Source organism: Panthera tigris, chromosome B1 (assembly GCF_018350195.1).
Source record: "Panthera tigris isolate Pti1 chromosome B1, P.tigris_Pti1_mat1.1, whole genome shotgun sequence".
NCBI lineage: Eukaryota > Metazoa > Chordata > Mammalia > Carnivora > Felidae > Panthera > Panthera tigris.
In genome coordinates this window covers 177,385,309-177,457,397 of record NC_056663.1, presented here as the reverse complement: position 1 = coordinate 177,457,397, position 72,089 = coordinate 177,385,309, and the positions used below count along the sequence as shown (strand labels likewise).

The following is a 72,089-nucleotide window of genomic DNA, read 5'->3' as shown; positions in this document are numbered from 1 at the left end:
CCACAAACATAAGAAATTTAAACATAAGAAATTCTCTCCTCAGCTATAACTGCTGAAATAAAAGTATCTACAAACAGCAGAAGAAATTCAATGTAGTGACACTGACACAACTGAATGTAACTGAATGTTTTCAAAACTACGTTTTTTTGTTATATTGGCTATGAGTCAAGGTTATGATTTTATATACTTTCTATTACATGTAATATGCTCAATATTTACAATGGTACTTATAATCTATTTACCCAAATCAAATTCTGAAATATTTATTCCAATTACAGTCTAATCTCATTTCATTTCTAAATTTTTACTGTATTTTAACTTCTAATAACAAAACTACAAATTAACAGTTAAAGATGTTAATTTAAGACAGTATAGACCGGGCGCCTGGGTGGTGCAGTCGGTTAAGCGTCTGACTTCAACCAGGTCACGATCTTGCGGTCCGTGAGTTCGAGGCCCGCGTCAGGCTCTGGGCTGATGGCCTGTTTCCGATTCTGTGTCTCCCTCTCTCTCTGCCCCTCCCCCGTTCATGCCCTGTCTCTCTCTGTTCCAAAAATAAATAAAAAACGTTGAAAAAAAAATTTATAAAATAGTATAGACCTTCATCTTTCCTTAATTGCTGTAAAGAATTTCATGATGTCTCATGAAATTAATGGAATTATAACTGAATTTTTATCACTGATCTGATTTATCACTGATCTGTAAGTATTTTTAAATCAGAATACCAGACATCAACATACTCATGTCTAAAGTAATTACTACTAAAGTAATAACATGCCTTATATCCTAATTATTATTTTATAAATATCTTATAATATTAGTTATGCATTATAAGTTTTTGGCTATTTAGTAGTGACAAACAATATGTATTTATGTTAATAAAACTACTGTTAAACTTGAGTTAATTATGATTTAATTCCTATCAGTAATATTTTCATTGTATTTGTGTCATTTCATGCTATAATATAAACAGCTTTATCTATTTCATAAATGATGTTCCTTCTTGTCTGGCAAAAAGTATATCAGATTTGGCTGATTGGTACAAGATTGATCACTGACTTTGCTAATATAATGTGGTAGACATATTCATTCTGTACACTGGATAAGATAAATATGTACATACAATATTTTGACAAAAATATGTAAAGTTCAAAGAATATAAAAATATTTTGTCCAAAAACATAGTGTTGTCATAGGTATATTAACTTCTAAAAATTATATCCATAACTCTTTCTAACTAAATTGGGCAATGAAGTTGCCATGGGTTGAAACAAAAATCATTACAGAAATTTTTATTACTCTTGTTAGAACCTTTTAAGACATGAAATTAACAAAGTTCATAGTTCTACTGAGTGGGTACAAATGCTTTATAGACACAATAATTTTTAATTTTTATCTTTAACGAAGAATGAGGAAAATCTAAAATCTAAGAGATTTCAGTTTTTATATTATTGTGATATGTCACTATTTTATGTCTCAGTCATAATCTGGGACAAGTTTAAAGAATTCAGAGGCTTTTCTTTAACAATCCGCCTCTTTATAAAAGTGAAAATCAGTAACAAAATTGATTACAAACTCAATCTAATTTTTAAAAATTTTAGTGTCATTAGCATACACTATGTTAGTTTCAGGTGTAAAATATAATGATTCAATAATGCTATATGTTACTCAGTACTCATCATGATAAGGATACTCAATCCCCTTCACCTTTCAGTCATCCCCCGCACACACCGCTCCTCTCCTAGCCATCATTTGTTCCCTATACTTAAGAGTATGGTTTTTTGTTTGTCTCTTTTTTTTTGGGGGGGGGGGTTTGTTGTTCATTTTATTCTTTATTAAGATTCTTTTTTTTTAAATTCCAATATTAACATACAGTGCTATATTAGTTCAGATATACAATATAGTGATTCAACAATTCTATAGATTACACAGTGCTCATCATGGTAAGTGTACTCTTTAATCCCTATTCCCCCGCCCTCCTTGCCTCTGGTAACCGTTTGTTCTCTATAGTTGAGTCTGTTTTTTGGTCTGTCTCTATTTCTGCTTTGTTCATTTGTTTTGTTTCTCAAATTACATATGAGTGAAATCATATGATATTTGTCTTTCTCTAATTGACTTATTTCATTTAGCATTATACTCTGTAGATCCATTCATGTGCAAATGTCAGGATTTCATTCTTTTTTATGGCTAAGTAATATTATGTTATATATATATATTATATATATATATGTGTATATATATATATAATATGTATATATATGCAGAGTCCAAATGTGGGGCTATAATTCACAAACTGAGAGATCTTGACCTTAGCCAACATCCAGAGTCAGAAGCTTAAATGACTGAGCCATCCAGGCACCCCTAATGCATGGATTTTTAAAAAATTATCTCACTGATCTCATTAAGAGATTGAGTTACAATAAATTCTTAGTTACACTAATAATTATTAGTATTTAACACTTTTCATTTTATTAAATTATTTATAAATATTAATAATCCAATACAACTGATTTTTTTTCCCATTTATATATAACTTTAAAGTCACAAGATTGTTGAAAATACCAAAATATTAATTTGCCTATTTCCATTGCCAAACTTTGGTCACCATGAATAAGTCTTCTTACACTAAGATACATGAAACTAGAAAAAAATTCTGAGGCATAAGTGAAATGGAAATACATACTCAAAAGAATAACATAAAATTGCCTACTGTTAAAAAATCTGTTTGCATATATTTTAAATGGATAATGTTGTATGTCACATCACTATGGTGAAAGAATGATTTAACATTTTTATTTTAAAATGTAGATATTGACAACATTCTGAAAAGTATGCCATTTGAAACAAATATTGAAAAGCTGCCCTATGACAACCACTAGACTGTGAAAAAGTCATAACAACACTGAAAACAAAATTCTTACCCTGAAAACTTACATTACATTCTAGCTGGAGATAGGGTAAACATTTATGACTATGGATTAAGTATATTAATAAATTATTTAAAGGTGTTATGACAAACAAGACAAGAGAAGGAATAGTAATGCCACAATGATTATAGCATTACTGCTATAGTGAATTAATTATATTCATACATGATATTTATTTTTTACAGTATGTTATGTAATTTATGAATATGATGAGGTGGCTTTGAACAACTTTAAAATTAACCTGATATTTGCTAACTTGGTAACAAATGCACATCCTAAAGTCTATTGATACTTTTATATATTATTCTAGGTGTAGTTGATAGTTTTACTTAATTGATGTTTATCTAAGGTATATGATACATAAATTACTTAATATAGGTAATATAAATTTATAAAATTTCAAGAAATTAATATGCTCATATATTTATATTTCTTCATGTAGGCTATTCTTCAGTGGTGTGAAATTCTGTGTCGCTTTTTCAAGGAAAGTATCTTGCCCTCCATTCTGTCTTTTCTCCTTCCCTGGGGCTTCGGAGTGTACATGTAGGTGGTAAGACATTTTTAATCATGTAAATAAAGAATATGCCCTAGAGGATAACAGGGCAAGTTAGAAGTAATCTGGATGCAAAATTACATTATATAGTAGAACACACATATCTATCCTAGAATATTCAGGTATCCTACACTGTACACAGAAGAAATACATTTCTATATTTTTTGACCCACTGCATTTCCTCTTTACAGTAACATAACCAGTGACAGATTCCTTTCAATTTATTGATATAAGGAGACAAGTAAGCCTGTTGATGGGCGAAAATATCATAAAACTATGTGAATTTAGAATGAATGAAAAAAGTTCAGATTAGTCAATGTGGGAGAATGTAATAATAAGAAAACCCCATGCATGTTTCATTGTCCCTAAAAAAAAAAAATACATATGGTTTCTATTTTTGAAAGCATATTACTGAGACAGGGTAGGAAAGGTAGATGGCATATTTATAAACTTTTCAGGAATGAGGTTACAGAACATTTCTCCAGGAAAGATTACTTTTGTCATCAGTATTTGACTGAGAAATTCTACATCATCAATGCCCCATCATTTTGGTGATATATGATACTAATAAAGCATCTTGATGACCATGATGATGTATATGTGAGTCAAAATATATCATCACAATGGTATCTCTGAAATGATTTATCAGAATACTATATCACTATGGTGGACGTTGGATTGATGTTGAAGTACCAGCAAGAAAACACCCCTTAGACTTAAAATCTTATTTTCATAATAAATATTTTTTTATGAATTCATTTTTTATGAGAAATGAACAGTTACAGTGTGTCAAGTTGGTGAAAAAACATAAGAAATTCAATATATTAAATCTGTATACTTTACTACCATGAAAAAGATATTATTATATAAAGAAATATTTAAGTACAGCAATCACATGAACAATTCAATTGTTTCTGGAAATGTTTTACTTCCATAATCCAATTAAATATAGCTAAAATTTTGTCCCAGAATTCCAATTTCCTTTTTTCTTTTTGACACATGTTGTAGATTAAACTCATATTAGTTCACAATAATGTTGTGAACAGGGGTTTTATGTTCAAGTTTATTCCTGAGAACCATCAAAATAGTTATATCTGAACATCAAAACCCAGATGTCCTTCCGAAATTATCAGCTCTTGGTGACAGGTGAATGTATGTGTTCTTCTGATTCTCTGAGGACTTGAAAAACAAACAAAAAGCAGATATCCATGGTCTTATTAATTTAGGGCAGAGACCTAATTGGTTTGGAAAAGTATGTGGGTGCAAGCTGAAAATTTACTGTACACACTACAGCCCCAGCTAAGGGGGGTCCTGAATGAGGGTAGTACAGGGAAATCTTCCATTTGGGCACACCTTTGGGTGTAGCTGCTGATTATCTACTCTGTTTGGAAAGAGAAATCACTCAAGGTAGGGATAAACTTGGCCTTACAGGCAGGGGGAAATGTCTTGGCTTACTTTATAGCCGACTGAGAAAAGCAAAATTAAAACATGGAGAAGAGTATGTCAATGGACATACCAGGTGAGGAGCAAAGTACGAGAATCTTTTTTACTGCACAGTAGTATCCACCAGAGAGCAGTCACTAAACACAGTTATGGAAAAAAAAATGTATTTCTAAAAGTCTGTTGGATATTTCCAATTTGAAAACTTGAGGATATCTCAAGTTGTCCCCAAATGAATACATCGTGTTACTTCTTAAAGCTTGCTTCTGTTCATTACTTTATTAATGTTAGTTAATTTGCAACACAATGTTCTAGATTTTGGAGAATTTTATCAGGATAAAGGTCAATCTCCTCATAAAGTTTCTGGAAATGTTGGCTTGAATGTTCCAGTTGTAAATTAAGAGAGAGTGGGCTTCCAGTTATTAAATGAATAAGTCACAGGAAGAAAAGGTACAGCATACAGAATATAGTCAATGGTGTTGTAGTACTGTTACATGGTGAAAGACAGTATCTACACTTGTGGTAAGCATAGAATATTGTATACAGTAGTTGAATCATTATGTTGCACACTGAAGTTAATGTAACATCACCTATAACTATACTCAAAAAAAAAAAAAAAGCAAGAGTGAAAGAGAGAGAGAATTTGGGGGAGAGTTTGAAGTATCTCTGATACACTCAAAATTAATTTTAGTATACCTATTCTCTATTAGGAAGATAAACTTCTCTATGTAGAAAACACATACACGTAGATAATTGAGAATGGGAAACTTTTCCTGATAGCAAGGGTTGAAGTTACAGAATCAAAGAAAATACCTAGTTGAGAATTTTGTCTTCAAAATAGAATCTATGAGAACACAGGGATACTCTTGAACTTTATATGGTTTCTCATGTACTCAAATAAATATTTGAAAAGCTTGCTTTTTAGTTAAGCCACTTTCACTAAAGCGGCTAAAAGCAGAGGAATTGAAAAGGAATATGTTTAAAAGTATTTTTTTGACAGTGTGCAATGTGTATCCAGGCAACCACTGGTCGATTAATGATCCCTCTCGATACTTACTCGTCAGAGAAGCCTGAGTGTAAAAGGCAAAGAACTTCAGCTTAAATATATTTTTTATGAGTAGGTCATAGTAAATAATTACATAATATTCATTCATTCGCAAGTCAACCATTAAATATCTAAATATCTAAGGACTGAGACTGGGATTTGGTCCTCAAGGAGATTTAAACTGCAATATTATGAAGGAAACAGATGGGAACGTTCAGGAGGAGAATTTATTGGGATTGCTTCTGTTAAATTAAGATTATATTTAAAGAATTTAATAAAAATATATATACCAGTAAATTAAATAAATTGAAGTAAAGAGAAAAAAAAATGTGTGACCCCATTAGGAAATAAGGTATATTCATGGTGGAACTATTTTTTTTACCTTTTTTCTAATGTTAAATATCATAAAAACTTATTCAATTGATCTAAAAAAAAGCATAATTGACATTTTTTTCTTACATCACTACATGTTTTATTTTGCTTTTTATTTGGGGAGGTTGGCCATTTTGGGAAGAAAATACCGTCAAAACCAATGATTAAACCCTTAGGTACAGATGTTTTTGAAATTTACCAAATTTTAGGCGGGTCCCTTCGTGTAATGGTTAGCCCTCTGGACTCTGAACTTTATCAAATTTTTATTTTTTTTATTTCTAGAAATTCTTCTTTGAACATATTCATCCTCATGTAAATTTCTTACCTTAGAATAATTTACAAACAAATGACACTTCATTGCTAGGAATTAACTCAAAAACATAACTTGTTAAACCTATTATTTTAGTGGCTTCCATCATTTCATTGTTAGCAACCTTGGAAGCATGGAATTTAATTTTTAAAAGACTAATTTTCTGATATTTTTATTAGTATATTTCAAAGACACTGTTATATTAGAAATATACTCTGGATGTGTGACAGAATTCATAGAAAGAGAAGAGAGGAGAACCTCAAGGTCAAAAATCAGGTGTTAATAAGAACAGAGTTTTTCAAAGCCTTCCTAGCACTTCAGTTGAATCCCCAGATGTTCCAAACTTGTAAAGGCAGGGAAAAGGGTAAAAAGAGGTTATTGCTTTCAGGGTTTATATATTGAGGATCATTTTATTGTTGATGGTATTTTTAGATATTTTACATGTCAGAGATAATGGATGACTTTTTTCACCTTTATTTTCATATTTTATAAATACATGTATAAACTACATAATATATTTATAACCACATATACATAGTTACATGCATACATGGTTATGCTTTTTGTGAGTAGAATTTTGAATTACATGAATTATTCATTTAAAACTAAATAATGGAGAATTAAATCTTATGTACAAGCATATGAAGTCACATCCAAAAATGGCTGATGGGAAAATATAAAAATAGTATTTCAAGCTGAGCATAGCATCGCATTTGAATATCAAACAAATAAATTGACACAGCTATACAAATTACAGCGAATCTAAATTGCTTTACCAAGTATAGATGACACTGTCACCTGGGGAACAAACTTGTAAGTTATACATAAGGAATGCACATTAGATTTTAGAATCTTTCTTTCTCTACATTCTCAGTTGCACACACAAAAAATAATAATCAACTGCATTATTTAAAGAAACCATTGTGGCATATTGTTGACATGTGTGTCTGTGTGTTTCTGTGTGCATGTGTGGCCATTCCTGCGTTTCTGATCCAAGAAAAAAATCACAGCTATTTACACTTGTTTAAAGAAATGCTCAGCATTGCAAGTTTCCTCCTTGGAAAAGACAATCCGTTATTATTTCTCGAGACACTAACTGAAACCTAGCAAACGGTGTTTTTGTGATTCAAGTCATATACTCCTGTGTCCTTTTATGAAGAAGAAAACATGTGGAGTAGGGTAATGATTTAAACTTTTCTTTTTTCAGAGACACCCTTTTCTATTGTGCTTACAACTTTTGTGATAATAACAAATGTTACATTTTCACTTACAGAGACTATAATAGCAATAATGAAGTCCCTAAGCCAATATAACTAAAGCTCAAAGAGTTAAAGTTGTCATTTTAATTTGAGAATCAAGACCACAGAAGGAATACCAATCTCCTGGTAACAAAATGCAGTTGAGAGAGAATCAAAGAATGGAAAACACGGAAAAGGGAAGGGAATTAAAAACTAAAATGAAATGAGGGTTAATGCAGTAGAAATGCACTATACTTGAAATCAATTCTTAATTTTTCTTTAAAGATTTTGTGGTTTGTTTTGTACTGAGGTAAAAAAAAATGATCAATATAATTTCTCTCATAGTTTTTAAATTTTTTTAATATTTATTTATTTTTTTTTGGGGGGGAGAGAGAGAGAGAGAGAGAGAGAGAGAGAGAGAATGTGAGCCAGGGAAGGCCAGAGAGAGGGAGTCACAGAATCCGAAGCAGGCTCCAGGCTCTGAGCTTTTAGCACAGAGCCAGACGCGGGGCTTGAACATGCGAACCGTGAGATCATGACCTGAGCCCAGATGGGGGGCTTAACTGACTGAGCCACCCAGGTGCCCCTCATAGTTTTTACAGCAAGGGAAAGTAATACAAGAACTTCTGTGGAATATACCATATAATAGAAAACAAAACCACCATTATTTCAGTATAAGACTGCACTAAGTAGTTAGCATTTATATTTTCTTTCATACTAAAATCAAGTGTTATTTTAATACTTAAATATTTATTATCTGCACCTGAAATATACAATTGGAGCAAGTTTCCCCCATGGAGTAAAGGTGTGAGGTGTGCTTAGTATGGGATAGTTTTGTTTCTACATTCAGATGTACTAACCCTCAAATGTGTTCTCCTAGAAAAAGTAATACTAGGGGCACCTGGTGGCTCAGTTGGTTGAGCATCTGACTTTGGCCCAGGTCATGATCTCATGGTTTGTGAGTTTGAGCCCCGCTTCAGCATCTGTGCTGACAGTTCAGAGCCTGGAGCCTGCTTCAGATTCTGTGTTTCCCTCTCTCTGACCCTCCCCCATTCATGCTCTGTCTCTCTCTGTCTCAAAAATAAATAAACATAAAAAAAAAAATTAAAAAAAAAAAAGAAGAAAAAGTAATACCACTAGTTTGGGAAATAATATTTTGGAAATTGTAAAAAGTTTATTTTCAAAATTTGCTCACATATTAACAATGAAAATTATTCTGTAATTTTTATTGCATTATAAGATAACAAACGTTAGTGATGTTTTGTGACTTCTAAGTCACAAAATGAGCTTCCTATGCTGACTATAACCATGATGCTTCTTAACATTTTCCACTAAAAAATACTATGCAATAGCAACTATCCCATGCTTGTTATACTGTCAAAAACAAATGTAAGTGAAAAATGCTATTTGACTTTATTGATTTTTTTCAGAAAATATACTGTTTTAGAAGAATGTTCTTGAAAAAAAAAAAACATGCTAGTGTTGAAATTTAATTGCAAATAATGGCCATGTAGCCTTAAATTTCTCCCTAAACTAATTTCTTTTTAAGAGCTAAATACTCCATTGTTAAAACATGTTAATTTTTTTTAAACATGTTTAAATCGCAAATTGATTTCAAATGAGTTATGATCACAGTTTTCAGAAAATATATGTTGCCACTTTTGCAACAATGTTTCTGTTTTAATCCTTGGCCTTTTTGTCCTTGATTTCTGTGTCACAAAGTTGAGAGGATGTAGACAGTGATTAATATAATCCGGAATATAATTCCTCCTGGATAGTACTGCTTCTGTCTCATTGTATTAACTCTTCTCAGAAACATGCAGGTGATTATTTTCTTCCAAAAAAAAAAAAAAATGAAGTCAAGGTCAATGAAAGCCTGGTAAGTGCATGGGTTTCGTTTCTGAAAGAGTATACACTTTCACAGCAGAAGATTTACATTGTATATAGAATAAATACAATACAAATTATCCATAGCCAGTCATGGACTTTTATATAAAAAATAAATAGCCCCCTAATTGTTTCCTTTAGAAAAAATTATAGTAAATTATAGCATTAAGCAAACACAAAGATACCGGGTTTATTTTGTCACCTTCAATGCTTATTCTCTGATACCACATTTCAGAAGAGTTATGAAAGTAGAATATATTACATTTATGATACAAGTGGGCAGCAAGTATATCTATGGTAAAGATTGCTGTTTTTATAATGTAACAGCTTAATTTAGCATGCATATCTTTAAAATCATTATGCAAAATAAATATAATATAGTTATATTTACAAAGTAAGTTTACTCTGAGCTATGTTCAAATCAAATCCAGGTTGCATAGTAAAAGGCTCATTAAGGAAAAGACTTCATTTAAAAGTTGATTATTTTTCAATGCAAGGCCTATAATTAATGGAAAGTTATCAAACATAGTTCATAGAATTATGATTGCTTGTCACCAGAAATAATATCTAGCATGCATTATGTGTCAGGTATAGTTCAGAGTATTTTTTAGAATGTATTAATTAAGTCTTTCAAACAACTTCTTAGGTGAGAACTTATTTTCCCCAACTTGTATACGAGGAAGAAGAAAGGCTGAGTAACTTGTTCAAGTTCACTACTATGTGATAAGGCAGGCTTACGTATTGGAGTATTTGTACTTGACTACCTCTCTGCGTGGCCTATGCTATAACTTTCCATTCTTTCTGCTCGCCTAGTCAATTCTTGGCCAGCAATGGCCATGGTACATAAATAGATAGTGAATTTTATTATCTTTATTGAATTTTATTATCTTTATTCAGCTTGAGACCTACTTAGCGTAGCCTCTCAACGTCCTCTATTTCCATGGCAAAATAAGCGTTTTTTGCTATATGTCCAATGTTAGACAGAGTTCATATTAGTCTGTACCCAAAGGACAGTCCCACAATATTGTTACAGAAGCATCGCTGAATTTTCCAGTACGTAAAGTGCTGCTAGTTGACAAATATTTTTGAATAACTTTCTTAGTGACTCCCATCAGATATAAAATCTCCTTCATCTTCCTCTCTGGAGTCAGTAAGTGAGAAAAATTATAAAAGAAAAATATGTCGTCAAATGATAACCTAACATTTAATTGAGCATATCAATTTTACTGCTTTACAGAAAAGTTTGATTATTTACTATTAGTTGTTATTATGAATATATCTGCTAGATCAATATCAATGACACAAAATATCTTTAAGATATACAAACATTTATTTACTTAATATGATTAACTTCCATAACAAAATTAACTACCAGTATGTGTACAGTATATATAAATGACGGCATAAAACTTGCCAATATACCTATACATAACTTACTTTTAGTCTTTGTTAATGTGCCTGATTCAAATTTGATATTTAATGACTAGTTTTAGCATTTAAAATAACAAAACACTTTGCATACTGGAAGATTTAGAGTACCATTCACTTATTTGATGGCATTTTTTGGCAGACACGCCTTCTTTTTCCCAGCTGTTTGCCTCATGCATTTCTGTCTTCTGTCCACAACCCAGGGACTTCCTGAATTGTTTGAACCTGGGCAAGGTTTCGTATTCAAGTTGAAACTTTTTTTTTAACTGTTGGGTTAAATGTTTCCTAAGGATTTAGAGAGATCATTTGCTATGTATTTGAGTGAAGAGAAATTTAAAGTGCTTTGCTGTAATTTATGGGTTTTTTTGTTTGTTTGTTTCTGTTTTTGTTTTTTTTTTTTAATGATGCTGTCGTAAAAAAAAAAAAAAAATATTTGAAACATCCCACAGTAAGAACTACAACTGGGGCATGTTTGGAAATGTATTTTTTGAAATTGGGACTGGGTCAGAAAATTCAAGATATGCAGTCAACAAACTAAGGATAATGGAGACACAAAAGTGAAACCAATATAAAGCAGAGATGTTCATAACACACGCACACAGTTTATTACATCCTTTTGTCTCAGTGCTATATCTTTCAACAGTTCTATTATAGTAATTTATTTATTTTTTATTTTTGAAATGTTTTTATTTATTTTTGAGACAGAGAGAGACAGAGCATGAGCAGGGGAGGGGCAGAGAGAGAGGGAGACACAGAATCCGAAGCAGGCTCCAGGCTCTGAGCTGTCAGCACAGAGCCTGCCACGGGGTTCGAACTCACGGACTGTGACATCCTGACCTGAGCCGAAGTCGGATGCCCAACCGACTGAGCCACCCAGGTCCCCCAGTAATAATGTGTTTCAGGAGTTGATTAATCTGGGAGCTTATGTGGCTTAGTTCGTCTTCCACTTTTGATTTCGGCTCAGGAAATGATCTCAAGGTTTCATGAGTTCGAGCCCTGCATCAGGCTCTGTGCTGACAGCATGGAGTCTGCTTGGGATTCTCTCTCTCTGACCCTCCCTGCTCATGAACTCTCTGTCTCTCTCTGTCAAAATAAATAAACTTAAAAAAGGAGTTTATTAATCAATATTCGTTTTCTGACTCAGATATTTATATAGCCTCTCAATTCAAACACCATGAGAAACACTTTTGTGAAATATACATTTAGAGTACATTTTATTTGGTCACCATTTCATTAAATATTCATGAACTTCCAAAACCTCTTTTTTGCCTTTAAGTATAAATAAACTCAATATTCACCATGGTTGACAAATATTAGAAGTAGCAAGATGATGATATGCATGTTTCTCAAAGTTCATGGGCACCTGGAAGTCCACAGAAGTCGCCCTGAGTCTAGGAATTTTTGAATATTTATTTTTAAGTTTCTAAAATTTTAATGATAAGCATATGGGCTTCTTACACATATCTATCTCTATCTCTAATCTCTATATCTAGATATCTATATCTATGTCATGTATATCTAATCTATATCTATATCTGTATCTATATCTGTATCTATATCTAAACTTATCTATATATATCTGAATATCTGGCTGACTACCATCAGTTTTTCCTTCCTTTGTGTGTCTCTGTGTGTATTCTTTTTGTTTTTAATAACTAAAGAGTAGCACTTAAATTATCATGAGATAATGTGAAAAAGTTATTAACTTTATACTGCACCAAGGGATTCCTGCTAGGTGAAGGCTGAATATTGTTTTGACACTTTGGAAACATTAAGGTTGTTTTTTTTTTTTTTTCATAGTATAAATAGAGAAGACTGAGCAATAATTGACCCAGCCCCTAACACACAGAAATGTGAGCGTGACCAGGTTACATGAACCTGTGCTACAGAGGTCACTACCATCCCTGTATTTTTAGTAGTGGCCCATTTCAGCAAAACAGCACATCAATAAAAATAGTTTATAAATTTATTGGTTTTGCAGTATTTCTCCCTTTTAATTTGAAAATTGGTTTTGTTCGTGCATAAATGGTATAAGCATTAAAAGTTTATCTCTAAATATGTATACATATTTAAATAATATTACAATAAAGTCTTCCTACTTGATCATCCAGGAAATGCATTTTGCTTTAAAAGTTAGCAAATAATAAGCAGATGTAGAAAAAATATTTTACATATCAAAAAAGGGATGAATTATAATATTTAATGTAATATCAACATTTGCTATGACATGTACTTATATACTTAATGATAGGTAATATATTAGGTTTACATAAAATATAGAAATGACAATGTTTAAAAACGTATTGTAGGCTTAATTTTCTACCTATTAAAATGTAAACTATTCTGTAGCTACCTTTCTAAAAAAAATGTCAATTTAACCACTTTGGTGTATCTGGCATTCCTCTAAAGTTATTGGCAAGTTTACAGAATATGACATGTGAAATATATGGCTTAATATAAAAAAATGGGAACATATCTGAAATAGTCACCTTTGATTTAACTGTATGTTAAATGCATCAAATATAGTGTTGAAATTGAAGTCCTTATAAATCCTGAATAACAGTGTTCATCTTGTAGTTTAATTTCTTTATATATTACATTTAATTTCAGTAGCCTATTAAAAACTCAGAGGTAGAAGAGATGAAAAAGTATTGAGATTCAACTAAAATTTTTCCTGACTTTAGGCAAGTAGAGTTTATTTTAATGAAATTAATTCAATGAAAATAGAGTAGATATTACTGTTTTACAGGAATAGTTACAGAATTAATATGGTTTCTCAAGCCTGCTAAATGACTTACGGATGGAATAGGCCACTAAAAAATCACACTGCTGCTCTGCTCAACATTACTGTAGAGTTAAAAGTGAAAGGAAGCCATATAGTTTAAATCAATGTATATATTCTTGTGCTTTTCTATATTTCAGAATAAGCGCTTTTAACCAAGCATATGGGAGAATTAAGAGTACAGACAATTTAAAACAAATCTAAGGAATTATAGAAAGTAATAAAGAGGTTGAAAAAATATGTCCAATGTAAACAATTTTATTTATTTGTTTTTATATTTCAGATATTTTTTTTATTTCTTCATAGTTACTTACTAGGAGTGACTGAAATCAAAAAAATATAATTGAGTCCCATCATCATGGAAATGGCTTTAAGAGAAAACTGGTCAGATGAATATTATTGCTTTCCATTTTCAACCAGTAAACAGTGTCCATTGATAAATGGACTGCCACCAGTATGTCAAGAATGCTCAAGAAATGTTAGATAATTCAACACGCACGTTCACGGGGTAAAAAAAAAAACAAAAAAAAAACAACAAAAAAAAACAACTGGAAAATATCTTAGGTGAACGTCATGATTTCATCATACAGGACAAGTACGAAACCACGACCCATTCCTCTGAAAGCACTGGACTGTGCACCCTTGGAAAAAGCTTTCACTCCTTCGTCATGAACAATCTTCCTCCAACAGTCAAGCATGCCTTTGTACATGATGCCAGTTCCTTTGTGCCCTGACTGCATCATCAGGTGGCCATGAACAGTGTCGAATGGATAGAAAGTCAACCCAGAAACCACTGTAACAGATTGTACAATCATCCAGCTGATGAAGACAGGAGTACTCTTGGGATCTGGAAGCAGTGTCATAGATACCAAAGTAGGCAGCTGAGTAGATGATAATACCCCTACACAAGCACATTAAAGCCTTGGTACAGTCCCTCAATCTCATCAGATTTGTAGATCCTAACCAGGCAGTCATCAAGACCTCTGAATTCCCTTTCAGCTCCAAGTTTGCTCACATCGGGTATGGGCAAAATCAAGAGGATACACAAAACACCAGGAAGCAGTCCCAGGGGCAGCACCTGATGCCAGATTCCCTGCAAAGTAGCACCAAAACTGGGTTTTCTTGTCCACACCACCCAGGAAGATCTGCTTATGTTTACCTTTGAGGGCAAAATTGAGAGGCTGGGTGGAGAAGTAGCTGATGACATTAGCCAGGTTACCATGCCAGAAGGACACCAGCTGCTCCCTGGGGATGTGAACCACACAGTCTACAATACACTTGTATTGCTTATCTGTGACAATTTGCTTGCTTGCATACTGCACCTGCAGCAGCAGCTTGACTCGCTCGGTGGGCTTTACTGCAGCCCCTCTACCCACCAAGAGCTACTTAGTGAAGGACAGAGTGCAGTGCCATCTGTCAGGTTGAAAGGAAAGAAGAGATGGGTGACGGCTGGGACTCCAGTAGCAACCTGCTGGGGCTCTGAGGCTCTGGGCTCCAATGTAAATAATTTTAACTCGTGTAAAGTTACATTGAGATTTTTTTTCCTCAATATGTAAGAAAGCAAGAATAAGTTAAATCTTTCAATCCGAGGGAGAGCAAAGAACCTCAGATTTAGTTAACAATGGATATGTACCACCCATTGTCCATATATTAAAACAGTCAAATAGAGTTCCTGTTGGATTAAATGATCTCAAACACATAAAGCCCTGGAACACCCATGCACAGCACTTGGTTCTCAGTAAGTTTTAGTCTTTCTTCTTGCCATTTTCTCCTTTTCCAGCCTAATATTATGACCATTTGAGATAAAACAATTTTTTTTTTCCCATTGCACATGACAAATGATTTTGTTTAGTATCATCATAAAAAACAATATGGACACTTTATGCACAACTATATTTTCAACATGCATGGATTCTGAAACTTATGAACACTGGACTACCTGAAAGTCTGTACAAAAATATTAGGTAAGATGGGGAGAAGAAAATCGTATCCAGTAGTTTATCCTAAGAGAGAGAATAAAGTCATCATCATGAAGCTATTATATGGTCACATCTCCCCTGATCATGATTTTCAAAGAACTGGGAGTGGTTTATCAAAATGGAGAATTCCTGTGTGAATGGAAAGTTATACAGATCTGATGGTATCCACGCAAATGGTGGAAAAGCAGTAAAAATATTAATGGCTGTGAAAAAATAGGGTTTCAATAAAAGACATTTTAATATGAAAGTTTACAAACTTTAATATGAAAGGTTAGTAACAAAGAAGTTAGTAAACTAGGAGACACTGGGAGTCTATGAAAGAAGTCCCTGATTTTATGTTAGTACTTTGTGGTGGACGATAAGGATGAAAATGTTAAGTAAGAGACTTTATATCAGAAATTGAGTCTTCGTGATCTGACCTGGTTTCTTTACATTTTCTGACCTCCTTTCCTTACTCCAAAAGCATTCTCTGTCCTAACCTATTTAACTCATAAACCACCTATTATGTAAGTTTCAGATTTCATGGGAAGGACACTATATTTCAGAGTAGGACACATTTTACAGAGTAAACACATAGCAACGAAGACATATATTTAGATGTGAGAACAGAATGTCACCAGTGCTCAGGTTATGGAACTGGCTGGTTTGGAAGAAAAAACATTGTAACTAGTGCTAAGAAACATTTAAACAATGAAACAATGAAAGTAGCACAAGAAGGTCAGCGCTACTTACAGGTAGCCACTTGTTACTTGTTACTAGTTACATATATATATATATATATATATATATATATATATATATATATAGTGTCTCCCTCTCTCTCTGCCCCTCCCCAGCTCATGCTCTGCCTTTCTCTCTCTCTCAAAAATAAATAAACATTTAAACAAAATTAATAAGAAAAGGTGTTCCGGTTTTGTTAGATCTATTTTATAATTAGCCCCAAGTCCTTTCTTTCATGTGGAATATCTTAAATGTGTATGTGTGTGTGTGTGTGTGTGTGTGTGTAAATACAACATAGGCAATGGCATATGAATGTGCACATGGATATGCACGTATGATAGAACATGGACACAGGCAGCTGTTTGCAATGCTTTGTCTGCCATTGGGTCAGTGTTCAATGCAATGTGCTGCTTGTATAGGCACTGTTAATAAAAATATGATTTGCCTTCACATATTCTAAATTACATAATAAGGTCAAATGCCAATTTGGAAATAGGTCATCAATCCAGCCATTCCTTGAATCCAATAGTTTTAGAATGCTGTATATCCTTTGTTCTAAATTGAAATTAGAAAGAAATATAATGAAATGGACATAAAAGGCAAAAGGTCATGTAGCACCCTCTGAGATGCGCACTGGGCTTTCTGTGGGATAGGAGAAACACAGTCTTTAGTGATGCTACAAATGTCTTTTTATGTATTTATTTTTTAATTTTTTTTAATGTTTATTTATTTTTGACAGAGAGAGAGAGACAGGGCATGAGTCGGGGAAGAGCAGAGAGAGAGGGAGACACAGAATCTGAAACAGGCTCCAGGCTCTGAGCTGTCAGCACAGAGCCCGACAGGGGGCTCGGACTCATGAACCGTGAGATCATGACCTGAGCCGAAGTCGGACGCTTAACTGACTGAGCCACCCAGGTGCCCATACAAATGTCTTTTTAAAAGGTGGCTGACACTGTCAGGTGTTGTAGTTGAGAAATTCATGTAATGTCATGTGCTGTTGAATGCAAGGACAAAGTACTGACTTTGCTGCCCAAAGTGGGACTGTTATATGAATAGGATACTTCTATTTCTAGGTCTGTCTCTCAGGAAATTTTTGAAAGAATGCTAGCATATCAAAAAATATACCTCATTTTTTAAGAAGATATTTTTAGTAGTTCTTGATATGCTAAATTAAATTAATTCGAAAGAAATACTTTGCATTATAGTTCCTGTTAGCATTCAGAAAATGTAAGCAGAGTTGGGGAATAAAAAGCTATTGTGGAAGTCTGCTATGTAACTTAAGATGTTAATATGCGAAGTCCTTGTACATTTTATTGAACCTTCTTAGGAAAATGAGTTGTAAGAATTCGCCACTGATTGAGCAGAAAGATGATGTTGCTCAAAATTTTAATAAACAAAATTAAATACATTTCTGAGAAGAAATCACTGGTACTTTTAATTATATGAATGAGGCCTATCACTATATGGTTTTATGAACTACATTCCTAAAAGATACAGACTTTGTAAAATGTGAAATGAATTCGTGTACTTTTTCTCTACCAAATTATAAGGGCACTTCTAGAGCTCCAAAAAAACTGTTTGTATACTTTTCTACAATGTCTCTGGCTGCTACCCCGCAACGCAAATTGTTTTATTTTTCTCATTTCGCAGTGTCTTGTTTATGAAGAGTTATCAATGTCTAAAATATCTGCAAAACTTTAAAAAATGCAACAAATTGAGGGTATCATCTAACAGCAGAGGCAAATGGTCAATGTAGACAAACAAGGAAAAGCAGCAAGGTTAGGGAAAGATTACTGTATATTTCACAGTGTCAAACATTCAGTCAGTTCAACAAATAATACAACAAATGTGAAATCTACAATGTCAACTAGAGACGGAGGCTGGGGATATTACAGACTGACATTCCTGTAATTAAGGAATGAAAAAAATAGCAACATTTCAGGACATAACAAAGTACACCATCTGGGCCTGCCAACTATAAATATTAAATATGGAAAAAGAAAGGACAAACAAAGCTAATATAAGCATCAAGTCATTTTGCAAATTCATAAAGAATCAAAGAAAATCAAAGAATCATTATAGCCTCTAAATGCTTCTAAGGGTAATTTGTTGATAAAAGGAGTTGGCATCACTTCATAATTTACAAAGGAAGATAGAAGACAGATGTCAGGAGCAGATGTACACTTCCCAGAAAGGGGAAGAAGGAACGCTGAAGCAAATCAGGATCATTTGCAAAATAGAAATCAAATAAAATGGAAAAAAAAATAAGGACTGAAAAAGCACTTCTACAGAGTTGGCTTAGTCTTCCTATCAAACTGATGCAAATCTCCAGGTCATAGCTCTCAAATTTGGAAGTACATTGGTTGAATAGACAAGTTATTGCTTTCCTACTCAGTGCATAGCATTACGCCAGGTCAGAAAGTCACTTGGAGGCAAAGAGGACAACTAGCTGCAGAGACCTCAAGGGAGGACCATTTACAAAGTGTACAAGTGTTCACACAAGTCAGAGTGTGTTGATAGATTCTTCACAAGATGGTGGAACAAGTGTGGTTCTTGTATCTATCAATCAGCCATTAACTCAACTATCCATTCTCTATCCATCCATCTACAAATAATTGAGACCCTATTCTAATTATAGCCTGAGACACAATATATTGAGAGTATTTTAGAAGTCAAACAGATATAATAAAAAGATAATTAATTTCAAATAACAGCTCTTTATCAGATTTGAAACATTGGAATCAGTCATTCTTTATTTAAATGCATAAATGCAAACTCTACTTATCTAATTACCTCCTGAGTATTTAAAAGAGTAAAATGAGAGCAACTGTACTTTCTATTTCCTTAGATCATATATTTTATATATATGTGTATAACACACATATACACTTCTGTGTATATGTTAACAGAAGTGTATATGTTAACATGCATATATATGAAGCAAAAATATAAGTCTATATGTGTAATATATATTCTATATGTGTGCATATATGTGTGAGATAGAGGTGAAATATATTTATTCTTAGATTCAGCAATAGAATTGTCCATACACACATCATCATATATAGATGATTTTCAGCTGACAAAGTATTTGAGACTCGGCAAAGCTGATCACAACTTTAATATATAAAGTAATATATATATATATATAATATATATATATATATATATATATATATATATATAGTCATAGAATTATTTTACTTTTACACCTCTTATCTTTCATCACTCAAAGCAAGTAAACAATGTGACTGAGAAAGATTTTAGCAACTGGTAATATTGATCACACATGCCCTCTCTTTTTCTTCGTAATGACCCTAGTGATCTTCATCTTTCAGGACCAGCTGTTCAAGTCCAATCTATTCCACTTAGTCCTTCTTAGAAAGACAGGTTCAAACACATCCTCTTAGCCCTTGAACTTGCAAAACAGTTAATGTCAATTTACCCCTTTGTAAACTAACATTATGAAAAAGAAAGAGGCTTGGAGAAAAATATTGCATAAAAAGAAACACACAGTTGATTCTATTTAGTAAATGTGTTTTTAGTTTACTGCCAGAGGTTTACAGGCAGGGGTTTATTTGAAGCATATATCAAACCATACTTAATAAAAGCCCAAACAACCGTGTAAAATTCATCTATATAATCTATAGATATAAACACTTCCAAATCTCTGGCTTTATTGAGCTATTACTATTTGAGGTATATTGAATGAGGTAGTGGAACTGCCAGGTTTATAACAACATGAGCTCAGCTATGGGAAGTCACGAGTTATACTTTCATGGGCTGTCAGTACAATCACTAAATGGGAAACAGCATATACATACCATTGGTCTGGAAAGAACAAACTGAAAGAAAGGCTTAGCACAAATCCACATTAATATGCACAATCTGTGATGTGTGTGTGCACCTAAACATGTATCGTGTTTTTCCAGGGGCAGTATTGGTTTATACTTACTGTCTTGGTATAACTATTAATAGTGCTTCCTTTCATATACATATAGGCATGCAATGGACAAACTGAATAGCTCGCACATTGTATCTCTTTCTTCTCTGAGACTACTTCTTTTCAAGCATATCAGCATGTTTATATATAAATATATATATTTACACTCGTGTAGGCACACACACAAGCATAGATTTACAGAAATATATGTACTTACACTCACTAGTAGACAGTTCTTTATATCATAATAGTTCATGGGTATAGTTTTTGGCACATAGATTTTTCCTTCTAATTCTATATGTGACATTAGTCACTATGTTAGGATATTTTTTGTCTTCAACTGAAAATTCTGATTTAAAAAGGAAGATAGTGACATGAACGGGATCGAGATGTCTGGAAGTAATAAATCTATTTTTGTTCGGTGAAGCTGTGGGGGTGATTAATAGTAAGAGCTATAAGGTGCAACTCTGCAAATGAAAATGCTTCTGAGACGGGGCACCTGGGTGGCTCAGTTGGTTCAGCTTCCAACTGCAGCTCAGGTCATGGTCTCACAGTTCGTGAGTTCTAGCCGCGCATCAGGCTGTGTTCTGACAGCTCTCAGCTCGGAGCCTGTAGCCCGCTTCAGATTCTGTCTCCGTCTCTCAGCATCCCCCCTTCACTTGCTCTCTCTCTCTCTCTCTCTCTCTCTCTCTCAAATATAAATAAAACATTAAAAAAAAAGAAAAGAAAATGCTTCTGAAGCCACTAGATGAAGCTGGAAGTCTACCTACCTAAAGGAAGTAAAGGTAAGTTGTTTACAAATGTATTCCGTGTACCTGACAGGATTTAACTTTTGCAAGACCTTTCAAGAGATGCATTTAGCAAATGGTGTTGGAGAATCCACTCTATCACTTCTAAGTTAAAGTCTTTTTTTTTAGACACTTAAAATGTGTTAAGTGTCGCTGGATGCCACGTCAGTAAACTAGAAGAATAAAAGGCAATAACAATTTGTGAAACATGTTAGGGACCATTTCCTTCCCATTTTGAATAAAAGGAGGTAATCTGAAAAAAAACGTAAAGGTCTAGGAAACAAGCTACCGTAGATACAGTAGCAACAATAAGTTTCTTACTAATTGTCCAAAAATATTTGGCCTGGATAAATATCTCACATACTTTCTTTTTTAGTTCCCCTATGACTATTAAACAAAATAAAACAAAACAAAACAAAACAAGACCTACCTCCACTACCCCACCCACATAAATCAATTCAATGCTCCTATTGTTTCCCGGTGCTTCTACCAATCTTATCAATATTCCTCCAAATACCCTCATCTGCATATCTACTACCAGTTCTGTCTCAAGAAAAAAAAAAAAAGTCTAGAAAATATAAAGTAACTACTCCTGTTCCCCGACAAACAAGGTTGTGAGGAAAAGCAACAAATCACCCAATTCATTGCCCATAATGTTGAGAGGGGGAGTGGGGGAGGATAATGGTGATAAGGGTTGGGCAACAGAATTCAACAGGTATATAATGGATTTAAAATGTGTTTGCTAGCAGAAGCAGTGATCTAAATTTCATAAACAGTTGGATTAGAGGACTGTCAACTAAGGAAATTGCAAGGGGCACATCGATCCAGAAAAGCAACATTGGAGGGACAAGAATTGGTGGTTAAGAGACTTCCTAAGGAGACATAAGGATTCTGTGTGTGTGTGTGTGTGTGTGTGTGTGTGCATTGTTTCTTTCTTTTTCTTGAATGATATAATTAATTTGGAGATCTTACCATCCTTCCCTTACAGTATGCTTTCTCTCTCGAATATGATGTGAAGAGTGCCCCAGGAGGTAAGCAGTACATATCCATATTTGAAGTTGAAACTCTTGTATCTTGCTTAGCTATGATCCCGTGGCAAGATATGTTCTGAAGCCATAACAATCTGGGAACACGCTCTTAAGTTGGCCTCTCCCTAAACTGTAAAACCTAATTATAGTTACTGCTTCAATAATGTAGTTCCAAAGAAACAACTTATGAATGACAGAATGATTGCTCATATACATAATTCTTTAATGTGATGTAGTTGACATAAACACAGTGTAACCACAGGAATGACAAAATAATTGACAAGTTATTTTCAAAATGAGAATTATTATGTTGAGTTGGATGTCCATTAAAAGTTGATTCTAAATTCAAGGCTTGGTATTGAAAATTACTTCAAGGATTTAAAAAGTCATTTCATTTCTGTATGTATTTGCAAATATAAGTATTTTATATAACTTTCTATATGTTAATGAAAATTTCTGTATTTTATATTTTCTAAACGACCAATGGATTTTGCTGTTTGCCTCACTGAAAGATGAAAGAATTAAAGTTAAGAGTAAATATATATATATACATTTCTTAAAGCAAGTACCTCTCCAATAGTAAGCTTTCATATATACTAGGTTGTTAAAAGAATTTTATATTTCTAAACCTAGTTTTTCTTCACTTCTTTATAGTACTTAATCATGATATCAATTAATTAAAACATCAATAAAATATTTTTGGTGGTCTTAAAATAGTATGCATAACAATACAATGATACAATCTCAGTTTATGCTGTTTCTTCCAAAAAATTAAAATTTCATATACCCCGTCCTCCCCATTAAGCAAACCAGTGTTTTTCATTTTATCAAATGCAGGTCAGAATACATTTTTTAATTCCCTAAAACTGAACATCTTTTCAAAGGATATGCTCAATGTTATAGATATATCTCTACAAGTTAATACATATCTGTCATTAGATATATGAATGTTAAGAGCTTCATCATCACTGCATATAATCAAGAGACTATACCAGATTTCTGAAGACAGTCTCAAAGGAGAGTTCCCAAACATCTTGAACATTATTGTATCATTAAAATTATCATTTCATCTCAGAGTGATGACTTTGAAAGAGTCTACATCACATATTTGGATGTGTGTGATTCACTCCCTGGGAGTTGGGCTAAACAGACACTATTTGAGTGACTCATTGAGGAACGGGGTACTGAAGAGTAAAGTTTCAGATTGAGAGCTGTGACAAAGGCTATGAAGAATGCCAGCAACCAAGATCTTGAGCCAAGAAAATAGTTGTACCAGAAACCTAAATTTCAAAATGACTATGACAAAGGTTAGTAAACAACAAAGTCTTAGAGAACAAGGCTGGTGATTGATGTTAAAATCATAAAATAAACAATTTGAAGAGAGGTAGCGATAGAGTCCTGGTTCAAGCTGCTTAGGAATTACTTGTGTCTATCTGTAAATTGAACAGAAAACTCATGGAGGTCTGTCTCCTTCTTGTAAACCACAACCACCCCTCTTCCAGGCTCATCCTTCTCCTTTTCTATTGTTTTTTTTTCTCTCCTCAGGGCTTATCAGCTTTGTATACTCCATAACTTATATATTTATATTTTTAGGGGAGGCAACTACAAGAAATGTTCAGTCAAAAAGGTAGAAAACAAGAGGGCCTTGTTAAAGGAGAAGACTGTGCTACATAACAGAAAATAAACTCAGAGACCAGAATTATCTGTGAGAATAAAAGGAAGAGGAGGAAAGAGAGCAGAAGTTTTGTGAGGGTGGTGGCTTCCACACTGCATGATACACCCAATGGTTTATCCCTCACACAAGCTCCACAATAAAAACAGTAGTGATTTTACTAGAATTTAACACATCCACTCATGATTGGTATAAATGACTTTCTTCTGTAACTCCTGAAGAGCTGGTTTCACATTGCTGGACAGAGGTAACACTCAAGGACTGAAGAATACAAACAGAGATATAACCCTGAGACTAGAAATCATGTAAAAATACACACAGATTCAGGAAGTGGCTTCTGAAAGTTTTGGATATCAAAGACACTTTTCCCTTTAAAGTTTTCAGCAAAATATCCATTATTTTTTAAGAAAGATTTTTCTGTTTATTTATTTATTTTGAGAGACACAGACAGAGACAGAGCGAGTGTGAGTGGGCAAAGGGTAGATAGCAAGAGAGAGAGACACAGACAGAGACAGAGACGGAGAATCCCAAGCAGGCTCTGTGTCGTCAGTGCAGAGCCTGATGTGGGGCTTGAGCTCAAGAACTGTGAGGTCATGATCTGAGCTAAAATCAAGAGTGGGATGTGCTCCTCCAATATTTAAAAATTTCATTGAATTTAGGAGCATGGAATAGGTCTTTAATTCCTGATTTGGTAAAATACTGCCTCTTCAAGATTCTCTATAAAAGGGAAGAAAATATAAACTATTGTAAGAATGTGATGCTTTTGAAACCTTTAAATTGGCTTTCTCAAACATAATCACCAGTTGTCTACTCAAATGAAGTATTTGGGAATGAATTTACTTGTTTCATTTGTTTGTTTGTTTGTTTGTTTGTTATTAAATAAGCTTACTGAAATTAAATGGTGTAGGTAAGCAACCACAGTTGAATAGGTACAATTTGAAATGAGGGATTATTTTGATAGTTCTATTTTTGTGTGTTCTTTTCCTAATGTATACTTACTGTAATTATCTACAAAGGAGTAAAAACAATTTAAAACTAACAATATTGAAATCTTTTCAGTTTAAATTGTGAACTGTTCCTATAATAGAGTTCAGTACAAAGATTTTAATGTCAAATATGAAGATTAAACTACCATCCAATCTGAGAACACTTTTGCTATTTTCTATATACATTTTTTGAAAAAGTAATTGAGAGTTCAATCCCCAAATGTTCTCTTGCTTTTTTCAAAATCACTGTAGCTGTTCTTGATGATTTATTCATACTCACAAATTTCAGGATATTCTGTCAATTTCTGTATGAAATTATTTGGATTACTAGAGGATACTGATGGCTTGAAAATGTGCCGGTCTCCATGTATTTTAGATCCACTTTTATTTCTTTCAAGAAAATGTCATACTTTTCCCAGAAAAGTTTTACACACACTTCATTTGTTATTTCTAGTGATCTTTTGGTTTCTGGGCTTGGTTTCAAATGTTTTTGGTTTTTTTTTAATTGTTTATTTTGTTATCACCTATTTCAGACAAAATTTTAAAGCATTTTTAATATAATTTATTGACAAATTATTTTTAAAGTTTTTAAAAATTTTATTTTTGTATATTTTCAATTTCTTACCCCTTTCTTCCTTGAATTCTATTGATAAGCTCTGTTATCTACTTTTTGAAAGGTATGCACTCCTTTAATAATCATTTAGCAGCAACCTCTTAATTTTTAACTTGTGAACTTGATTTTACCAAGTCCTAATGTAATCAATATCTCTTATCTCCCTATGAAAAAATAAAGGACTTTTAGAATGCTTCGACAATTTCCTCCCTTCCAGCTATGCTATCTGGAATTTGAAGCCCTTTATGTTTTCAACTTTAAATAAAACCTTCTATTTTTATTCAGTCAATGATTAATTATATTCACCAAAGATTTACCAATTTTTTTATACATGCTACATGCATTTCAATTTTTCCTGCTGGATTTATGTACTTTAGCAATTTATCTGGTGGACCCATGAGTGATACTCACTTTTTATTCTGAAATATCTGTATATAACTCTTCATTCCTGAAAGATAACTGATCTGGGTATAGAATTCTAGTTTAATGAATATTTTCTTTAAGTTTTTGATGAGAATTCTTTGGCCAACCTTATTAACACATTTATACATAATCCATGTATTATCTCTAGTCACTGCTAATATCTCTTTGAAAATATGAATTTTATTTTTTAATATCTTACTTTAGACTCATCATGCATGTCTGTATAAAGACTCATGTCTTTCTTCAAATCTAGACAATTATAAAACTTTATAACTTCTAGGAATGCCTTTTCTCTATGCTACCCTTCGGGCACTCAGTAAATGAATTCCTTATGGGCTCTCAACTTTATGCAAGAAGTTCAGTGGGGACTGTGCCTTGAATGTGTAAAACTTCTCCTGCCCTCGTCACTATGAGATTTCAGCTTTCAATTCAGATGTCAAAGCTCTAATGTCCTGTTGTCACTTCATTTTTTTTCTGATAGTACTCTATTTTAAAAATTAAAAATATTTTAGTCTCCACTGTACTTCTACATAATTTTAGTGAGAATAAGACCAAATCCAGTCAATTCCTTTGGCCATATATTTATTCATGTATTTTTCTAAATTGTAAACAGCCAAAATACAGAAAATACTTAGCTTTCTTCCAACTGAAAATGACCAAAAAAAGTCAAAACATTAAATCTGTGTAATAAATTGCTTCTTGCCATATAGCTTCTTCTCAGCTCAGTTAAGTTTAAAGATATGTTGGCTTTTTTTCTTTTGTCTCCCCAGCAGGTTGACTGTGTCTTTTTCTTCTTCTTTTTTTTTCTTTCTTTTTATTTTTTTTAATACCCTTTAACCCAACTGTTTAGGAAGGACAAGGCAGCTTCTTAAAATTCTGCCTATGTTCTCAGGAAATGTCATTCATTTGGCAGCGATCCCAATGTGTAGCCCAGCTTGATTCTCCTTCATAGTCCCCAAAACAGCCAGGCCTGATACTAGGAAGCTCTTTCAATGACAGGCATTCATTTATCTGAACTTATTCTGAACTTAGAGAATATGGTGGTGTGTGTGTGTGAGTGTGTGTGTGTGTGTGTGTGTGTGTGTGTGTGTGAGTGTGATGTACTTTGAGAGGCACATTTAATGTCTCTCTGCAACCAGTCAGTGTTTCTTCTCTAAAACTTGTTTTATGTAATAAAATGGTTTTAAAGGGATTTATTTTCTTTATATTTTGGTGGAAGCCCTGAAGTGTCTGAATGAAAAAAAAAAAAAAGTTTTAAAACATTTTAGGTAGTGTCCTTGTTTTAAAGTTGGTGTTTAATCAGAAAGTAGACCTTAAAGTTAACTCCTATTTAACTTCAATTTAGAAAAAAGGGACAAAAGTAAAAATGACATGGTGTAAATTTTAATGACAAGATTTTATATAGAAACACTATGGGACCTCTTAAAATTTTACATTAGGAGCTTTTCAAATCAAACCAAAATTCCACAATTGTAGATTCTAAAAACATGTCTTGCTCTATGTTAATCAGTATATTATAAACTTAATCTGTGCATACGCTTTCACTTATTACCAAATCTTATTTTATAAAGAAAAATATTACTTCAGAAGCAGAAGCTCTAGGTCAAATCCTGTATCCCACCGTTTCCTACTTGTGAAAATGTGAGCAAATGACTTAGGTTTTCTGTGCCTCTTTGTCCTCTATCTTATATAAGGGTAGAAGTAATGGGTAGAAGTCGTATTCATCTCAGAGTAATTTTGAAGAATGACTTAATCAATCCTCACTGAGTACACACTAGTTGTTAGCTCTTAGCTGCTACTAGTGTTTCTAGGCTACTTTCACCCCCAAAGTCTATCAGTTGCAAAGAATGTTGCTTTCTTTAATTAAACTCCCTTTGTAAAGTCAGATTTTTGTTATGATATTTCTTATTTACTTTAATTTTATTATCTATTTATTATGTATACTATTGAGTATAGTTAACATATTTCTTACTTATAAAAAACTGTTTTGTCTTATTTAACAATTGCCAAGGGCATTTTCTATTTTACAGTTCTACAGTTCTATATAATCCATATTATATTTGGGCTCAGTGATGTTACTGGGAAAATTTACTCCAATGAATGAGCTAAAAGCAATCCTTAGACAAAGTCACCTCTCTGTCGTCATTGCCCTTCTTGTAGTCAAAACAATGTTCGTTTGACAAAATTTCTATCTTATAAACCTTCTCTCATTGCAAATATAACACTTTTTCAGTAAAAATCTGAATCTCTATGTATATACCATAAAAATTCTAGTCATAATGCGGGCTTCCATTGCATTTGGTGATTTTATTTATTGATTTAACTAAATCTCTTTGGCCACTGTTCAGTTATCTTGTCATAATATTTCATACAATGGTGAAAAGTTAAATCTGTAAAGTGATTTTAACATTATATTGAAAGTCATAGTTATTTGTATTCTGACAACAGAAAGCTCATAATAAAATTTAATAGATTTCTTTCTAACGATACTAAAACATACACAAACACGACCTATATAAGTATATATACATATGTATATATTTTAAATATCTCATACTATTTATTGCTTTCACACTACAATAGCAACAACATCCCAAGATCATTCAATATTTTAATACCATTATTACAATGGACTTTTAGTTTTCTATTCTATTTATGTTTATAATTATCTAAATAAAAATTATCTTCTATTGTCCAAAATTGTTAGTATATAAATAGTGTTCTAAAAGAGAAACTTAAGATTACATGCAAATACATATTTGTAGACCTATAAAATTATTTTTCAGTCTTTTTCAGGTTCTTGAGCAAAAGCCTGAAGGAATTTATCTTTTCCTGTTAAAGAAGACACACATCCGATCCAAAGAGCATTGGTCCAAGTGACAGTTTTGGGCACAGCTGGAAGATTTCTTTGTAATATCCTATATTCTGCTATGTTTCCTTGATTAAGGGATTTTAGATTCATTGAAGATTATTTCAAAAATACAGAAACTTTCCATCAATTTCCCACCAATATGCATTAAATTAATATATTTGCATTGCTCTTTCAATGCCTAGATACTACTGATTTTATCTTCTGGATTTTTTAAGGTTTTAGATTTTCTCTAATTTAAATAGTTTTCTTTTAATCTTGTCTTTATGTAGAAACAATTTAAGTGTTTTCTAGGTTCCTTTTTTACAGTATTTAAATTATAAATTCAGTTTAATTTTACTAATTGATATGTAGTTTATTAATGTGTTTTTTCTTGCAAAATTTTGTTTCTTTGTTTTGTTCTTTTATTTTTTTAAATTTTTATTTAAATTCCATTATTTACCATATACAGTGTAATATTAATTTCAGGTATACAATTTATAATTCAGCACTGCCATACGTCACCCCAGTGTTGATCACAAGTGCATCCCTATCACCTATTTAACCCATCCCCCCATTCACCTCTCCTCTGGCAACGATTGCTTTGTTCTCTATAATTGAGGCTCTGTTGTTTCGTTTGCCTCTCTCTTTTTTCCCTTTATGATTGTTTGCTTCACTTTTTGGAGCTAGAGTATTATGCTGAGCAAAATAAGTCAGTCAGAGAAAGACAAATACTATATGATTTCATTCACATGTGGTAGTTGTGTGTATTTATAATTACCTTTGTGTGCATACATTTGTGTATATACATATATATTTATATATATTTGTATTTGAGTGCATATATATCTTTGCAAATATATGCATATCTTTCTAATTAGATTATACACACACACACACACACACATACAAAGAATTTGAATTTCATAGTAAATACAAATGATACACATGAATGTGGGTATTGAATGTGTATATATCTCTCCACATGCTTTCCCTACAGAAATCTTTCCTTATCTAAAATGTATGACCTTTACAGCTATTGGTGATTCCTGTTTTGTAATATGTTAAAATCAGTGTAATATGCACTGAATATTCTATTAGCTAAATCTGTGTTCATATCCTTTATAATCTCCTTAGAGTAAATTCCTAGATATGAAATTGCTTTGTAACACATTTTTAAAACTGACTCATAATGACAAGATTCCCTTTTGGAAACCTGGCAGTTTATAAGTATAACATATGAATATGTGTATCTTAAAGATTAGAAATTTAATGTTTTAAATCTGCATCAATTAATTTGTCAATAAATACTAACTAAATTTTCACTTATATTTATTTGCATTTATTTGCTTATTAACGACATCAACAATTTTGTGTAAGTTTTTAGTTCAGTCATATTTTTTTTTCTCCAGAGTTTCCTCTTTTTTATTGTTTGTCCTATTTTATTTGTTCAACCACACTTTTCCTGTGGTGAAATGCTGTTTCCAGGTGAATTACATTCTTAGTTTAGGAGTTTATATGATTCAAATATTTTTCCAGGGAATGTTTACTTTTATATTTCTTTTATCAGATATTAGTGTTTTATTATAAGAAAATATTTTTATTTTATGTGGTAAAATCTATACATATATTATGAAATTTAACTTGAAATATATTTCTCACAGTGATACTTTATAGTATCAAACATTTTACAGTATACACTATATATTTATATGTATATAATTTTAAGCTTTTAATAGTATGTATCTATGGATTAATTTATTTAATTGTAGAAGATAGAAATGTGGTTTTGTTTTCCCAAGGTATGAATAAGCCATTTACTTGTCTAACTTTGAAGGAAACTAAGGGGGAAAAAAAAGACGATTTTGAGTGTAATTGTACTAAACACACAAATATTTTTAAATAATTGGGGCACCTGGGTGGCTCAGTTGGTTAAATGTCTGGCTTCAGTGCACGTCATGATTTTTCAGTCTGTGAGTTCGAGCCCCACATCGAACTGTCAGCTCAGAGCCTGGAGGCAGCTTCAGATTCTGTGTCTCTCTCTCTCTCTCTGCCCTTCCCCCACTCACTCTCTGTCTCTCTCCCTCTCTCAAAAATAAATAAACATTAAATTTTTCTTAAAATAATTGACATATTACAATATTAACATGATATTAAGGATATATTTGAAATATTTTTATTTCTTCATGTTATCTTTTTTGTTCTTAATAAATTTATACTAAATAAGTAATATATGTAATAATAAAATGATTTTTCCATGTATTTCATCATAAATATTTGGAAATTTGTACTACCTTTATTATTCTCTCTTTTATAATAAAGTACCATATACTATAAAGTGGCAGTAATGAGAATAAACACAGGCTTTCCAACCCCAAAAGTCATGCATTTAAACAGCAAGCTAAATTGTTAATGTATAAAGGAACTTTGCTTCTCTGTGTGTGTTTTTGTGTGGGTGCCCTTTATATTCATGGATATTTATTTTTTACCAAGCTTGATCAATGAGTTCTCTCATCAGATCTATAGGTTTTTCTTTTCTTTTTTTAATATTTATGTATTTAATTTGAGACAGAAAGAGACAGAGAGAGAGAGAGAGAGAGAGAGAGAGAGAATGAGTGGGGGATGGGGCAGAGAGAGAGGGAGAGAGAGATTTTCAAACAGGCTCTGTGCTGTGAGCTCAGAGCCCAATGTGGGGCTTGACCACATTCAACCAACTGAGGCACCCCAGTGCCCCAAGATCTATAGGTTTTATTTAATTGATAAATTTTATAGAAAATTTATTATTTGCAAATATTTCCTTTATAAAATATCTATATTTCAAATTTGTTTACTTTTATATTTATTATCTCCTCTTTATTTGTGTTTCTTTTGCTGCCCTTTTACACATTTCTTAATTTGGAGTCTAGACATTCATATCTATTCCTTGCTTATGTAATTATTGAAACAATGAATTTTACTCTACTGAATATTCCTTACTCCACCAGGATTTGTACACTATCTTCCAATATCTTTCAATGAGATTAGATTTTCTTAGTAGGCAGAAAGCTTGGGATGTATATATATATATATATATATATATATATATATCCCCTTTGGAACACAAGCTGAGTATTTTGGTTAAAATCTATAGATTCATAAGTCATGGATAACTGGTTGACTCCTAATCAGGTACTCAGAACAACAATAGAACATCAGTGACAAAGGAAATATACATGAATGGATCTCAGAATGGGTCAGAGTGTGAAGATATTTATATCTCTCACAAATGAACACTAGAAGGTATCACTCTATTGGGGATATATTAAACTGTTGGATACAATCCTTCAGATGTTAGTTTTTCTTAGTCATCCCAGTTCTTGCTTAATAGACTCATTCACAAAGTGTTCATTGTGGCAGAGATGTGACTAAGCATGAATTCAAAAACATGAAATTATTTCACCAAGGCTATTTAGCTACAGTCACTACTGAGAAGATTAGATGCTGATACCAAAAGCCAATGTCGAGCCCTAAAATGGCCTAATACCCTGGGAGATCTGCAGGCAAGTAGCAGATTTATTAAAGTCTATACTTTTAATTGTGAGGTAGTGGGGCACAATTTCTCCCTGTAAGAATAGATACATATTCCAGGTATAGATTTGTTTTCCTTGCCCAGAACCATTATATAAGTACTTGTAGAATGTCCGTTGTATGGTCAATATCACTTCTGTACACAGGAATAATTCACAAATCCTACACTCTAAAATAAACCCCATGATATCACAGGCAATATTTAGTTCTATCACCCAGAATTGGTTAGCTCCCTAAAACTGTTGTATGAGTTAGCAAAGAATAAATCATGGAAATATCATTTTGTGAGGTAGGGATGCATTTCTATAGCAGGCGATATAAATCTGAAACCAGCAGCCAATATACAAGGCTTTGCCTTCATAACCAGTCATAAAGAGTTCAGGACCTAGGTTAAGTTGAGAAAGATACCTCTCATGATTGCATGTAATAGAAGAAATTTTTACTTCTCTTCCCCGTGATCCCAGGTTCAGTGTTTACGGAGATCATAGAGCCCAAGAGAGGAATGCTTCCATGAGGAAACACAGCTATACTTTCACAAATATGAAAGCTGAAACTACCCTTTGTCATATTGGGCTCTTAATGGTACTAAACCAATAAACAATGGAAGAAAGCACTAGAGTGGCTAATGTGATATATTCTGCTGGTCAAGGGGATATTTGGTTGTTGCTACTCAATGGGTTCAAGGAGGTCTATGTTTAGACCCTAAGGAATTCACTGGGGCATCTTTTAGTACCCCCTGTATAATCGTTTTCGATAGTGGAAACAGCTTTCCAAGGATTCAGATCCTGAAGGAAGAAAGCATTTCTTTTTTTGTTACCAAGAAAACTTTCTAGCTGAGGTTTTGACTCAGAATAAGGGGAATATGCATTGAGTAGTATATAATCCAGGAATAAACCCCTATTTATACAGTCAATTAATTTTTGAATAAGAGCCAAAAACATAAAATGAAAAATAGTAGCCTATTAAAGAAATAGTGTTGGATCAAATGGATAGCCACATACAAAAGCATGAAACTCGACCAGTATCTTACATCATAGACAAAAAGAAATTCAATTATAGGTTACAGACTTGAACGTAAGACCTGGAACCATAAAACTCCTAGAAGATAGCAGGTAAGCTCTGGGAAATTGCTCTTGGCAATTTTTTGGATGACACAAAACTAAGGTAACAAAAGAAAGAATGAGGAAGCGGGACTACATCAAACTATAAAGTTTCTGCACAGCACAGGAAACCGTCAAAAAATTGAAAAGGCAACTTATGGAATGGGAGAAAATGTTGTAAACAATATATCTGACACAGAGTTAATATTCACTATATGAAATGAATTCAAACAACTTCATAGCAAAAAACAAAATGAAAAAAAATTTTGATAAAAAAAAAAATGGTCAAAGGACCTGAATAGACACTTTCTAAAGAAGACATACAAATGGCCAGCAGGTACATGAAAAGATGCTCAACATCGCTCATCATCAGGGAGATGCAAATCACAACCACAATGAGACGCCATGACATACATGTTAGAATGGCTATTATAAAAAAGACAAGAGATATTATGTCTTTGAAAAGATGTGGAGTCCCTGCACACTGCTAGTGAGAATGTAAATTTGTTTGGCTACCATGGAAAACAGTATTGAGATTACTAAAAAAAAAAAAAATTTAAAAATTGAACTACCGTATGATCCGTTAATCAATCTTCTTGGTATGTATTACACGAAAATATAAACAGGTTATTGAAGAGATTTTCATTCCCATATTTATTGCACCCTTTTTCACACTAGCCAAGATATGGAAACAAACTAAGTGAAATGTGCTAAGGAATGACTAATACTGCATTTATATGTGGAATCTGAGAAAAAAAAAAAGAAGTCAAACTTAGAGAAACAGAGAGTAGAAAAGTGGTTGCTAGGGGTTGTGGGGTAAGGGAAATAGGGAGAGGTTAATCAAAGTGTACAAATCTTCAGTTATAAGATAAATGAGGACCTAATGTATAACATACATTATAGTTGATGGTGTGACTACAGTTGATGTACTATTGAAATTTGTTAAGGGATTAGAACTTGAATATTGTCACCAATATATATAGTTAGATATAGATAGAGATAAATATATAGATATAGTGCTGGATGTGTTGATTAACTAGGTATGTGAAATCTTTTCACAAAGTATACATATATAAAATTGTCATGATATATGCCTTGATTAAATCCTGTAATTTTGTCAATTATACCTCAATAAAGCTGAAAAATAACCTATATTTCTCTCTAAAAATACATGTATATGACCTTAGAGCATATATGCCTGTAGAATACATTTTGTGTATGTATATATATTATGTAGATAGATATACACGTATATATGTGTATACATGTGTATATATGTTACATATATATACACATATATATGTGTATACATGTGTATATACAATATATATAGCATATATATTATATTTAGCATATATATGTATATATACATGTATATAAAGAAATCTATGGTTATCAATTTAGTCTCCATGATTACGTAGGGAAGTGACAATTAGAGCTATGCTTTATGTTAAATGTTTGCCCCACCATTCCCTATTGACCAATGGGGAAGGGGGAGGGTTCACCTCTAGGATAACAGGGTGAAGGAGATCAGAGAGGCCAATGTATTTATTTCTCTAGGCTTCATCTGCTGTAGCCTTGACTCATAAAATGATAAATTCTTAATTTTAAGGTAATCAATATATACTACTATAATATACAATGTCTAACAAGTCAATGACTTAACAAATAAAACATTTTAAATAGAAGAAAGATACAGAATATATTATATAAATTAATGTCATGTTAGGCAAGTACTAAACTTTATATGAAATTTTGTTATTCTGATTTTAGTAATATTACTTAATAATGGGTCTCCCTATTTCACATTACATTAAGATTGTATGGTACTTGTGAACAGTAAGACAGGTCTTTGAGCATCTCAATGTACTAATTTACCGTATGACTCAACATTACTGAAAAACGAAAGACTAATCATTGTTGACCACAGAGTTAAAAAGAACAACTGTTGTTTTTATACACTAAAAGTATTATTTAAGTAAACTAAACTGTTAGGGAGAGTAGTAGCATTCTCTAATGGCAAACTTAAAATTGAATTCCTGATATTTACTATACCTTACTGCTGGGTTAATACTTTTTAAGCTACTCATGAGAAAAAAAAAATGTTAAAGATTTTATTAAAATAAAAAAAAATTATTTATAAAAATAACCCACTATATAGCGGTTAAATGCCAGGAGCTTTGCTAGATCCTACCCAAGATTATTCAAATCTTCACACAACGAATTTACGGATCAGTGTCTTTGGGGAATCCAGCTCTTGGTTAAAAACCAATGGGTGATTTTTCAGGCTGGAGAGTAAGCCAAAGAGGCACACAGCAGGGCATTTCAGTTTCTGAGGGGAGTTGCAGGAAAGGATGAAACCTAGCTGGTCACACTTTTCCAGTATTTGCATTCCTGGTGCATGCACCTTCATGCCTAGTGTCCTTTATTTCAGACTTTAGTCAGAGTTCTTTACAGGTGCGCCTGCTGAGAGCTCTTTATGGGGAGAGAGAGGAAGAAAAACGTTGAAGATATTTTTTTGTCATTTGATTCAGTGGCCAGTATTTTTCCACTCCTAGCCCTTCTCCCCTGCCTTCTCTCCAATCCCAGCTCCCATAAAACTGCCAGAGGCTTTTCTTTTGTGCTTCTTCAACAGGGACATGACACCCACGTCTGTGCTGATCTACCTGACTCTCCCCTGGAGTACTGTTCTTTGGAAGAAAATAAACAGGGGAGTTAGTGACTTTTCCAGTTTTATCCTCTTGCTTATACCATTGCCGTTAAGCAATTAAAGGCTTAAAACTTCATCATTTTTGGCTTGTTGCATTAACCAACTACTCCAACACCTGGCAACTCAGCCCACACACATACTCTCCCTCTGCTCAACTCGGTCCTAAGATTGTATCTCACCCAATATTGTCAGTAACTACTTCATTTCTCTTAGGCAGATGTTGTAGGATTGAGAGCCTTGTTTTACCACAAGTCAAGTGTTTCAACAGGCGCAAAATATCGGAAAACTTATTTTGGAATACACTGACGTGAGAACAACATATAAACAAACATACTGCCAGTCAAATAAACAATGTGCCCTATATCTGGCAGTGTTTGAACTCTTTGAGAGTAAGAAATACGTTATCATATTTTCCAAAGAAATCCATTTCTTTGCCCCAATATTGAGGATATCAAAAGGTCGATAAGTATGCACAGTCCTATTTTTTGAAAGCAATGTTGCTACAATACCCAAGTTGTTTTCCCCCATTTAGGGAGATCCATCAGATAATTAGAGCTAATTATAAGGGTACCCACACTACAAGCATTACTTTGAATTATTAAGACATTCTTATTCACCTTTTAGTCATTACATAGAATTTTATGAAGAGATAGTAAGGAAAAGATGAGAACAATTTCTATAATTAAGGATTTCATACTAAATTTTAAAGCTTTGCTGTTTTATTCTTATGTCCATTTCTCTGTGTGTGATCCACAGTCAGGTGGATAGTCATTGCAAGACCTCGTCAAGAGTTTCATTAGCTGTAGCATAGAAGAAAGAAGAATACAAAGCACTTCTTCTGTCACAGGTATCAAGTGGCAGCTATAATTCAGAAGGCATCTCTTCAACTATTCTTTTATAATTAAATTTTTGAGTACTTTTAGAAAAGCTTGGAATCTCTACAGCGTAAAACATATATGATCATTACTGGAAATCCCTTCCTATGTTGCCCTGGTCCTGTGAGTACTATGAGAACAATATAAAAATGAGGATATTTCAAATGTACACACCATCATTATTTGATACGTGGCATGGCTGAGGGAGCATAGTGTATATCTAGAGTGTAAAATAATCTTTCAAATGTCTTACTACCTCTTTCTTAGCTGCCCTAAGTCCTTTCTCCACACTCATATTCCAATTCATAATTATTAGCCTTCATAATCGAAATGGAAGGATCATAAAGAAAAATAAAGGAAAAAGTTCTGACTGGTGGAATTCAGGAGTGTGTTGAAAAATTAGGTAATGGGAGAAGCAATTCTGCATCTTAGCTTGGAGAACAAATAGAAGCAGGCAGTTACCACCTTTTTTTTTTTTTTTTTTTTTTTTTTTTTTACAAAGACTGACTTGCTGTTCTCAGCTTCAGCTTCCAGAGGTGGTCTTATCTCAAGTTGTCTCTGTCCTCACTTCCTAAATGCTCTAAAGGTGTCAGGTACCTGCCAGTAATAATTAGATCCATTTCCGTTTCATAGGACAGAAACTATTCTCAGAATTGCTTAAACAAAATAAAAATAAATTGATCGTTTTTAAATGGGAAGTTAATGGAGGCTTATAAAGCTTCAATCAAGATAGGACCTAAAGGTTAAATGATGGAAGTGACTATATATCAAGTAAGCTGCCCTGTGTCGTGTTGTATACGGCTACTAATGTTTCTAGAGAAATGTAATGTTCTAAGCTAATGATCTTAAGGGAACCTGTGCTTCTTTCCCAATTTATAGAACACCATTTCTACGGAGGGACCTGCTTTATTCACCTAGATCACCTACTTACCATGCATCTCACCCTATAGCTGTGAGTATGGAGTCGTTGACTGGCCTGATCTAAGTCAGATGTCCTCCTCTATAACTGAGGACTGTGTCAGTCACACAGGACAGCAAACAAAATTAATGAGAGGAGAGCTATGGAAAGATGGCAGGATAATAAGTACCAGGAATCTATGTCCCCATGAGGACAAGGGCACTGTCAGAATCCGTGTGATATAACTATTTTGTAACTCTAGAATCTTTGAAGGCTCTAGTCTTCCAGGAGAAGCCTCACACAATAAATTTTAGTCTATTTCAGCTCTCACACAGTAGCAGCTACCCAGTCCCCACTCCAAGCTCCATGGAAGGCAGCTGTGTACATGTTCCTAGACAGTCTGCACACATCTCTGAGGAGCCAGAGGTGTGCAAAAAAGATATCTAAATATCAATGATATGCGCTCTGACAGCTGATTGCTCCTTCTGATCATCGAGGCACAAATAGGGGTGTGGCCACTGTTGTACGTCCTCCCATCTTTATAAGCCCTTCCCCCTAGGCTGAGTGACTGCCAGGGGATTTAAAGATCTGGTACTGTTTTGTTTATTTTTTTTTTTTCCTACCTTCATTGTTCTTCTATTTTTCTCCCTTTTGGGAGCCGGACAATAAAGACTAGAACATTAAAAAGCAATAGCTTTTACAGGTAAAATTAGAAAGAAAGTCACCACACATTTCAGGCACAGGCTCACAAAAGACTTTAAAGAGAGTCTGATCTTTGGCACAGAGGCAGCCTACAATAAAAATAAATCAAATAAGCAAAAACCAATCACAACACAACAAAGCAAAACAAAACCAAAAGAAAAAAAAACAAAGAAAAACCAAAAACAAACTACAGCAAACTTTGAGGAAGGGGATAGAATTTGATTTCCAGAGTTACCCCATCATTTAATTCAAATGTTGTTTTTCTTTAATTTTCTAAATATTTATTTATTTTTGAGAGAGAAAGAGAGACAGAGCACAAGTGGGAAGGGACAGAGGGAGAGGGAGACACAGAATCCGAAGCAGGCTTCAGGCTGGTAGTTGTCAACACAGAGCCAGATGTGGGGTTCAAACCCACGAACCATCAGATCATGACCAGAACCAAGGTCAGATGCTTAACCACTGAGCCACCCAGGTGCTCCTCAAATGTCATTTTGAACAAAAATAATCAAAAGGCATAAAAAGAAACAGCAAGATATGATCAATTCCACCCAAATAGAGTGAAATAAAAGCCCACTGAGAGTAAGTCAAAGCTGTATAAAGAAATAAGGAACGATCTCAATAAAGGTAAATACATGGGCAATCATGAAAGCTGATGTGTTAGAGTTCTCCAAAGAAACAGAAATAATAGAATAGACATATACAGATATATAGATACAGATAGATAATAGATACAGGTATATAAAGAGATATTTATTAAAGGAATAATTTTGTGTTGTTATTAGAGGACAAGAAATTCCACAATCTACCATCTGAAATTGGAGAACCAGGAAAGCCAGTGGTATAATTCAGTATGAATCCAAAGACATGAGAACCAGGGGCCCCTGGTATAGTCCCAGAGTCCAAAGGCATGGGAATTTTAAATTCCAATGTCCAAGGTCAGGAGAAGATGGATGTACCTGCTCAAAAAGAGAGAAAGTATTCACCCTTCCTTCAACTTTTTATTCCATTAAGCCCCCCTACAGATTGGATAATACTTACCCATATTGGTAAGGATAGATCTCTCTAGTCAATCTACTGAATCAAATGTTAATTTCTTTCACTAACATCTTCACAGACCACTGGGCATCAATTAGGCCAGTCAAGTTGATACATGAAAGTAACAATCATAGCTTATATTATTGTACCAATGGTTTTGTTTTCTACATGATTTAAGAGACTAAAACATATAAAAACCAATTTTTGGTCTAAGAGCTAATATCATGTAACTTTGGTTTGTAACTCTACTTTTGTTTTCTATATAATTTAAGAGATTGATGTATTTAAAATGATTGTTTATATTTTGGGGCACACAATGTATAAAGATGTAATTTTGTGAGATCAACAACTAAAAGGGGGAGGGATAGAGATATAAAGGAACAAAGTTTTTGTATATTATTGAAGTTGAGCTGGTATAAATTCAAGTTAGATTGTTATAACTTTACAATGTTAAATGTAATTTCCCATGTTAATCACAAAAAAAAAAAAGCTATGGAATATACAGAGAAGGAAATGAGAAAGGTATTTAAACATCTTAGTACAAAAAATTACTACACATAAAATAAGACCATAATGCAGGAAATGAGGGACAAAGGCTATACGTCATTGGCAAACACAGAGCAAAATGACAGAAGTCCCTTCTTATTGGTAATTACATTAAATGTAAGCAGACTGAACTCTCTACTCAAAAACCAGAATTGGCAGAATGGATATAGAAATGATCCTACTCTATGCTATCTACAAGAGACTCACTTTAGATCCAAAGGCACAAATAGACTGAAAGTAAAAGGATGTAGGACACCTAGGTGGCTCAGTTGGTTAAGCGTCTATTGGTTCTAACTCATGTCATGATCCCAGGATCAAGGGATTGAGCCCGCATCTGGCTCCTTGCTGAGCATGGGGCCTGCTTGGGATTTTCCTTCTCCTTCTCTCTTTATACCTACCCAGCTCACACCACTTTCTCTCTCTCCCACCCTCTCTCTCTCTTAGCCTCTCTCTCTCAAAATAAATGGATAAATAAACATTAAAAAAAAAAACAGCAAAAGTGAAAGGATGAAAAATGTGTTCCATGCAAATAGTAACCAAGAGATAACAGGGGTGGCTATACTAATATCAGGCAAAATAGACTGGAAATCTAAAAAGTTTAAAAGACATAAAAAGGATAATATATGTTTCAATAGAGCAAGAATATATAACAACTTTAAATGTTTACATACCATCAAAATATATGATGCAAAAAACTGACAGAGTTGAAGGAAGAAATACACAATCCTACAATAATAGTTGTAAATATCAATACTCCACTCTTGACAGTAGGTATAGAACCAGCAGATTGAGGATACATAAGGAAACAGAGGACTTAACACAATAAACCAACTAGATCTAAAAGACATACACAAAACACTACACCCAAAGACAGCAGCAAGTACATCCTTCTCAAGGGCATATGAAACATTTTCCAGGATGGAGCAAAGATAGTGGTCCACAAATCAAATCCCAAGATTATATTTATATTTATATTTATATTTATATTTATATTTATATTTACTTATACATATACTTATACTTAATCGATATTATTTATATTTATATATCATACAAACTGTCTTTTCTAACCTCAGTGTATGAAGTTGGAAAGCAATAATAAACAGCAGGAAAACTGGAAAACTCACAAATTTGTGGAATTTAAATAACACACTCTTAAATAAGCAATGGATCACAGCAAACATCACAGGAAAAGTTAGAAAATACAGATAAATGAAAATGAAAACATAACCTACCAAACCTGACAGAAGAACAAAAGCAGAGCTAAGGGAGAAATTTATAGCTCTAAATACTTATGTTAAAAAGAAAGATCTCAAATCAGCAACTGAGCTTTAAATATTAAGGAACTAGAAAAACAAAATAAAAGGCAACAAAATAGAGAATATAAAATTAATAGAGATATCCAATGAAACCAAAAGTTAGATTTTTGAAAAGTTTGTCAAAATTGCACTTTTACTTAGGTGGAATTAAAAAAAAAAGAGAGAGAGAGAGAAAGATTTAAATTAGATTGTAATTAGAAATCACATCAAGAATGAAATATGGGGCATTACCATTGATTATACAGAAATAATAATAATAATAAAAAGATGATTGCAAAGTACTAGGAACAACTAACTGTATGCCAATGCTATAAACTGAATGTTTGTGTACCTTCCTAAAGTCGCATGTGAAACACTAAGTTAGGAAATTCAAGAAGCAACTGGGTCATGACTTTGGAGCCCTCGTAAATGGAATTAGTGCCTTTATAAAAGAAACACCAGGGAGTTCTCTGACCCCTTCCACCATGTGTAGACGTAGCAAAGACGTGGCTCTCTGTGAACCAGGAAGTGGGTTCTCACCAGATACTGAATTTGCTAGTGACTTGACCTTGGTCTTCCCAGCCTCCAGAATTGTGAGAAATCGATGTTTGCTCTTTAAGTAACCGATCCTAGCAGCCAGAATGGACTGACAGCAACAAATGGAATAATCTAGATAAAATGAACCAATTTCTACGAACTTGAAACCTATCAAGTCTAAATCATTAAGAAAATATGAACAGACTTATAACTACTAATTCATTCAATATGAATAAAAATTAGTCCAACAAAGAGAAGTCCTAGACCTGCCTTCACTGATGTCTTCAACCAAACATTTAAAGAACCAACAACAGTATTCTCAAGGGAACACTCACTAACTCATTCTATGAGGCCAGCATTACCCCGATGAAGCTAAACAAAGACACTATAAAATCAATATTCCTAATAAACACTGATGCAAAAATATTCAACAAAATAACAGCAAACTAAATTCAGCAGCATATTAAAATGATTATACACCATGAACAAGTGGGATTTATTCCTGCAATGCAAGATTGTTTCAACATATGAAAATAGATAATGTAATATACCATGTTAACAAGATGAGGGAAAAAATGCATGTTTCAACTGATGCAGAGACAAAATTTAAAAACTTCAACACCACAAGTGCCTGGGTAGCTCTGCTGGTTAAAAGTCCAACCTTGGCTCAAGTCATGATCTCACTGTTTCCTGTTCCCAAGTTCAAGCCTGGCATCGGGCTGGGTACTGACAGGTCAGTGCCTGGAGCCTGTTTCAGATTCTGTGTCTCCCTCTCTGACTCTGCCCCTCCCCCATTCATGCTCTGTCTCTCTCTTCTCTCTCAAAAAGAAACATTAAAAAATAAAAAGTTCAACACCTTTTCATATGAAAACACTCAAAAAAGTAAGCATTGAAAAAAACTATCTCAACATAATAAAACTCAGAATGAATATCATATTCAGTGGCAAAAGACTGAAAGCTTTTCTTCCGTAATCAGTAACAAAGCAAGTATGCTGGCTTTCACCACTTCAATTCAACACAGTATTTGAAGTTCTACTCAGAGGAATAAGGCAAGAAAAACAAGAGTCATTTAAATTGGAAAGAAGTAAAATTATCTCTGTTCATCACTGATTTGATCTTATGAAATCAAAACCCATAGAAAACCCTGAAGATTCTACAAAAACAAAAACAAAACTGTAGAACTAATAAATGAATTCAACAAAACATCAGGATACAAAATCAACACTCAAAAAACCGTTGCGCTTATGGGCGTCTGGGTGGCTTGGTTGGTTAAGCATCCAACTTTGGTTCAGGTCATGACCTCACACTTCAAGAGTTTGAGCCCTGTGTCAGGCTCTGTGCTGACAGCTCAGAGCCTGGAGCCTGCTTCAAATTCTGTGTCTCCCTTTCTCTCTCTGCCCCTCCCCTGCTCTCACTCTGTCTCTGTCTCTCAGACATATTAAAAAAACAAAAACAAAAACAAAACCGCAAGTGTTTTATTTCTATATACTAACAACGAGCAATCTGAAAAGGAAATTATAAAAACAATTCCATTTGCCATGCCATCAAAAATAATAAAATGCTTTTAAAAAAGGAATTAACCAAAGAAATGAAAGACTTGTTTGATGAGAACTACAAAGCATTACTGAAAGAAATTAAATAAGACATAAATAGAAACACATCTCATGTTTATGGATTGGAAGACTTAATATTGTTCATATATCAATGATACTCAAAGTAGTCTACAAATTCAATGCAATCACTATCAAAATCCCAATGACATTTTTTACATAAGTAGAGAGCCCTTTGTAAAAGTCATATGGAATTGCACAGTAACCTGAGTAACCAACACATCTTGAAAAAAGGAGAAAAAAGCTGGAGGATTCACACTTTCTGAATTAAAAACTTACCACAAAACTATAATAACCAAAACAGTGTGGTACTGGCATAAAGGCAGGCATTGACACCAATGGAATACGATAGAGAAGCCCAAACATAAATCCTCTCATACAACCTCAAATGATTTTGACAAGGATGCCAAGGCCATTCAATGGAGAAAGGATCGTTTTTTCAACAAATAGTGCTGGAAAAACTGGGTACCTACATACAAAAGAATGAATTTGGACCCTTACCTAATACCATATACAAAAAAATTAACTCAGAGTGAATTATAAACCTAAATGTAAGATTTATACAACTATAAAACTCTTAGAAGAAAACGTAGGACAAAATCTTTACAATACTGAGCGTAGCAACAATTTTGGGATATGATACAAAGGTTTAGGCATGAAAAAGAAAAAGTATAGATAACCCGAACTTCATGAAAATTAAAAACAAATTATGCATCATAAAGACAAAATCAATAGAGTAAAATGGCCACCCACTGAATGGGGGGAAGTATTTCAAACCATGTAAAGGATTAATACCCAGAATATGTAAAGAACTCTCAAAACTCAAAAATAAAACAACAATAACAACAACAACAAAACCCTCCAAACAACCTGATTCAAAATTGAGCAAAGGACTCGAATAAACATTTCTCCAAAGAAAATATACAAATGACCAAAAAAACACATAAAAGATGCTCAAGCTCACTAATCCTTTGAGAAATGCTAATTAAAACTCGAAGTGTTCATTTATTTTGCAGAGAGAGAGAGATGAGCAGAGGAAGGACAGAGATAGAGGGAGACACAGAATCCGAAGCAGGGTCCAGGCTCTGAGCTGTTAGCACAGAGTCCAATGCAGGGCTCAAACTCACAAACAGTGAGATCATGACCTGAGTCGAAGTTGGACTCTTAAACAACTGAGCCACCCAGGCACCCCTCAACCTTTTCATGTAATAAAGTGATTTTATGAAGGGATACTAACAAAATAAAATTGAGAGCAACTTTCTTCCTAAGAGGTGAAAAGTATGTCCAATATCATTCCTACCAAGACAATGATTCAAAGCAAGGACTCTGGCAGGAGACTAGCTGGCTTCAAACTCAGCATTTCCTTTCCTAGCTGTGTAATACAGTCAGATTACTTCACCTATTGGAGCTTCAGTTTCCTCCTCTGCAAAATTTGGGTTAGGAAAACAACCTAGTTCGTAGGCTTTGAGAACATTAGATGAGTCAACACACGTTCGGTCTTCTAATAGTGGGCACCACTGAGCAAACAAATTTAGCTGCTCAATTCAATAAACAATTAGGGAGTTTTATTTGCTACATCATCTTGGTATGTAACTTGGTGAATTAAGGCCAAAGAACAATCCGATAGGCTCTGCAATTCAGTTTTCAGATCTCTGTTAGCTTTTCTTGAATCTTATCCAGAAAATAGGGGCCCTTTTATGTGTTTGGGTAAATCCACAAACTCCCTCAAATTTCAACAAATATATTCTATATAATGGCGTTTTTATGTATTTTTATAGGAAAAAAATTCATATCCCAAACAACCTGTAAGCAATGATCTGCTTCTTCATTTCATTCAACCCTGTAATTGGCTAAACTGAAACTATTATGTTCGAAGTACGATGCTATAGTGGTTACAAGCACTTTTATTAGCATCGTTTTTCTGAAAAATCCTTCACCTCCTCTAAACATTTACAAGAGAGAAGTAATTATGCTTATTTTTTCATATTTCTGGAAATTATCAATTTCACATTGCAAAAAACAGTTGATCTGAGATACCAAAAACTTAATCCATTCCTGAAGGTAATTAGACATTTCTGAAGCATATGCTAGCACATTTATACCAATACATTTCTATGCAGCAGTGATTTGTTGCCCACAGCTTGAGTGAGTTACTAGATTTTCAAAATTTGCCAAACCTCTGCTCTTTAGGGAATATTTGGCTCAATATACATTTTGGACTAAGGTGGCTCGCCTTTTAAAATTTCATTTCCTGACCTTAATATGTTGATTTTAGGATGTGGTAGACAGTAAGGAAAGGCAAGCTGTCACAATTAATAGAAGACTATGCCTTTGAAATTCCAGTTCTACTCTGTGGATTTTATATCTTGTCTTTTATGTCTTTAAATGAGTCAACTTATAAAAAAATAAATAAATATACTGATTCACACGTAGTATGCATTAATTGGTTTCACTATTTTAATATTCGTCGACCTGAACAAAAGTCTATTTAACTGAGCATCAAAACTCAGCCACAGGATAATACTGAGGTTGAATTTCTGTATTAGAAGTAGATTTTCTCTTTAAAATGTCAGACCCTACAGTTGTGTGTTTTAGTTTGACTCTATTTCTTTCTCTTTTTATACTATGATCTCTGACATTTTCCGGGACTCATTGTTCATAAAACTTCTGGAATACACTGTATGTGGTGTTGAAAAGTAAAGGGAGAATATTCCATTTCAAAGCGGGTGGTAGTTTAAATTTATTGCTATGTATATTCAAGACATTGTCATATGTCTTTCAATGTAAAAACAAACAAACAAACAAAAAAACTGGAGAGACATTTATTATAGGGGAATGAGGCCTGTGAGGGGAATGGAGGGAAGTGAGAAAGATGTTGGGGAAAAGGGTCAGTCACTCTTTTTTGTATATTGTCAATAACAGAAAGAGATATTGCATCAAATAAAGACTGAAACAATTATCATAAGTGGCAGAAATTCAGAATGCTCAAAAATAAGGGGAGGTGGAACATAGGAAAAAGTAGGAAATAAGAAAATCTTCTAGTAGCAAAGCTTGGAAAAACTGGATACGGTATTCCCTAAGCCTAGTAACAAATTTTTCCAAGAGTTTGCCTGCTGGGAATTCTCTTTTTCTTACAATGTCCTTTAAGCAGGGGTTGTTTTCTTTGTTACTTAGCCTGCACTTCATCAGAATTGCATTCCTCTTAAAATTCAAAGAGATATTCAACAATCTAAATATGTCTATGCCATATCTGTAAACCAGATAGCATCATCCCCTTGCTCTTAACCTGCCAGTGGCTTCTTCATGACATTTTCCAGAACATCCAGACTTCTTAGCATCCCCTTTAGCTGTCTAGTCTAAACAACCTCTCCTCACATACTCTTTTCAAATGATAATGACTGTTTTGCTGTTCTCAGAACATTCTAAACTCTTCCATCAATTTTCCTGTTCAAGATTTTTACATCTGCATCTTCTTTTGCTGAGAACACATCCCCTCACATCGTCACATGGTTTATGTATATCTTTGCTCAAATGGCATCTTCTGAGAAAATCTTTCCTTTATGCTGCCTAAACCACAACTATCCCTGCTCCACACCAATCACAAAGTGAAAATTAACCACATTTTATTTTCCTTCACATATCTCCGCATAAAATATTGTATATTAAATATATATTTATATACTTTGTTATCGCCTGTTTCTATCCTCCCACCAAATGCATGTTCCATGAGGAACGGGACACCATTTACTGAGGAAACACAAATAATCTATCATCAAATCCTACCAATTTGGTAGTTTCAAATAATCACCTGCAGTAACTGCCTCCATTTTTCTCCAGTGAAGTGTCTCAGAGGTTCTGGCCGGTTGCAGGGGGCCATAACTACAGAGAGCTGTGAATTCTCCCCAGAATAACTGACTTTATTTCAAATAGAATGTGGGAAATTTCAAGACTATGGGCACTCTTCAAAACAATAGAGATTACTACAGTATTATACAGAGGGGTAAATGTAAAGCTTCTGGCATAATATGAGTGATCAATAAACAGTTACAATGAAAACAACAACAACAACAAAAACCAATCGAGATTCTGGTGGTAAACGATTAAGGTGAGGCTGGTAATACCATGAGAACAACAAACTAAACCATAAGCCTGCTAATTTATCAGAGACAACCAGGAAAACAGACAGCTAAGAGAAGCCCACGTGGGGTGAGGAAAAAACCTCAAAGGCCGACCTCAAAAATTACTGCAAAGGGGCCCAAATTTACCTAAATGGGATAGAACATTCTGTACCTCATGGAATTGTCAAAAACAATAGAGCAATCATGCAGCAATTAATGAAGCATTTCAGCTGAGTGTGATACCAACAGAGGCAAAGAGCTTAACAGAAAGATAAGAAAAAGTACAGCAGGCCAAGAAGAGCCAAGCAAAAATCAATGTCCTTTCAGTGTGACTGGGCTCATGCCCAAGGAGGTGATGTCTAAGGAACAGTGTCAGAGCTTTAATACGACAGAAGTCGACTTCACTGCAATAGTTCAGCCCAGTTATTCAACAAATAAGCAAGCAAACGACAACAAGACCAGGGGGAAATCATCCAAATATGTTGGTCTGTATTATCTAAAATATGTACTTTAAAGGAAGAAAAGTTACAAGGCATGTAACGAAACAGGAAAGCATAACCCACAGATGGGGGAAAAAACAAAAAGCAAAAACTGCCTGAGAGTCCACCAGAATGTCAGATTTAAAAAAGGCATCAAAGGGGGCCATTTAGAAAATGAGGAGTAACATTAGTAAGATGTTAGGTACAGTAATTGATGCAAGCATCCTCCCCCAACTCTGGACCCCCCAGCTCAAAATTAGAGTGCTATCCATGAACAAAACTAGCCCTGGGAGGGCTTGAGTCCAATTAAGAACCTACAGCAACAGTGGAGATAAAAAAAGGGGGAGCTTGAGGTGCAGAATAATGACACAGTAAGAGTCACGGGAAAGCTCAGGTTAGCAGGGAAGTCTAGAGACAGCTAGGAGGACAGAAGGGCTAGGGTTAGCAGCAACCACACAGTGGGTGTCATGGTTCCCAGGGGCCTAACTGTATGGAAGACTCTGGAAGCCTTTGCAGCTGAGGATGTCCACAGTCCACAGGAAAGCTGCAACTCTCACCACAACTGTCACAGCGGAGGACGCCATAGTGTTTCCTGGCACAGACCGCAGGAGCCTGCTCTGCAAAGAAAACTGGCAGCTTTTGCCACTGTGGGAACCAACAGCCATCCCCACTGCACAGCCTTTGGAGAGGGAGATGCTGCCATACCTGCACTGTCCCAGAAGGAGCTACGGTTGAGCCACTCTGGAACACTGGCTGAGAGCTCCCTCTGGCACTCCAAACACCCCCAGCCGGAAGCCATGACTGACTTGTATGCACCTGGACTTCAGATCCCAGGTCTGAGGCCACTCTGCACGTGCCCCAGACCCTAGCCCCACCTGAGTCTCAGATGACGGAGCCCTGCCTGTGGAGGAGCCACTGCCTTGGACACCAGACCCACTGTTGATCCATGTGTACCTGTGCTCCAGGTCCGGGCTTTATGACGAGCCAGTGTCAGTCAATGCCTGAAGCCCAAAAGTCATCCCTGATGACGGCCAGTGCCACAGACTCAGAGTTGTTCTTACTGCACAGGGGCCCACATTCCAGGCTCTGGCTCCATGGCTGCTCTAGCGATAATCACCCACCAGATTTCTGTTCCGCCGTCACTGTGGGGTGCCTACAAGCTGGATGTGGTGGTCACAGGGATCCCTTTGGCCATGCTATCCTCCGTGAGAGAAAAAGAGGTCAAGTGGTCTCTGGTAGCCCATGACACCAAGACCCCAAGGGCACTCACCAGACACCGCAGCCTTTGCCCCTGGGGATCTCTACTCTCGTCGCCAACACTGACCTCTCAGCTGCCAAAAATGCTCATGGACTGCACAGCTGGTCCTTCTGGAAGCTGAAACAGCCACACCCCAACCCACGGGCACCCTCATGCTCAGCTGCAGGTCAAGTCTATCTCCATCAGTATCAGTCTCTAAAGTCTGGACAAGCTGACTGCTCCATCAAATGCATAGCATTAATGCTAGGGTTCCCAAGAAGAAGAGATCAAATATTGAAATTGTCAAAATCAGGAATAAAAAAGGGTGCCTTGTTACCAATCTTAAGGGAGAAAAAAATATCTTAAGGGAATACTATTAATGACTCTATTCCCAAATTATGTAACTTAGACAACATGGACACGTTCCTAGAAAGATATACCAAAAATTACTCAAGAAGAAATAGAATGTCTGAGTAGACTCAGAACAATCAAAGAGATGGAATAATTAATGAAAATTTTCCCACAAAGGAAAACTCAAGCAAGCCCAGGAGACTTGGCTCATGGATTCTACCAAACATTTAAAGAAGAATTAATACCACCTCTCCCACCCAACCTCTTTTAAAAAGTAAATAAAAGAAACATTTTCTTACTCATCCTGTATTATTCTGATACCAACACCACACAAAGACATCACAAAAAAATAACACTAAAGAACAATAGTTGTTATTAATATAGATGCAAAATTCTCTGCAACACACTAGTAAGGCAAATCCAGCAGTTTAAAAGTGTTGTTACACATCAAGGCTAAAAAGGATTTATTCCAGGAGTGTCAGGTTGGTTTAAAATCTGAGTATCAGTTAATATAATACACCACATGAATAGATAAAAGATAAAGCTGTCCAGTCATCAAATAAGGCACAGAAAAAAACATAAAACACATCTAACACCCTTTCATGGTAAAGACACTGAGCAAGCTGGGAATAGAAGGAAATTTCCCCAACTGATAAAGGGCATCTACAAAAAGTCTACAGCTAACATATTTAATGATAAAGATTGAATTATTTCCTATTATAAGCAGAAACAAGACAAGAATGTATATTCCAGTTACTTTCATTCAACATTTTACTGGAGGTTCTAGCCAGAGAAATTAGACAAGAAAAAAAAAAAATTTAAAGGCAACCAGATTGGAAAGGAAGAGGTAAAACTATCTCTATTTGCAGATGACATGATTTATATATAGAAAATTTGAATGAGACCACTTACAGTTATTAGAACTAATGAACTAGTTCTGTAAGATGACAGATCACAAGATAAATAGAAAACGTGGAATTTTATTTTCACACTAGAAATGAAAATCTAAAAGTTAAATTAAAAGAACAATTCCATTTTCTATGGCATCAAAAAGAATAAACCCCTTAGGAACATATTTAATGAAAGAAATGCAAAACTTATATTCTGAAATTTATAAAATGTTGTTGAAAGAAAGTAAAGATCTAAAGAAATGGAGAGATACCCCATGTTCATGGATCAGAAGACTTATGACATTAAGAAGACAATATTTCCCAAATTGATCTTTAAAGTTAAACCAATCCATATAAAGATATCTCTTGGATTCTTTGCAAACATGAAAAGCTAATCCTTAAATTAATACAGAAATTATTGGGCCACAAATAAGCCAAAGCAATTTTGTAAAAAAGAACAAAGTTAGGATACTTTTAACTTCCCAGCTTCAAAATTCACTCCACGCTACAATAAAAGAAGTGTGATATCAGTTCAAGTAGAGTCATATGGATTAGTAGAATAAAACTGATTATCCAGAAGTAAATTTCTGTATTTATGGTTAATTGACTTTTGACAATGGTGGCAAGACAATTACACGAGGGAGGGAGGGGGGTTAATAGCTTTTCCAACAGATGATGCCAGGACAACTGGATATCCACATTAAATAAATATCCACATTAAATCATTAATTAAATCCAGGAAACTGGATGTCTTTCCCATACCATATTCAAAATCTAAATAAAAATGAGTCATAGTCCTGGGGCACTTGGGAGGCTCAGTCGGTTAAGTGTCCGACTTCGGCTCAGGTCATGATCTCACAGTTCGTGAGTTCAAGCCCCGCGTCAGGCTCTGTGCTGACAGCTCAGAGCCTAGAGCCTGCTTCAGATTCTGTGTCTCCCTCTCTCTCTGCCCCTCCCTTGCTCACACTCTGTCTCTGTCTCTCTCTCTGTCTCAAAAAATAAATAAAACATTTAAAAAAATGTTTTAAATGAGCTTAAGCTATAAAACTACTAGAAGAAAACATAGGTACATTTTTCTGGCCTTGGGTTAGGCAATGATTTCATAAATATAATACCAAAAGCACAAGTTACAAAAGAAAAGTAATTGCAATTCAAAACATACTATCAAAAAAAGTTAAAAGTCAACTCACAGAATGGGATATAATATTTACAACTCATATATCTGATAAGGGGATTATACTTGAGATATAGAACAACACTTAAAATTCAATAATAAAAAGGCAAAGAACCCCCCCACTGCCCGCAAAATTGAGCAAATCATCTGAATAAATATTTCTTCAAAAACAATATACAAGTGAACAATAAACATATTTGAAGATGGCCAACATTGTCAGTCAATATGGGAGTGTATATCATGAACGCAATGAACTCCCACCTCACACTCCCTGGGATGGCTATAATAAAAACAGAACAAAACCAGGGCACCTGGGTGGCTCAAATGGTTAAGCATCCATCCTACTTGGGCTCAGGTTGTGATCTCACTGTATGTGATTTCGAGCCCCACATTGGGATCTCTGCTGACAGCTCGGAGCCTGGAGCCTGCTTCAGATTCTGTGTGTGTGTCTCTCTCTTCCCCCTCCCCCGCTCACACTCTGTCTCTCTCTCTCAAAAATAAAGATCAAGAAAAGAAAGAAAGAAGAAAGAAAGAAAGAAAGAAAGAAAGAAAGAAAGAAAGAAAGAAAGAAAGAAAGAAAGAAAGAAAGAAAGAAAGAAAGAAAGAAAGAAAGAAAGAAAGAAAGAAAGAAAGAAAACCAAAAAAACCCAACTATTTATTTACACATGTTTGTGAGTTTAAGGAGAATTTGGAACCCTTATATACTGCTGCACATAAAACAGAGTTACTCCCTTGGAAAGTAGTGTGGCATTCCCTGCAAAGCTTAAAAATATAGTTACTATATGTCCCAGCAATTCTATCCTAAATATATACCCAAGAGTAATGATGACTTAAATCCACATAATAACTCCTACATTAATATTTATAACATTATTCATATAGCTCCAAAGTAGAATACACTGATATATCTATTAACTGATGAATTGATCAACAACATGTGGTATGTTTGATACAATTGAATATTATTTAGCTATATAAAGCAATGAAGTACTGATACATTTACAACACTAGTAAACTTTGGAAACATTAAATGAAAGAAGCCAGCCACAAAACACCACATATTATAGAATTCATTTTACAGTAAGTATCCAGAATAAGAAAATTCATAGATATAGAGAGTAGAATAGTGATTACTTATGCCTTGGGGAGGTGGCAGTAAATGAGGAGTAACTTAACGGATACGTGTTTTCTTTATGGAGCAATGAACATGGTCTAAAATTGTAATGACAATGAAAAAGCAATTAAAGATGATATATTTTAAATGGATGGATTGTATGGCATGTGAATTATATCTCTTTACAGCTAAGTTTCTTCATTTATTTTGAGAGAGAGAGAGAGGGAGAGAGAGAGCAGAGAGAGGAGAGAGAGAGAGAATCCCAAGCAGGCTCTACACTTTCAGCACAGATCCCAAAGTGGGGCTCAATCCCATGAACTGCAAGATCATGACCTGAGCTGAAATCAAGAGTCTGGTGCTTGACCAACTGAGCCACCCAGGAACCCCAAGGGCAATTCTTATTTTTACAACCATGTATGTTTGATTACTTCAGATCTCAAGTTATGTTTTATTATTGTCTGAAATGCCCATACAAGAATTTGTAGGGAAGGTTTCTTACAAAATGCAGCATCCGCTGTAAAACATCTTAGATTAACAAATTCTCATAATTAGATAAGTGCAATATGCTTTAAACATATGTTCATTTTTTGCAGCTTTGATTTTTTTTATTTGGATTTTATATTTTTTTCAGATTATATCAACTTCTTTTTGACTTATTAGTTGCATGTTCTAAGGTTTTTGTAAGCAAATTTCTAACATTTTTTAATAAGTATGTGATTCTACAGAAGCTAATTAAACATTTGTGGACATTATTTATGCCATGCAAATTATACTAGAAGCCTGTATCAATTTTCTTAGAATTTGCCTCTTAGAATTAAAGGCTAGAACAAAATAAATGAGCAGGAACAAAAATAAACAAAACCAGAAAGAAATTTAGAAATGTACCCATTGCATTATTTGAAGTATTAAAATATGTCTATATATATATATATATATATAAGTATGTGATGTCATAGTCAATTAAAATATCTATATATAATAAAACTTACAGAAGTGGAAACAGGAAGTTTGGGGCCAAGGATAATCTTCAGAATTAATCTACAGGTAGTTGCTTTGCACAGTAGGGTGGGACTCTAAAAATGTGACAGCTAAAATTTTGAAAAGAGATATTAATCATAGTGAAAAATTATGACTTCCATAACCCAGAAGAATTGTCAAAATATCAAAATATCTTTTAATATCTGTTATAAATGTAAAGGGAAATGAAAAACAGAACTAATATTTATTTGATGCACTGTTATTTAAAACATTAAGATATTTTTATTTTTTTAAAAAATACTTATCAGGAATAGTTCGAACAATGCTGGCCTTTTGTTTATAATGTAACTGTTAACATGGGGTGTCCACCTTTTCAATGATTTAGCAGATTGTCTTAATCCTTTCCAAATTTGGATCCCTCACTTAATCCTCCACACTTTAAATGTTGTGAAATATCTCTGACAGTTACTTTACTGTGAAATGTTTTGCTGGTGTCACTTTCTCTAGAACAAATTCATCTCTTTTCTTTTTGTTGTTGTTAAATCATTTTTCTCATTTATGTCAGTCAGTTCACTTTCACTATGTTTCTCTAGAGTCTAGAAAAGCAGTGATGTCAACATTTCCAACAGCAGGTAAATGTCTTTATGACCCCATTTCTGTTTTAATTCTGATTTCTCTTCCAGTGTTCCCACTTCTCACTTCTTTGCTGTACTTTCAGCTTTGTCAATTACCACCTGAATTATGCATTTTGTAACATGATTAGGATGGATTTACTAAGAAGGCAAGAAATCAGGAAAACTTCACATTATTATTTTTGTCTGTGCGTGAACTGAATAACAGCTACACACGGAACAATCTTTGACAAACTTTGAAAGAAGTGATTTGTTACTGATCATGATGCATATCTATTATTAATGTAGTTAGTGATTCACTCATAGACTGAAACAGCAAACTTTGTGCCTTGTGTAATTACTGACAATATGCCATGGCAAATGGGATATGAAGCATGTTACTGAGGAGCCAGGATTACTTAACTAAACCATGGTAACTGAAACCTTCACATACCATAATGTTGCAATTGAGGATGGGTGGTATTCTAAAGAAACCACTTGGAAGCTTTGGGATGGCTTCAGGAAATTCATTTTATAATTATCATAAACATAGCTTCCTATTTTGTTGAGTGTTTGGGGATTTTATTGTGAGACAAAATAGAAATTAAGGATCAATTCCTAAAACTCTCTGGAAAATTCCAGCATATAGGATTGAAAGTAAATTTATTCAAAATAATTGAACTGTCTCTTATTTTCTTATAAAGAAAATATAAAATAGGTGAAGAAAAGTATTATTTTATAAAGTATAAAATAATTTTAAAAGTACACGTAACCATAGTATTACAAATGCTGACTATAATTAATGTAATTTTTCAAAGTCTAATACTATGTGACAGGAATTATGTTAAACGCTTATATAAAATGATCACGCCTAGTCTTCAAAACTCTTCTAAAAGGTGGGTGTTATTTTCCCCATCATATGGTTGAGGCAACCATAATATACTTTTTTTTTTTTTTACTTTTTTTTTTTAACGTTTATTTATTTTTGAGACAGAGAGAGACAGAGCATGAACGGGGGAGGGGTAGAGAGAGAGGGAGACACAGAATCGGAAACAGGCTCCAGGCTCCAAGCCATCAGCCCAGAGCCTGATGCGGGGCTCGAACTCGCCGACCGCAAGATCGTGACCTGAGCCGAAGTCGGACGCTTAACCGACTGAGCCACCCAGGTGCCCCAAGGCAACCATAATTTAAAGCAATGTTATAAAATTCCCACCGCTAAAAATTTGGGATCACAATATGAAACTATTTTGTTCTAATTCAAAACCCTATAATTGTTGGTCACCAAATTTGATACAAATAATGAACTAATATTTAATTGAAGCTATATATTTATAACCATTATTTGTATTTTTGTTTGATTTCTTGCATTTATTAATTTTTTTAATGTTTACTTATTTTTGAGAGAGAGAGACAGAGGGTGAGCAGGGGAGGGGCAGAGAGAGAGGGGGACACAGGATCTGAAGCAGGCTCCAGGCTCTGAGCTGTCAGCATAGAACCCAGTGTGGGGCTTGAACTCATGGGCTATGAGATCATGACCTAAGCTGAACTTGGATGCTTAACCAACTGAGCCACCCAGGTGCCCCTATTTACTAATTTCTTAATCTCTCCCTCCCTCTCTTTGACACTTTTTATATTTTTTAAAAAATTTATTTTGAGAGTGAGAGAGAGAACATGCAAGTGCGGGAGGCTCAGAGGGAGAAGGAGGGAAAGAATCTTAAATTAAGCAGGCTCCACACTCAGTGCAGAGACCTACGTGGGGCTCAATCTCACAACCGTGAGATCATGACCTGAGCGGAAATCAAGAGTTGGATGCTTAAACAACTGAGCCACCCAGGCGCCCCCCTCTAGATCTAGATTGTTGTTACTCAATGTGTAAACTGCAGACTGAAAGCATGGGCTTTACTTGGGAATTTATTAGAAATTCAGAATACTAGATCCCACACAGAACCTATTAAGCCAAACCAATTTTAACAAGATGGTCAGGACATGTATTTTCTTTCTTCTTTTTCTTCTTCTTCTTCTTCTTCTTCTTCTTCTTCTTCTTCTTCTTCTTCTTTTTTTAAGAGAAAGAGTGAGAAAGAATGGGCAAGCCGGGCAAAGGGGCAGAGAAAGGGAGACAGCGAGAGCCAGAGCAAGAGAGAGAAAGAGAGAGAGATTGAGAGAGAGGGAGAGAGAATCTCAAGCAGGCTCCACACTTAGCAAGGAGATGGACGGAGTTCTATCCCACAACCCCAGGATCATCACCCAAGCCAGAATCAAAAGTCAGTTGCTCAACTTACTGAGCCACCCAGGCACCCCAGTGAGTCATGTATTTTCTGAATAACCCTTCAGAAGCGGTGATCTAGATTACCACCTACTCAGTAACTGCTTTTTGTTTAAAACATGTGTTTTTTTTTTTTCAATTAGAAATCACCTATAAAAGAACTTAATAGATTAAAAAAGATATTTATGAACCAAAGAGACCTTATAATTACAGATTCTTTTCTTACCTCAAAAGCAACCACTATCGTGAAATTTTTATTTAGCTTTTCTTTGCTTGTCTTTATAATTTTAACAAGTTTATACCCTTAATCAAAGTATTCTTCAGTTTTCTATGTTTTCAAACTTTATATGAATGAAATCACCTGGTTGATATTTTCATCTGCTTGCATTTTCATTCACCATGGTGTTCCTGAAATTCATGCATATTAATTGTATTGCTTTACCTCATTTATTTTCGCTGTGGCATAGAATTTGATGACATGAATATACCCAAATTTACTAATTTATTCTCTGGCTAGTGTTCAATTCAACTGGTTTTAGTTTGAAGCTCGAACAATTATTGCTGTTTTCTTTCAGTTTATGTATTGACCTTATGATGGACCAATAACACACAAATATAGAGTAGTGTAAGTCTCCACCCCCAGTAAAAATAATATCGAATTATAGTGAATTGATTATATTAAATTTATTGGGGGGGGGAGAAAAAGAAACACAAAATAGAGTCATTCATAGATTTTTTTTCATTCTAACATTTTGGTGTGATTATTTCATATGCAATATATTCTTTTCCCAGCCCAAACAGCATCCACAAGTTATTTCTATTTATTTTCTTTTTTTAATATATATTTTTTAATGTTTTATTTTATTTTTGAGACAGAGAGAGACAGAGCATGAACGGGGGAGGGGCAGAGAGAGAGGGAGACACAGAATTCCAAGCAGGCTCCAGGCTCTGACCTGTCAGCACAGAGCCCGATGCAGGGCTCAAACTCATGGACTGTGAGATCATGACCTGAGCCAAAGTCGGACCCTTAACTGACTGAGCCACCCAGGCGCCCCTCTATTTATTTTCTTATCATTTTATAATTTTACCATTTTTTTAGTTGAATGACTATTTTGTGTCGTACAGTGATAAATGCTGGATATATAAAAATGGCATATTGATGAGACATATGTATAAATAGAGCTCTGCTGTGTCCATATTTTGGAAATAAAGGATTCTTTCATATATTGCTTACAGGCAGGTATCTTTCTAGAGGATATTAAATAATATGCATTATTAATAATGCATACCAAAATGTGTAACAAATGCCTCTAGGAAAATTGGCTTCAAAGTTGAGAAGTAAATCAAAGGTGTGTACATCATTTTTAGCTGGATATTTCATAGGGATTTAAAAATCCTTTCATATATTAATTAAATGTACTCAAACTTCCAATGCACTAGTAAATATTTTGTAAAAAAATTATGTTTATGATGGTAAAGTTTGCTCTGGAATACAAGAACATGTGAAAAGAGAGGAAATGTTATCCTATATCTATTGATATATCTCTGTAGAGATATAGTTGCACTATAGCGACTGAGAAATTACTTGGTAGGAATGAAGCTGGGTAATATCATCTGATGACTAAAGTCAAAAGCTGATGACTGAGCCTAGTGACAAGATATTCAAAACCCAAAATGTGTAGTGAATGTACAGAACTACACATTTAGGCAAAGTAGGTTAGTAATAAATTAGATGTAAATAACACTCAATAAAAAAAGAAAAAGATCGAATTCTACCTTAGAAAGGCTCTATAATTTTAGATAATGTGCAAATGAATCATTGTTTTCTGTTTGTTTAAAATGAATTTTCTCATTATCATCTAAAAACATATGTACTCCTACTTTTTATTCATTGTTAAATATTTTTTTTTCCAACTAAGAAAACCACCACACTAATTTCTTGACTGTCACAAGGTGAAATTTCTTCACTCAGACATTTCCATTTCCTGTTACTCCTACCTGTACTTTCCTTCATGGTAGCTTCGGAATATAAGCTTAATTTTAAATGTTTTTGACACGCTGCCCTAATATGTGAACTTCACTCATAATTATTAATAATGTTTATCAAACACTTAGATAGTTTATAGTCACACTCTTCAGCCTCTTTCCTTAGAGGAAAGGCCCAAGACATATGACTTACTTCATCATGGCTCCCCCTGAGAATCTTTCATGATCTATTGTCATACATTCACTCCCTTGAGTAATTTTAATAGTTAAAATGATCCCTGAGTACTCCCATTCAGTTATTTGGCTTAGAAAACATTCAGAAGTTGCTGTCAACTATTCATGCAAATATTTCTTCCTAAATTTTTTTAAATTAAACTTTTCTCACTAAGCATGGGAGGAGCTTTAATATGGAATGTTTTGAGCTTTGACTTTATTTGAAAACCACAAATGAACTTTCACTGAGGTAAGTATTCACTGGAAATAATTTCAAGCTATTTTTAAATGTGTAAATTGTAGTCATGAATAAATAAATTCACTTACTGAACAAAGACTTACTGGTATCGTCTTTGCATCTAGTATGGTTCCAGGTGCCACGGCCTTGGCAATGAATGAATAAAGTATCCTAGTGGCATGCAGCAAATATTGTTAGATGAAGAGACATACTTTTAAATGCCTGATAATAATCACTGAGGAAGACTACTGAGAAGAGAGCTTTTGAGAATGTAGCCCAAAATTTTAAAAGGCATATATGAAGAATATGATTCATAGTATAAAGAAGAAATGTCAGTCAATGTGAACAGAAGGAAAAATTGTAAAGATATTGTAATGCATACACGAGTTCTTTAAATTACCGTAATGCATATTTAATGAATCTAGTGAAAAAAGTTGGCAATAGTGTTTAAAAGAATGAAGAATTTTAGAAGGTATAGTAAACTCTGAAAAACAGCTATATGAAAATCCTAGAATTAAATAACTCAATATCTGAAGTTTTTCAAAAAAGAACATTATATACAATTGGCCAAACACAAATGAAAAAGAATAAGCATACTTAAAATATAATTATCCAAACAGAAGCACTGAGAGACAGCAATACTGAGAAAGGTAAACAAATCTCAGTGATTTGCGAGACACTATCAAGTGGTCTAACTGAGGAATAATTGGAGTATAATTGGATTTCCTGAAGACTAGAAAATACAAGACAAAACAGAATATATATATATATATATATATATATATATATATAGAGAGAGAGAGAGAGAGAGAGACAGAGACAGAGACAGAAAGAGACAGAGAGAGACAGAGAGATAGATATGGGGGGGGTAGAGAGAAAGACAGTAAGAGAGAGAAATGTTGGACAAAATCAACACCAAAATAAAAACCAAAACAAGTGTGATCACATTTAATCGAGGATGTCCACAAATACCCTGCTCAATGAAGTACAAAGAAAATCATATGCAGACTGAGCATTCATCCTGATAAAAACCATACATAATGCAAAAAAGTTAAGAGCAAATGGGGGTGATGGTAGGGAATATTTATTACAAACAAAAGAATCATGATAAAAGTAAGTATAATATCATCATCAAAAAATGAAGAAAGTAGAATACATAAGAAAAACATCTTTAAATACTGGATGAATGGGGGGGTGCAAAACGTAGCAACATAGAATTCTATATCCTCTAAAAGTAACTTTAAAACTGAAGGCAAGAGCAAAATGGTGGCATAAATAGCTCCCAGTTTTCATCCTGAAAACAATTATCAAAAAAAGCAGAGACAGTTGCATAGGTAAGGAGCTTAGAAAGGGCTACTCTATCTTAACGGCAGGTAAAATCAACAACTGTTCTTAGATGCATAAGAGAAGTGAAAACACAGAACAAACAACTACCCCAATATTGACAAGACAGGTGATTGCAGGGACTCTCAGTTTACTGGTGCAGGGACTCAGGCATAAACTGCCTCAGGAAACAAACTGGGGTAGGAAAACTGGAACTGTAATTGATGAATTGCTAGACGCTTAGTGTTGGACGACTCTGAGAGTTAAAATCTCCAGGGGGCTCAAATCACAGCGGAGTCTCCATAATACTGTGAGACTCACCTCCAGAAGCCTCACTAGTTTCCCATAGTAAATAGTGGGAGAAAATCCTGTTTGCTTTCAGCAGGGGAAGGGGACAGAAACCCTCTGGGTATATATTATAACACTCTGTTCTTTTTGAAAGGGTCTTCCCTCAGGAGAAACTAGTTAATCAGGGCCTAACTGAACAGTAGTCTCTAGCTAGCCACCATGTCTCACAAAAGGAGAGAGAAAAAATCTGAGAAACATTTGCTAAGTTTATAGTTCAAGGCATAGGACTGAGACTTGATCACAGAATTATAGAACATTCTCTTTGCCCCACACTTCACCACATTACTAACAGATTATTTACAACACATCTTTTTACCTGGTACATCAAGTCTGGCAATTAAGAAAAAAAATCCAGGCATAACAAAAGACAAAAAACCCACAATTTGGAAGACACATAGAACATTTTCCAAGCTATATCACATCAGGCCCTAAGACAAGTTTCAGTAAATACGAAAAGTTTGAAATTACAGAAAGCATCATTTCTGAAGACAAAAAATGCAATGAAGCTACAAGTCATTAACAACAGGAAACTGGAACATTCACAAATGTGTGGAAATAGCAACTCTTGAACCACTAAAAGATCAAAAAAGAACTCAGGATGGAAAATTAGAAAATCCTTATGGAGAAATAAAAATGTAACACAACACATCAAAAGTTATGAGATGCACAAAGGCAATTGGCTGATGGAAATTTACACTTGCAAATACCCACATTGAAAAAGAATAAAGATTCAATCAAAAAGCTAATTTTATAGCCCAAGTAACTAGAGACATAACAGCAAACTAAGCCCAATGTTAGTAGAAGGGAGGAAATACTAGTGTCAATAAATAAAATAGAGAATAGAAAAGCACTGGGGAGAATCACAAAACAAATGTTTTTTTGTTTTTTTTTTTAAATGATCAACAAAATTGAAAAACATTTAGCTGGAATGACAAGGAAACAAGAGACAAGACACAATAGCTGAAATCAAAGTTAAGGTGGGGATATTGCTGCTGACATTACAAAAAGAAAAAGGACAATAGGAAAATATACAAACAACTGTACTCCAACATATTAAATGATCTAGATAAAATGGACAATTTGTAGTAACATATAAGTTACCTAATCTAAGAATAAAGAAAAATCTCAATATACCTATAAGAGTAATAAGAGTAAATCAGTAATGAAAAACTTTTACCCAAAAGAAAAATCCAGATGGGGTCATTGGTGAGGTCTACTAAACATTTATATAAATTAACACCAATCTTTCTCAGATTTATGCAAAAATACTTCCTAACTCATTTCGAGATGAGTTCAGCATTACCCTGATACCAAAGCCAGATAAAGAATCACAAGTAAAAAATTCCGGATCAGCATCCCTTATAAATATATATTTTTAATTTTTTAATGTTTATTTATTTTTGAGAGACAGAGCATGAACGGGGGAGGGGCAGAGAGAGAGGGAGACACAGAATCTGAAGCAGGCTCCAGGCTTTGAGCTGTCAGCACAGAACCCGATGCGAGGCTCAAACTCATGAACCTTAAGATCATGACCTGAGCTGAAATTGGACACTTAATCCACTGAGCCATCCAGGCACCCCTAAATATTGATGCAAAAATCCTTAACAAAATACCAGCAAGTTGAATCCAACAGCATATGACCAAAAGGTATTTATCACAGGAATGAAAATTTGATTTAGCATTAGAAAATCAATCAATAAAATAGTATGCATTAATGGAGAGGAAGAGAAAAATGTAGGAAAAAAATGAAGAAAATATATAATCTCAATTGATGCAGAAAAATTATTTATAAAATCCAATACCCTTTCATGATTAAAGACACACACGCGCGCACACGCAAACACACACACACACACACACACACACACACACACACACACACTTACTTACTCAGAAACGTTGAAATAGTGCCCGGAATAGCCAAAATACCTTTGCAAAAGAATATATTTTAAGACCCTCATTTCAATTTCCAAAGTTACTACAATGCTACAGTAATAACAAAAGTGTCTGTCCTATTGGCACAGAAACAGATACATAGATCCTTGAGATGGAATTGAAAGTCCAACAACAAACTACATCTGTAGCCAGTTGATTTTTCACAGGAGTGTGAAGGCCATTTTGTAGGGAAAAATGTCTCCAACAAATGGTGCTGATACGCTGATTTTTCACATCCTATCTCACTCTATAAACAAAAACTAACTCATAAACAGTCAAACACCTAAATGTAAGTGTTAAAACTCATAAGAGAAAACATAAGGGTAAGTCCTCATGAACTTAGATTTGTAATGTATCATTTATACATTTATTATATAAATTTATAATTTATTTTTTATTTGTTTTACTTGAGAGAAAGAGAGAAAGGGAGCAAGTGGGGGAGAGGAGCAGAAGGAAAGAAAGCAAGAATTCCAAGCAGGCTCCAAGCACAGCATAGAGCCCAACATGAGGTTCAATCCCCTGACCCTGGGATCATGACCTGAGCCAAAATCAAAAGTCAGGCGCTCAACCAACTGACCTACCCAGGCAACCCTGTAATGGGTTTTTAAATATGACTCCAAAACTACAAGAGAAAACAGAAAAGACAGATAAATTGCACATCATCATCTTAAAATAGTACATCATAAGACATTTCCAGAAAGGAAAAAGACAACCTACAGCAGGGGGAAAAAAATCTGCAAATCATATATCTGGGAAGGGAAGAAAAACCAGAATATGTATACATTTTTAAAACTCTTAAAACTCAACATCAAAGAGACAACCTAATTAAAAGTTGGGAAAAGTATATGAATAGAAATTTACCAATAAATTGGCCAATAAACACATGAAAATATGTTCAACATCATTAGTTATTAAGTAAACATAAATCCAAACCATAAGGATATACTACTTCACATCTACTAGGATGTTGCTGGTCCAAAATACAGAAAACAAAGTATTTGAGAGGATGTGGAAGAACTAGACTGCTTGTATATAGGATAGCAAAATGTTGTAGTTACAATGAAAAACAATTTGGTTATAGCTCAAAAAATTGAACAGGTATCTACCGCAGGACCCAGCAATACTACCCCTAGGTATATACTCAAGAGACCTGAAAACAGAGACTCAAAAAGATACTTGTATACCAATGTTCGTTACCACATTATCCATAATGGTCAAAAGGTAGAAACTTAAGAAGCACCTGGGTGGTTCAGTCCATTGAGCATCTAACTTCAGCTCAGGTCAAGGTCATGGTCTTGTGGTTCATGAGTTCGAGCCCTGCATTGGACTCACTGCTGTCCATGCAGAGCCCACTTTGTATCCACTGCCCCCCCCACTCTGTCCCCCCCCTGCTCACACACTCTCTCTCTCTCTTTCTCTCAAAAATAAACATTACTTTTTTTTTTAAGTTAGAAACTTAAGTGCCCTTTAACAGATGAATGAATAAACAAAATGCAGTCCATACAAAACATGGCATATTTTTCAGCCATTACAAAGAATGAAGTTCTGATAAGCCTTGAAAATTTTAGGCTGAGATAAAGCACACTCAGAGGGCACATTGTCTGGTTTCACTCATTTGGAATATCTAACACAGAGGCAGAAGGTAGATTATAGGTCACCAGGGGCCAAAAGAGGGAGGAATGTGGAATTATCACTTAACTTTTATAGCTATTCTATTTGAGGTGAAAATAATTGAAATAGATAGTGGTGATGGTTGTACATATTGCAAGAGTGATTTATGCCACTGAATTGTGCACTTAAGATTATTAAAATGATAAGTGTTATGATATATGCATTTTTGCTACTTTTTTTAAAAGAAGGCAAAATAGAAACATTGTCAGATACACAAAATAATCTCTTATGATCACAAATCAGGTAGCCTCTGGAAAATCACTGTACATTCATGATAGAATAAGAGTTAGAAAGATGGGTAAGATCTTAGTATAGTGATTCTCTACTAGAGATGATCTGACGATGTCTAGAGATGTTTTTGGTTGGCACAGCTCATACAGGAGGTCAGCATAAATTCTGGAATCTAGGAAGTAGAGGTCCGAGACGCTGGTAAACATCTTATAATGCACAAAAGACCTCCTACAACACATAACTATGATGCATAAGATGACAAAACTGCCTAATCGGCCTCCTGTAAAGTCCTTGGGATTCTCTAGGGATCTCTCAACCTCAAAGTTAAAATTCAGTGTGGTTTAAGAGCTCTTTAATGATTTATGATCCAAAAAGATCTAAAGTACCTTTCTTCAATTACATATGCAAATCAGCAAAGAAACAGTACCATTTTTATTAAAGAAAACATGTTTGCCATTTATCAACAGATTTATCTTACCACATACTAGACATAATTAACCATAGGCTTCTAACTCTCACTGCCTAACAAAAGAGGAAGCCAGATTAGGCATGGTCCACTTCAATTCGTCTTCAATTCTGTAAAGCAAAAGGCATATTCAGGCTGGGGTACTAGCCATACAATGCATACATAGATAGGTGCCTGTCTTTATCTCCCTGCAGTAACAAAGTACCAACATGGTTTGGTAGCTCTGTTTAAGAACTTGCTATTTACTTGAGGATACAAAAAGTACCCTGCCTACTTCCTGCTTTACAGGAAGCCAGGCTCAGCGTGACTCCCACAGGGTTTCACTTTTGTGTTGCAAAAGCCAATTCAAGGATGCCTTCTAAAAGACAAATAAGCACTGAGTCAGGAAACAGGGAAAAAGGCTCAGAGAGAATGGCAGCTCTCCAGGAGGGAGAGCGCATCACTGGTTATATGTGAACCGTCCAGATGTGGAGTGGATATTGCCAATCTGAAAGAGACCAGACAACTTGGAGTGCACTGAAAAAAAAAAAAAAAAGTTGCTAGTTACCTTTTGTTCTGAAAGGTCTTCTGAATTCATGGTGACAGCAGGATTCAGCTCTGCAGTCACTTGTCTTTGATCCCTCACACCTACTTATGTGATGGCCTTCATCCCACTGTAACCCCTGAAACCCAATGTGTAGTTATGTACACCAGCGTATCCAATGACAAAGGGACAAGTACTGAAACTCTTTTTACCTTAATACAAGGCTGATCTCTTATTTTATATCATAATATTAGTTATAAAGGGGTCCTTTGGTATTTGGAGAGCATCATTCCCTTGAATACACAGCAAAACAGTCACTTCAAAATGCAGAACACCTGTAATGTGAGAATAGTTACATACAGAGCCGCTCCTTCTTGGCTAAGCACCATGCTGAGTATTTTCCAAGAATAGTCAGAGAATCTTTATAACTTCTCCATGAAGTAACATTAGTATTACCTTTTAATAAAGAAAGAAACCAGTGCTTAGAGTTTTGGAGGAATAAAATCACAAACTTATTAGTGATAATGCCTGAGTTAGAATCACATTTCTTAAATTCCAAAGTTCATTCCCTGTAACCAAAAAGTGATAGTGCCTCTTTATATCAATATGATTAACTTTATCTTGAAAGAAATGTCTACTTTATTGAAAGTTTGTAAAAATGTGTCCAGAACTACCAAGAGCCATAGACAACCTCATGAATATACTGATGACAAGGTACAATACAAAAAAACAAACAAACAAACAAACAAAGGTTAGAAATATAATTCAGGCAACTGAATAATAAATGAATATAAGTTATTTGTAATGACAGATTCTAGGAGTTCACAAATCAACAGCAGTAAATACAGTACGTTCTGCATATAGGTATCACTAATCACTAGCTATATGCAATCCATAATATCTTCTCTCGATATGTAAAAAGAAAAATCAGAAACAATAATTTCTATGGAACACTAAAACCAAAAGGAAAGTTCAGATAATTATCTCTCATATTTCTTCTTCTTTTTTAAGATGTTTATGTTTGCACATACGCGAGAGATGGGGGGAGGGGCAGAGAGAGAGGAGAACAGAGGACAGAGGATCTGAAGCAGGCTCTGTACTGACAGCAGATAGCCTGATGTGGGGCTCGAACTCATCCACCTTGAGATCACGACCCAAATCGAAGTTAGATGCTCAACTGACTGAGCCACCCAAGCATCCTTTATCTCTCATACTTCTAACTCCATTACTTGCAATGTTAACCCATATAATAGGTGCACAATTATATATATATATATATATATATATATATATATATATATATATATATGCAGAGTTAATCTGCATTTATTCTGGATGTAGTTGGTTTTTATTTTATACATATCTTGAACCCATTAGTAAACTATGTTTTTTTTTTAAATTTCTTTCTGTTTCTAGCTCCATTTTCTGAGAAATTCTAAATATTCTTTCTTCCTATTTCTCTCCTTATTGTTATCAAAAAAGGAGCAAGTAAAATATACATTAAAGACTAAGCTGGAGCCACGAGCAAACTGTGAGTTATCGATAAAGACCATGTTTCCATCAAGTCACAAACTACCTTTTCTGCTATGTTTCCCCTAAAATTATGCACTCACCTCCTCTATCTCTTCTTTCTTCCCTGTGAAACCTCTCATGGCTTTCAAAATTTGTATCTGTCATTTAAACACCATCCCAAATGCCAGCCTCTTCCTACTAACTAAAAACAACAACAAAACCCCTTCATTATGTACTATTTAACATCATATATTTTCTATTGTGTCCTTTATCTTATTCCACTTATTTTACACACACACACACACACACACACACACACACACACACACATTAGTTTTGCTTCTGTCACTACCTTCAATAAATTGCAAATGGTGGATTGATTTTCTAGGTGTCTTAATCCTCAGCAGCAGTGAATAGAGAAAAATTATGAATGTTAACTAATCTTACTTAGGTAATAATTTCACAACTCATTTGAAAATAAAGTCATTCTGCTGTTCACCTTAAACTTACACAGTATTATATGTTGATGATATCTCCATGAAAATAAAACGAAAAATAAAAGCACTGCCCAATTATGTCTTCAGGATTCCACAGGCAAAATTCAAAGAAAAATTTATCTTTAAAGGATCTAGCAACAAATGAGGAAAGAGTGCATTATGAGTAAAACCCAGAGAAGAAACAAAAACTAGTAATAAGAGGTCCCAATAAACTTAATTCTTGGATTTGTCATATACAGATATAAGAAATTCGCATATATTATTTTAAAAAAAAGGAATAAAATAAGCAGGGAATAAAACATCAACAAAAGGAAGAAGGCAGATTTTAAAAGTACCAAAAAGTGCTTTTAGAAATGAAAAATAAATATGATTATTGATATTAATAACTTAATAGACACGTTTCATAGCATATTCAGAAAAACTGGAGAATTACTAAACTGAAAACCATAACTAAAGAAATTATGCCGAATTCAGCTTAGAGACACGAGAAAATGGAAGTAAGAAACAGGGACTATGAGAAATGGAGAAGAGAATTAGAAGTGCAATATATAGTTGCTCTGATTTCCAGAAACTCAAAGAGAGATACTGAGCTAGAGAAAATACTGGAGGGAGATGCTGATTTACATCAAAATGCTCTCGTAAAACAATATTGAGATCCCTTCAGTACTATTGAGTAATCAGTATCAAATGTTATTCATGGTGCTTCTACATTTCTCTCTCTTTGCCAGTGTGTTTTTCTAGATCTGTAAAAAAAGATGGACATTTATTGTTTACTATTGCAAAATGTGCATCTGTTGTGAACACAACAGTAATCCCTCCACATACTGAACCAAGAGACTCAAAGAGAAGAAAAAAAGAATGTTCAGCATTGTGGAAAATGATACTGCCTTGTAGAAGAACCTACGATATTCATGCCGGATGACAATTTATTAAACAGTGTTTCCCTCACCTAAGTGTTTCCATCTTTCAAGTTCCTTCCCTGGGAAGTAAAGTCTGCATTCTAGTTGAGCGATAAGCACGTGACATTCAAAGCAGGTAATTTCTTTTTCCTCAAGGATTTAAGCAAAAGATGTGGAAATGATCTTCCTGGGACTTGCTCAGAGCTTGTCACAAGAGTGGATGTCTAGATTCATGGTTCAAACTGTGCCAGAACTGCAGACAAGGTCCTGAGAGAAAAAGATGTTCATTCTTCAAGAATGTATTGTTTTTATAGTTGTGAAAATGTAGTGCCAAGGGCAAAGGCCATTCACGGCTGGTCTAACGTGGTACAAAGTGCAAATGAAAGAACAATAAAGAAAGTATAAAAATTAAGATCAAGTTTATTTCTAGTAGGAAAGGAGTGTGTGCTTCATCTGTATTGCTGTTTTCACACCATAACTGTTCATGACAGAAGTGGGTCAGGGAGCTGTCCAGAGTCTCTCTTTCTGTCTCTCTTTCTCTGTCTCTGTCTCTTTTAAAGATTATTTATTTATTTTGAGAGAGGGGGGTGGAGACAGAGAGAAGGAGTGTGTGAGAACATGAATGTAGGGCAAAGAGAAAGAATCCCAAGCAGGCTCCGCCCCCATAAGCACAGAGCCTGACAAGGCGATCAACTCAGGGAGGTGGAGATCATGAACTGAGCTGAAATCAAGAGTCTGACGCTTAACCAACTGAGCCACCCAGGCGCCCCAGAGTCTCTTTTATAAAAAGGGCACTCTTCCTGTTCAAGAAGTTTCCCTCTTTATGATCTAATCAACTGCCACATAACCCACCCCCGAATATAATCACACTGGGGCTTAAATTTCAACATACTCATTTCATACATTCAACCTATAGCAACTGATAATGTTCTATTTTACAAACTGTATAGCTTATTCACAGGTGTTAATTATTATGCTTCATAACTTTCAAAGATAATTTTTATCCAGGCCCCCAATCCTCCCATGGTCTCTGTAATTGTCGTTTAACACATTTGTAATAAATATAAATATTGAAATTGCATGGTAAACTTCCACGTGATCATAAAATCACATTAGCACAATGTACAATCCCTTCTCCATCATCACGGGACATACTGTCACTCAGTGTCGTAATATTGGTATCTGTAAATCGAATGCCATTATCACAATGAGCCATCTATTAAAGTTGCACTTTGTTACAAAGTCATGTGGCATGTGTACCAAAACATCCTTGTCTGTCAGTTTATTCATGTGCTTTATCTCACAAAAATGTTTTTATTTCACTCTTTGAAGTCACATAGAAAAATACATTTTCAAAATAACTGAATTACTATAAATATTTAATTTTATCATCCTATAAGAACAATCAGAAACATAATGTTGGTGATGGTATTTCTCATTCATCATTGAATGCTATATGGTTAGTGCTAATTCCTACACTTTTTCTACCCTAGACTCAAACCTAATATTCCCGAGGTGAAATAAATTATTTTAGAAAAATTCTGTGTCTTACAATGTAAGATACCAAAAGTTAGCAACTTTTGAGAACAGGACATTTCCATTCATCTTTAACTAAATGACACATAGATAGAACTGTAAAAAAGCCAATTATTAACTATACTGTATGAAGAACTGAGTAAAATCGGGATTATAGAATTTTAAATGTGTTAAATTTCATTTTGATGGCTCAAAATTTTTAAGCTATTAAAATGGCCTTGAATATTAAAATTGTAATTTAATATTACTTCTCTCTTGCCTAATTCATGTATGCACTTAGAAAATATGCCTTTTGTTCTGTTCAGTCTTTAATTAAAAATAATTTGAATAATTCATAACAAAGTAAAGAATCACATTGTATTTAACCACAGTCGGCTAGGAAAGCCGATACTTTCCATGTGAATGATCAAGTGGCAAAGCGACATGGCAGCTTTAACTGTACTTTTCAGCATACATTTTTTTTTATTATTATTTCATCTAATCACTGATAAAAATCAACCAGAAGGACAAGTTTTGGCAGTTTGATATTTGGGGTCAAAAATGGTCAAAGGAAGTTCAGAACATGAATGTATGAATTCTTATCTGTATGTTTAAATTTATATTCAGAATGTAACTTCTATTTGTATTACTACAGCTTTTCTAAGGCTTGACTTTCTTTACATTTCATAGTAAGTTTGGCTGGTTTAACAAGTTAAAATTGCATTTTAAGCCCAAGTCTCATGTTTTTTATTTCCTTCTGCTATAAACATATTCCTATATTTGTATTTATACAATGTAATTATTAATAAATGGTAAATTAAAACAAAAATGTGGAATTGAATATGTTATATACAACTATATATAAAATGTATGTCACGAGTCGTATGTTGTATAGAAATCGGTATCTCCCTGGAATTGCTTTACCTACAACAAACCAAATATTTAAATATCTGAATAGATTCTTTCAGATTAATGTTGAAGGTTTCCTTTTTCTGACATACAAAGAAATTTTTCCCACACTACTAGAAGGGAATGGCTATCATATTGACAGATGATTAAATATAAACTTAGAGTGATAAAATACCTTCCTAATAATAAATTCAAAAGTTTAAACTAATCATGTACATTAAATCTATTGTCTTAGGTTTAGGTAGGTTTCAAGATAACTTTGGTAAAATTCATCTTTGTGGAGGGTACTGGCATTCAGGACAACGGCCTTCAGATATTGATCTATCAATAACCAGTAGGGTGATTCCATGCAGAAACCCAAACTGCTCCGTTTCTAAATATGGCATCTGTAGAAAATGTGGTTAACTTAGTACTTTTTATAGCAAATTCTGACTCTAAATCTCTTTGATTTTAAGTAACTCAGTTGTCTGTATACATAGAATGAAAGTTGATTTTACTATTTTCACAAATGTAATTTTGGATATAAGTAGGACTGTCAACACATGAGCTTACTAGGCTTTGCAAAAACCCTGCAAAGAACCTGAACTCTGCTCTTTCCACAAGTACACAAAATTAGCAAAAATTTGAAAAGTAAATATAGGATGCAAAATTGATGATAATGCAAACTTATAAAATATTTGTAGTGTTTTATGAATTAAGCTACATTTTGGATTTATAGAAAGACTACTCCAAGAAAGTGTTCATTAACACA

General features: G+C 34.2%; 1 pseudogene; it reads right to left on the bottom strand.

The window, feature by feature from the left end:
- Positions 1–14,539: 14,539 nt before the first annotated feature.
- LOC122238093 lies at positions 14,540–47,734 on the bottom strand (annotated as a pseudogene).
- Between the last annotated feature and the right edge of the window lie 24,355 nt (positions 47,735–72,089).